The sequence below is a fragment of the Microcaecilia unicolor genome, chromosome 11, assembly GCF_901765095.1.
Source record: "Microcaecilia unicolor chromosome 11, aMicUni1.1, whole genome shotgun sequence".
NCBI classification, from domain to species: Eukaryota; Metazoa; Chordata; class Amphibia; order Gymnophiona; family Siphonopidae; genus Microcaecilia; species Microcaecilia unicolor.
Window position 1 is genome coordinate 182,214,878 of NC_044041.1, and position 61,368 is coordinate 182,276,245.

Genomic DNA, 61,368 nt, shown 5'->3' on the forward strand with positions numbered 1-61,368 from the left:
ATCTGGACTCCATTATAGAATGCCAGCAAAACCCAGAATCAACACAACATATTTATACACCCACAGTTATGCAGTTACACCAGACCTGGCATAACTGCAGCAAGGGTGCATGTAACATAGCAACACAGTAAATGTTGATCAATCCAACCCAATACTCAATAAGTTGGCCGGCCTGGCTGCTGCCCGACACCCCCTGCACTGCTGCCCCCTACCACCACAGCTGATGCCCCCTGCTGCCCCCTGTCCTACCTGAAGGGCCCTGGTGGTCTAGTGGTCTCTGTGGGGGAGGGAGGGAAAGCATGTTCTTTCCTGCCCGCTGTGCTGCCGCTGTTCCCCCGCCTGCTGGTTTTCAAAATGGTGGTTGAGACTTCCTGCAGTGGTCTTCCGCAGGGAGTCTCAGCCATTTTTAAAATACGGCGGTGCCAGGCAGAGGGAATAGCGGCAGCACAATGGGCAGGAAATAACATGTCCGCCCCCCCCCCCTCACAGAGGCCATTAGATCACCAGCGGTGCACCTTTAAAGGTAGGTTTGGGGAGGGCTGTAGTGTGCGGCGGGCATCCGGGCAGAGCCTCTGGATCCCCTAGAGCCTCTGGATTCTTGGGCATTGCCCAGTTGCCCGAATGATCAGTCTGCCCCTGGTGGCCAGAGTTGAATCTGGCACTTTGCACAGGTTCCACTTCTTTATGCTTAAACACTGGTATACTTAGAGGCTCATTTTCGAAAGAGAAAAACATCCAAATCAGTAGTTTCAAAACCTATTTTGCAGATGTTTATCTAGGCATTTCGTCTGCAATACATCCAAATGACAAGGGAGTGTGTCGGGGCAGGCTTAGGGCGTCTTTACAGCCATAATGGAACAAAACGAAAATGTCTAGGCTGAAAACTTCAACGTTTTGCTCTAGACCTGTTTTTATAATGAATAAGGCACAAAAGATGCCCTAAATGACCACTGGAGGGAATCAGGGGTGACCCCCTTACTCCCCCACTGGTCACTGACCCCCCTCCCACCCCCAGGAAATGTGAATAGAAATAGTACTCACCAGCCTCATATGTTATAGCCAGGTCCATTAGAGCAGCATGCAGGCCCCTGGAGTAGTATAGTGCAGTGAAATGCAGACAGGTGGACACAGGCCCATATCTCCCCCTACCTGTTACAGTTGTGGTAGAAACTGTGAACCCTCCAAAACTCAATAGAAACCCACTGTACCCCTATATAGGTGCCCCCTTCACCCATAAGGGCTAGTGTAGTGGTGTACAGTTGGGGGCAGTGGATTTTGGAGGGCTCAGCAGACAAGGGAGCAATGGTGAGATGTGTACTAGAGAGCTGCACGAGAACAGGGTTAGTGGGAATCCTGCGGTAACCGCGGGGATGGACCTAGGTTTGCGAGGATCCCGCAGGGATGGACCCAGGTCCTGCAGGGTTCCCATAGAAGTGTAGGTGAGGCAAGGCTTGCCGTCCCTCCCCCAAGCCTCAGGGTGCCCTCCCCGAACATACCTCAATACACCCTAGTGATCTAATGGTGTCTTCAGGGCAGGAAAGATCCCCCTTTTCCTGCCTGCTGCCACTGATCCTCCTACTGCTGTCGAGACTTCAAGTGCGGGCCTTGCGAGACTTTTGAGGGGAGGTGGATGAATGGAGTTGTGCATGGAGGGCATGGGTGGAAGGGAGCAAGGGGGCTGTAAAAAGGGTCAAGGGAGCTGGAAACATTTTTGGTAAGGGTGACATACATAGAGGGTGGAAGGGAAAAGGGGAACTAGAGCAGGGAGAGGAGATGGAGAGGAGAGGGGGACATTCTGCTCATGGATGTTTTGGAAGTGTGCATCTTAAAAAATTTTTTTATTTAAGGAGTATGTAAGAAAATGCATTTGTTACTTTTACCAGTATTTTCACTGCTCATAGAATCTGGCTTTCTTGCCGGGGGGGGGGGGGGGGGGGGGGGGGGGGCAGGCCTGGGTATGGAGAAGATTACGTGCAGCAGGGATGGGTTAAGATTCCTGTGGGGACTGGTTAGATTCCTGCAGGGATGGGCAGTGCTTTTTTTTGTAGAAAAAAAGGTGCCAGTACTCATTATGGGCGGGGTCACCACACATGGCTCCACCCCTATGATAGCCACACCCACATTAGCCATGGCGCATATAAACAGACATCATCTCTCTATATATAAAAGGCACCTCCAACGTTCCAATGAAGCCTCAAGCCGGAAACTTGAGGCGCCCGAGATATCCGGTTTGGCCTGCAGTGTAGCTCTGCCCTCGCATCAAAACGCGATGACGCAGAGGGCGGGGCACGCACAACGCACGAGTTCCAGAGATTCAGTGACAGCAGCAGGGAGTCCCACACATTCAGTGACAGCAGCAGAGACAACACTGCGAACTTTAATCACAAACTCGCAACCAAGTGACGGAGGGGGGGGGGGGGGGGGGTGTGGAACTCGGAAGGGAGGGAGAGAGGATGGTGGGCGGGAAATTACCTTGCTAGCGTCCGTTTCATTTTTTTCCAAAATGGGCATTTCTTACTAGTTGAAAATATTATACTAGTATAGGAGAAAAAAAATAACGTGATTTTTTCATTATAAATAATTTCTATAAGTTGTTACATTTCCAGTATACCCAGTGCAAAATAAGACAGCAGATGTAAATTCTCAAATTGGACATATTTCAAACACTAAAATGAAAATAAAATGATTTTTTCTACCTTTGTTGTCTGGTGACTTTGTTTTTCTATCCATATTGGTCCCAGTCTCTGATTCTGCTGCTATCTGTTCTCTTAACTCCATTTCCAGGGCTTCCTTTCCATTTATTTCTTTACTTCCCTCCTTTCTTCTTCATTTCTTGCCATACATCCATAAGTAAAAGCTGGGTCCTCCTCCATGGAATTGACTGGAGGAGGTATAACGTGGATCCAGCTTTTGCCTATTTTCTCCATCCATGTGCAATTTTTCTCCCCTTTCCCTCATCTCCATCCATGTGCATCTTCTTTTTTTCTTTCCTCCCCTCCATCCATGTCCAGCACTTCTCCTCTCTCCTTCCCTCCATCCATGTCCAGCATTTCTCCTCCCCTGTATCCATATAAAGGAATAATTCTCTCTCCCCTCTCCTCCATCCGTCCAGCATTTCTCCTCTCCCCGTCAATCCCTCCATCCATCCATGTCCAGCAATTCTCCTCTATCTCCTGCTCTATTCTCCATCCATTTCCAGCATTTCTCCTCTCTTCCCTGCCCTCCCATCCATGTGCATCTCCTTCCTCTCTTCCCTCCCCTCCATCCATGTCCAGCATGTCTCCTCTCTCCCCTCCCCTCCCATGTCCAGCGATTCACCTCTGCCCCCTTCCCTCCCCCATGTCCAACGATTCTCCTCCTTCCCCTGCCCTCCCCTCCCATCCATGTCGTGATTTTTCTCTGCCGCCTGTCCTCCCCTGCCATCCATGTCCAGCGATTCTTCCCCCTATTCTCCCCTGCCACCCATGTCCAGCGATTCTTCTCTGCCCCCTATCCTCCCCTGCCATCCATGTCCAGCAATTCTCTCTTCCCTGCCCTCCCCTCCCATCCATGTCCAGTGATTCTCTTCTCTCCCCAGCCCTCCCCTCCGTCCAGCAATTCTCCTCTCCTCTGCCCTCCCATCCATGTCCAGCAATTCTCTCTTCCCTGCCCTCCCATGTCCAGCAATTCTCTCTGCCCTGTCCTCCCCTCCATGTCCAGCAATTCTCCTCTCTCCCCTGCCCTGTCCTCCCATCGATGTCCAGCAATTCTCTCTTCCCTGCCCTCTCCTCCCATCCATGCCCAGTGATTTTCCTCTCTCCCCTCCATGTCCAGCAATTCTCTCATCCCTGCCCTCACATCGATTTTCAGCAATTCTCTCTTCCCTGCTCTCCCCTCCAATCCCATCGATGTCCAGCAATTCTCTCTTCCTTGCCCTCCCCTCCCATAATATCCAGCGATTCTCCTCTCTCCCCTGTCCTCCCCTCTCCCATGTCCAGCGATTCTTCTTCCCCCAACCCATCCTCCTTCTCCACTGCCTGCCAGAGAAGCGATAGAAAGGCTGCCAGCATCGGACTCAGCAGTGCAAACGGTGCAGCGATTGAGAGAGGCTGGCAGCGTCGGAGCTTCTCTCTGCGAGTCCCGCCTATGCAGAAACAGGAAGTTGAAACTACGTAGGCGGGACTCGCAGAGGGAAGATCCGACGCTGCCAGCCTTTCTCAATCACTGCCTGCACCATTTGCGCTGCCGAGTCCGACGTAGTAGTAAGTAGGGGAGTGAGAAGAAAGGGGTGCAGGACTCACCGGGGGGGGGGGGGGGGGGGGGGGGAGGTGCCAGTACGCAGTACCGGTGCATACCGGCACAAAAAAAGCACTGGGGACGGGTTACATTTCCCGTACAACTCTCCAATGTGAACCTGGGAGCATTTATATGAAGTCCACACTACTACTACTACTAATCATTTCTATAGCGCTACTAGACATACGCAGCGCTGTACACTAGTGCTCCATTGCTCTCCTGGGATGTCTGGGGGACCAGTCTGTTAAAAATGGCAGCCCCTCCTGTATCCCAAAGGTTTGATTTTCTACATTTTTCACTTGTATGTTTTTAAATGGCCAGAAAAATTAAACAGAGCACCAAATCTTGTTATTTTTGACAAAAAGATAAACATTGTGTGGTTTCGAAAATGGCTATATTTCATAGGATTTTGGACATTTAGCAAAACGTTCAAAGTTCGACTTAGACATCATATTGAAAATGCCCCTCCCTGTAACTTTGTAAGTCTACGTGCTTTGAAAATGAACATCCTAATCTCTGTCTCTCCGTCAATTTTGGGGCCCAGGTCATAGAAGTCTGCCTGGCACTGGTCCTACGTCCCAACTACTGGAGTTGCCATTGAAGGCCACTCCAGCCTTGATCCTGATCCGTTTTTGCCACTTACAGGAACCAGACCATAAATGTCTGCCTGGCCTTGGTCTTACTTTCCAACCTCTGATACTGCCGTCAAAGTTCACTCCAGTTATGAGGTCATTTAAGTTTTGCTTTAATTGGATTCCATCCTTTTCTCTGTGTTTATCCCACACAGTATTGAATTCAGACACAGTTTTTGTTTTCACAACCTCCTGCAAGAGGGCATTCCAAGAATCCACCATGCTTTCTGTGAAAAAGTATTTCCTGACGTGTAACTAAGTGTTCTGTAAGTTACATCTAATTGGGAATCCTGCCATGTGTATACCTGTGTGCTATAGCAGTTACAGGTACCTACAGCATGTAGGACACTTATTCACATGCTATTTTTCTCTACACTTGTGCATATAAAGCGGTATACGCCTCGTTACAGAACTGCCTTTATAGAGGACTAATATTCAAAAGAGCTTATCCAGTAAGCAGGACCTGCTAAGTGTCAGTGAAACCAATATTCAGCGACATGATCCAGAAAGTACCGGGGAGGTCTATGGGCAGAGCTGGATAAAAGTCAACCCCTATCCAGATAGCAGCAATTATAAGCACCACTAGCAAGATTAAGTATCCGTATATCCTAAGCAGTGCTACGTGTACGCAGATTGGCTATCCAGAGTAGTAGTGACTGCAAACTCGATATTCTGTGACAGCCACTATTCGGATACTGCAATTGAATATCTAGATTTTTAATTATTTTTTACCCACGGTGGCCAGCGCAGGCTCAATATTACTCTCTAACTTTATAATGCACATATATTAAATATCAAGTGTAATTTTGTGTGAATATTTTCCAGGGGCAATTTTCAAATGCAAAGCTTGGGCGTATTTTCCCTTCGAAAATTGGTATAATTTATATGCATACCTGCATAGGCAGCCTGTTATTCAATTGCCCTCTCTATATGCGAGAAATGAGAGGAGTGGATGTCACTCTTAACCCGATCATGCCCCTCTCCCCCACACTAGCCATCTACCTCTTAACCCCCCCACCCCTGCATTCAGGAGAATATCCCAAGGGAGAAGAGTGTGACCATAACATTCCTATTTGTATGTGTCAAAAGTTGCTGTTTGCTGAGAAGGGAGAGGCTGTGGACTTCAGCCAGTGGAAAGGTCCAAGGCTCAGAGCACCAACTCCACAAATAAACCTTATCTCTGCCATTTGCCATTTAGCAATGAAGCAGAGGTGTGGTGTCCTAAGGTTTTATGCAATCTTCCATCTAGGGCATCTTTCAGCGAAAAGACCAGAAATGGGTAAATAGTCTACAAGAAGGTCAGCTTGCATAAATCTGAAAAACTAGTTTTGCTGAGGGGTTTTATTAACCTTCAGATTCAGAAAGGGATGGGGATAGGCCACAGTTGGGGCACTGAAATTGTTGCACTTGTTATGGGTAGTGTTTCTTTTTTTTTTTTTTTAAATGACCTGTTTGTGAATTACTGGGGGTCTGGGTGATGATAAAGGAGAAATATAAGAAGAATTGAATGAATAATTTTTCATTTTCTTTTACACAGACACTAAGGGGGCTCATTTTCAAAAGAGAAAAATGCCCCAAGTGGCACAAAGTGGCATTTGGGTGTTTTTCCCCAAAACACCCAAATCGCTATTTTCAAAACCCATTTTAAGATGTTTTTCTATGCAGTTCATCTGAAGTGCGTCCAAATCACAAGGGGGTTTTTGTTAGGGGTGTTGGAGGTGGGATTTGGGAGTTCCTAACACTTGAACATTTTTCTGCCATAATGGAACAAAGCAAAACATCCAGGACTAAAAGTTGGATGTTTTGAGCTATACCTAAGTCACACAAAGGTGCCAGAAACTGCAGGCCAGATAAATCATGGTTACTGAAAGTCAGGCTGGGAGGCCTAGATGAGATTGCTAAAGTACTGTCTTTTTAAACCAAATATTTTCTGCTCTGGTTAGAAAAAAGATTTCCCAGTCTTATAAAAACAAGCTTTTTAAGTCCTTGCATAGGCGCCGACTCCGTGGGTGCTCGAGCACCCCCAATATTTCACCCACTGGAAGGTCATTCCCTCCCTCCGTCCGCCCCTCCCTCCGAGTTCCAGGGTCGCCGTCCGTCTGTCCGTCCTTCCCTCAGAGTTTCAGGGTCGCCGGCCTTCCCTCCCAGTTCCAGGGTCATCGTCCCTCCCTTCCTCCCTCCCTTCCAGTTCCAGGCCCCCTCCCTCCGAATTTTAAAAGTTATCTTGACTTACCTCTTTGGGGTTACGGCGGCCGGCAGCAGTGGTATAAAGCGTGCAGGCTTAGCCCTTAGTTCAGTTTTCCCTTCTCTCTCTCAGCTCTAGTCCCGCCCTCATTTCCTGTTTCCGCAAGGGCAGGACCAGAGCTGAGAGAGAGAGAAGGGAAAACTGAACTAAGGGCCGAGCCAGCACGCTTTTTACCACTGCTGCCGGACGCTGTAACCCCGATGAAGTAAGTCAAGATGACTTTTCAAATTTGGAGGGAGGGGGCCAGGAACTGGGAGGGAGGGAGGGAAAGGAGAGAGAGAGAGAGAGAGAGAGGGGAGGGAGGGAGGGGGACCTGGAACTCGGAGGGAGGTGGAGGGGGAGAGGGAGGGAGAGATGAGGGGGGATGGGGGAATGCACCACCTGTAAAAAAAATTTCAGCACCCCCAATCATTTTGAAAAGTTGGCTCCTATGAGTCCTTGCCTATTTTTCTTATCAGTAGAAGATAGAAGGAAGAAATTGGCTGACAGACATAGGAAAACATCTCCATTTTCTCATCCATCTTGCACGTTATAAACACATTTTTTCCATGTTTTTCATAGTGCTGTGCCTCCAGATTGGCTATAGTAACCACTGCCCTCTATGAAGAGTATAACAATCAGTGTACTATGCACTCAGTGGACGCCAATTTTGTCAGGGGCATTTCCTCGGAGCTACATTTTCAGAGGCATTTTACATGGAACATCTTTAGAAATATGCTGTTTGGGACATTCATGCTTGGGACTTACAGGGTGTCTGGGTGGGTTTGTTGGGACCTAGCAGGGTAGGCATGCAAAGAACAATAGGGTGGAGCTCCAGCCTACTAGCAGTGTAAAGCACCACCTTGTTCTGAAAAGTATGTTACGATAACAGCCCTTATGAGAACACCAGAAAGGCAAAATGAAATACTAGAAAATATGCCATTTTTTTATTGCATTTCAAGAACACTGTACGTCAGTTGACTACGGAGGGCTATGGCATAAGCTGACTGCAGCAGAAGACATCTGGCACAAGTACCGATGGAAATGAAAAAAAACCCCAACTTGCTGACCTATTGTTAGTAATATGTAATTTATCTTTACAATCAAGAACGGTAGCGAAAGATTAGAGGATACCCAATGCAATGCCAATTTTTTTAAAAAAAGGTTTCCAGTGGTGATCCAGGAAATTATAGACTGGTGAGCCTGACTTTGGTTCCAAGCAAAACAGTAGAGAATATTATATTGAACAAAATTACAGAGCTTTATACATGCATGGATTAATAAGACAACGCAAACATGGATTTAGTCAAGGGAAACACTGCCTCACCACTCTACCCGATTTCTTTGAAAAGGTGAATAAACATGTAGATAGAGGGGAGCCGGTTGATATTGAGTATCTGGATTTTCAAAAGTGGCTCATGAAAGACTCCAGAGAAAACTGGAAAGTCATGGGATAGGAGGTAGTGTTCTATTGTGGATTAAAAACTGGTTAAAAGATAGAAGTTAAGGAGTAGGGTTAAATGGTCAGTATTCTCAATGGGGGATAGATAGTGGGGTTCCTCAGGGATCTGTGCTGGGACTGCTGCCTTTTAACGTATTTATAAGTGATCTAGATATGGAAATAACTAGTGAGGTAATTAAATTTGCTGATGACACAAAGTTATTCAAAGTTGTTAAATCACAAGAGGACCTTACGAGAGTGGGCATCCAAATGGCAGATGACGTTTAATGGGACCAAATGCAAAATAATAAATGTGGGGAAAGAGGAACCCAAACTATAGCTACATGATGCAAAGTTTCACATTAGGAGTCACCACCCAGGAAAAGGATCTAGGTATCATTGTTGAAGATACTTTGAAAACCCTCTGCTCAGTGTACAGTGGCATCTAAGAAAGCAAATAGAATGTTAGGAATTATTAGGAAAGGAATGGAAAACAAAAATGAGAAAGTTATAATGCCTTTGTATCACTCCATGGTTTGACTGCACCTCAAATACTGTGTGAAATTCTGATCACCTCATCTCAAAAAAGATATAGTGGAATTAGAAAAGGTACAGGGAAGGGCGATGTAAATGATAAAAGGGGTGGGAGAAATTCCCTACGAGGAAAAGCTAAAGTGGCTATGACTCTTCAGCTTGGAGAAGAGACAGCTGAGAGGAGATATGATAGAGATCTATAAAATACTAGAGTGGAGTGGAAGAGGTAGATGTGAAGCGCTTGTTTACTCTTTCAAAAAATACTAGGACTAGGAGACATGTATGAAGCTTCTAAGTAGTACATTTAAAACTAATCTCAGAAAATTTTTCTTCACTCAACATGTTAATTAGACTCTGGAATTCGTTGCTAGAGAATGTGGTAAAAGCAGTTAGCTTCACAGGGTTTAAGAAAAGGATTGGATAATTTCCTAAAAGAAAGTCCATAAGCCATTATTAAAATTGATGGTAAAATCCACTGCTTCTTTCTAGGATAAGCAGCATAAAATCTGTTTTACTGTTCTGTTGGAAACAGGGTACTGGGCTTGACGGACCTTCGGCTTAACATTTATGTTCTTATGTTAAGGTGCTCCCTCACCTGAAGCAAAGTGGGTGTGGTGTGTATTATTTGTCGATGAGGATACCTTTGCTCCTATTTGATTCCATCCTCAATAGCAAGAATGCTATTTAATTAGCTGCTTTCAAGAGGCGTGGGTAACCAATCACTACTATATCAACCACGTTTATTCTTCCTGTGAGCTTAAGAGTGACACCTTGGAAAACATATGTTGCCAGCTAAGTGAAGAAGTGAGTATGCACAACCACACAGGACACATGAGCATAGGAGAAAAACATTTCAAAATGATTGGGGGTGCTATCTGCAACACATTGCGAGGGGTACTTAGCAGCCAATGCACCCACAGAGCTGGCTCCTTTGCCCAGGAAGAGGAATGGTAAAAGCCCAGCCTGCAGCACCTGATGATTCTGTCTTTTTAAAGTTGGAACTGTAAGCATTTTCAAGATTTGGAGGCTACTCCCCTCCCCTGCCAATTCTGCAATGTACAAAATCAGCCAAGCAGGAAGCCTCAGACTGCAAGTTCTGTAATTGCTTGCAGTACTGATACAGAAGAGCTAGAAAAGTTGGTTGCTGTGGGAGGCAGGGCTGAAGCTAAGGAAGGAGAGAGATGGAGATTGCTTGGGGAAGACAAAAATGACAGGTTGATGAAGAAAGAGGTAAGCATGGGGGGTGGGGGTGGGGAGGCATTTACAAAGCAATTTTCAGAGCACCCATGGAGTTTATAGGTCTACAGCTATGCACAACCATTTTCAAAAGGAAACATACATGGGGTTTCCATTTACAGTGCTCTGCTACATAAAACACATTGAGATAGGAAGCATCCACTGATGTACACATCAGTGCATTTTGAACTCTAATTTTTTAAGACAGTATAATATGTAAAAATATATATAAGACTTTTACAAGGTGCTGTATAAAAAAATACAAACAAACAAAAAAAAATTCAGGCCAGCCTTGGAACAGGACTTGCTTCTCCCCACCTATATTTGCAGCAGGTTTCAAGCAAGTGGGAAAGTACACACAGAATACACGCATATCAAAATGAAACACCTGGGCACACCCTCCCTTACCCCTTTTCAACTTTTCAGCCACAGATAAACATACTTATGCTGAAAACAACATAGGCATTTTTACCAACACTGGAGAGGGGGCAATTTTAATCAAACTCTTTTTTGTGGGTAAATCTCTTCGTTGCCTATGCTGCTGCTGACTGGATGGGCCTGATTTCAAAGCAGAGGGGGCCACAGTCCACCTGTGATTACATCCTGGCCAGTAGGGATCTATGTTCCTTCATTCTCCCCTCATCTTGGCTTCTGACTCTCGTCTCTTCAATGCCATGACTTCTCTTCTCACATCTATCAGTTTCTTCGGCTCGCCTCCCACTCAATTTCTGCGTCTCCTGTCCTTCCCTTCCATTCCCTCCACCTCAACCTTAGGAAGGGTAATTTTAAATGCTTTTTCCATTAAGTAAGCATCTGTAAAACATCTGCACTACCTAATGCCCACCCAAATTAACTCAGGCCTCACCAAAAATCAGTTCTGGTTATACCACTGCGCTATGATAGAAATAATTTGCTAATGGGTTAAGGGGTAAACATGACAACCACTTCCTTCTTCCCCCTTCCACTTGCAAATGTAATGTACACATCAGTAGTTCAAGCCTGGCCTCAGAAAACATTGATAGAGAACAATTATGTTTAGCTACCACTATCCCAGAACTTTTCAAGCAAAGCTGTATGACAAAGAACACTGACAATTTTTTAAATTCTAGTAAGTCCATTGTTTTTGCTGTTTTTTTTTCTTTTTATTGAGCATCAACAGATCAGGTTAGGAGAGAGTGAGAAGGGGAAAAATAATACATTCTATGTGAAGCAGTCAATGGGGATTAGGCATTCCAGGCATGTTATTATTCTAATGCTGAAATTTCTAGCCCTTGTCATAGTTTGAAACCCGTCACCACCGACATTCTCCCTCTCATTACCCTCTATTCAAATCTGATATACTCCCGTTAACTACATTTTTGTATTCAACAGTAAACACCACGTCTTTCGCACAGAATTTACTGGTTGAAGGAAGCACTGCATATCTTACGTATGATACTCTGAATCACAGATAATTGTACAATTTGAAGCTAAAATGGAATTAGCACCATTTCTGGATATCCAGGGCTTGTACTAGAGCTTGGAGAAAGTCACATCTTTTGTTTTCTTTTTCTCCATCGCTGCCTGCACTGATTTCAAGATGTCGTCAGTCTGTAGCATACTCATATTCCAGGTAGCCTGAAGATAGGGGGATTAAAACATCCATTATACAGATATATCCCTCCCTGCTCATTATAATTACACACACCCAACAAACTTTTCTCTTTCCTCTGGGTCCAAGTATAACATATTTTTTTAATCCTCTGCCAGACTTGTATAAATCCAACCCCTCCTGGGTGGTAGTTAACAATATAGATATAAATGAGGGGAGCATCATGTATCTTATTAGAAAGTACCTCCCAGGAGCAGAGTGCAGTGAGAAGATCAAATATGCTATGCTATTTCCAAAATACTGAAATGCGCAGCCTATAAGGGCTAGGAAGTCTCAGTCAGATGTCTGGGAGCTGGGAAGGGCTGTTTTGCCTTTTTGGTAGTTCTTTAATAGTTGTGAAGGATTACTGAATAAGATGCACTGGGAGTAACAATGTTGATTCAGCTTTATATCTCCCATATGACAGACCCAATATGCCTTTTCATAGTAAGCACAGAAAACATACCATAGCAGGCAACAGAATACTGAAAAGGTGGGCTTAGATGTGAAACCAAAAGTCTTCCAACAGGACGAAGAAAGAGCAGTTGGGAGAATGAAATCTTAGTTGCGTTGGTCATGCAATAACCCACAAAGTTCCCATTGAAACACCATTTAGTTTCAGCTTTCTTCTGCGAGATGTTCTTAAATTATAAACCTGTGCTATGTCCTAAACAGCCGTTTCACTTAAAACTGAGTAACGTGGTAGACTAGACAAAAAACGCCCCTGGATACAGAGATGCTTGTTGTAGTAGGTCTGTTTGGAGGCTTTTATGAACTGAGGGAACACAAGAGCAGATGAAGCCTCTATCGGTACAAATATTACTGAGAAATTTTGTAACAAAGTTTGCAACAGAAGAGAGATTGTGGCTTTACTCAAACTGTGTTTTAATTCCAGGTGTGGAGGAGTGGCCTAGTGGTTAGGGTGGTGGACTTTGGTCCTGGGGAACTGAGGAACTGAGTTCGATTCTCGGCACAGGTAGCTCCTTGTGACTCTGGGCAAGTCACTTAACCCTCCATTGCCTGCCGCATTGAGCCTGCCATGAGTGGGAAAGCGTGGGGTACAAATGTAACAAAAAAAAAAAAAAATCCAAAAGCAAAAATTAGCTTGCTCAGAGAGTCTAAAATTAAATTTGCTCTAGCTTTATTTGTTCTTCTTTCCCAGTCACCCCATCCCAACTCCCCATGTCTACCATTTCTCCCCTTCTTTACCTCCCTCCCCTCGGCCTTCAGCGTTACGTCTCCTACCTTCCATCCACCTCTCCCTCACCTGTGAGCTGTTTTAATCCCTTACCTCCCTCACTCGGGGAGGCAAATCTAACTGCCATGAAAGGCATCATGTGGCCAGCAGGCCTTGAGCATGCACAGATGTTCAAGGCTCCATGCCAGCCATGCTTGGCAGTTGTAGATTCGCCGCCCTGAGTGAGGAAGGAAAGGTATTAAAACAGCTTGCGAGTGAGGGGGATGTGGATAGTTTTGACGCCTATAGTCTCACAGGCAGCACAAACTCCCATGGCCGGCCACATGTGGCCCAAGGGCTATAGATTGGTATAGACAGACACAGACTCAAATGGTTTTTATAATACTGCTAGCTTTTGAATTAGTCTGTCATAATTGGCATGCATGTCAAATCCTTTGTAATGTGGTTCTACTACCTATGAACACCTAACATCACTGTCATTCAGTTCTCTTTGGAGTCTTCCAATTTACCATAGGGAACAGGGATGATCCAGCTAAATGTCCTGTTGAGATCAAGGAGGGTGTCAGTGCACCTTAACTTCCTACTTGTGATACCATGCTGGTCAATCAAACAGGATCCCTGCTATTTCATAACGCAGGCCTTGTAAGACTACAGGCAGATGGGCTCAAAAAAGGTCAGGTACTTGGGACTATATGAACATTTCCAGGAACAATGCTACCATCGATAGTGGTTGAAGTTTGGCACAATGGGATAGATGATTTATCAAGATCAGAATCAGAAAAGAATACATTATTTTTTTCCAACTAACAATTCAGTACTCTCATCACTAAACCATCCTCTCTCTATAGGATGCAGCTACTTACCACGTATTGTAGACTCTCGGAAACAGAGTGATTTCTAGAATACACCAGGTTTATCTTTGTGCTCTGGACAGCCACTGGGCTCTTGCTGGCAATGTCAGATGCTAGATCAAAGGCGCCTTGAAGCATGGACTCCTTATCTGGGAACACACGACTGAGCACAAAGGGAAGAAATTAATCACTTGCATGCCATAAGACTAGTACCCTTAAGACTCAAAGATAAAGATACAGAGATGAACAAAGACGTAGAGTAGAAAAACCAGGGGAAAAGAAACAGAAGGGGGCAACAGCAAGAAAAAGAGGTAGGGAGAGAAGAGAAAGTGAAAGGATAGAGAGAAAGAAGGTAGAGATGTACAGAAAGTGTCACAGGCATACACAAAACTCAAACACTATTTCTGTTCCAATGAAAAATTAATGATTTCAAAATTTACAAATAACTTTCTTTAGTTTGTTTCTCTGTTAATTGGAATTAAGAAGTTTTTTTTTGATAAGATAAAAAAGTTCCTAGCAAGTCTATAACCCTGGACCCTAAGTTTGAAAACCGGATTTAATGAACAAAAACAAACATTCTTTAATTCAGAATAATATATACTGGCCAGAGTAGAGAAAACATTTCCTCTCTAACTTTTCACACACCAGAATTTTTGGACTATAAAATTTCTATTAGGTGCACATACACTCAAGCATAGAACAGTCTATACACAGCTATATTATTAAAATAATTACATAAGATATTATATATTCCTAGTCAATCAGCTCAAACACAAGAACATGCTTAACCATGTCTGTAAGAACATGCTTAGCCATGTCTGCAGGACAGCATGTGTAACCATACAATGAAGTGTTATTCTTTAATGAATTCTGTGTACGATCATGCTTTTATTTTGTTACCATGTTCAACTTGTTACTATACAACCGTTTTTAATTTTATTATTTCATTGTATTTTTTTTTGTTTCCCCTTCTGGCCCAATAGTAGCTCACCTCAAGCTCATTCTAAAAAGCAAACAATTAAATCTAAAATCCAAATTCATACATACATCTAGATACACATGTGTGCACAAATGTTTATTTGCCTCCATTATACTTGCATTACAGAAGTAAAAAAATGGAGATTTGTAAATACTGCTTCTACATATACCGTACCCAACAAGGCCACAGTTTTTGGCTTCATCCGACATCATTTTCCTTGAAGTGAAACATAGCTCGTTCACTAAACTGAAGAAGGGAAAAAGGCAAACATGCTGTTAGAATCTCAGTAATGCGAATGATATCTTCCCCAGCTCTCCTGGGCCATTTACAGCCCCCATACATATACTATCACCTGTACTTATGTAATTATTTATTAGTGACATTTATATCCCACATTATCCCAAACAAGTATGAGTTCACTGTGGCTTACAATAAACAGTATAGAATACATAAATAATAGTGCATAAGAAAGTAATTTTTGTAAGAATCCAATTTTACAATAAAGTATCATAAACGTACTGGGATAGCTATGGATGTTTAACACTTAGAAAATCTATTATGAATGACAAATCGTACATGAAGCAAAGAGAAGACCCCCCCCCCCCACACACACACACACACTTTGTTCTCCAACATTTCTTTTTCAATTAAATCTTTTATTAGCTCATATAATACCCAGGTGGTTATTTTAGAAGTTCTATTCCTGTTTTGAATGTCTGAAAACCAATATTTATCCACTATCAAAACAAAGTAGGGAGATTTTATATATGGAGTCACAAAACAGCACTATTCTTCAATCTTATCATTTATAAAGATAAAGTGCTTGTTCAGAGGAAAAAGCCTCTAGAAGCCTCCAGTAAATACTTTCATAATTTTTAATTTTGTATTTTACTTCGGAGAGCTGGGCTTCATCATCATTGGCTTTCAAAAACCTCTTTTAATTCGTTTTTTCTTATGTAGTTATTTAGACTATCGTTTCTTCTTATAGTTACAAGAACTAGCACCAATGCTTTTCTATTTAGCTACTTAGCTTTGAGCAGAGTCGATTATTTAGACATCTATATTGCATAGACGTCCGAATACTAATATTATAAAGCTAGGATATGAACACCTAAAAGTGAAGTACGTCCATATGGCAAAGGGGTGTGGTCTGAGCATCTTTTCGGTGGGACAAGGGAGAGGCTAAAAGGTGGCTGCCCAACTCTGATTATAGAAAGGGAAGGGACATCCATGTTCAAAAAAATGGAAATCTGTATTTAGACTCAGTACTTGGCATGTTCAGGTTATAGAAAAGTGCTCCAATTAAGCAGTTCTCCACTGAATAGGGTAAGAGAAGTCACAGTAGGTATCCCTGGAGGGCTAACAAAAAAAACAGAGATTAGAAAAAGCTGCAGTGGTACTTGGAACCAGAATCCTTGGGTTCTCTGCCATGGTTCTCAGCAGGCTGCTCCAAATATTAGGTTACTCCTTCACATGGACAGCTGTGTGGCCATTTTATAATATTCATGTTCCTCTGCTACCACACAGCCGTCCATATCCCTTGTTTTGCCCTGTTCATAGATTGGGTGTTTCGGTTTGTAAAATGGAAGTTCATATTGGACGTAATTAGAACTTGGCCGTCCATTTATCATGCACTTTAGAACAGGCTTTATGTCAGCAGGTCTTGTTCTAAAATACATGAGGCATGGATGTCCATATGCGATGTACTGACTTGGACGTCCTTTCTAAAATCTGCCTCCCAATTACATATCAAGAACCAATGAACAAACATACCTGTGAACCAAAATCCTCTCAAGGCTGACAACAAGATATCGTAAATGGTCTACGTAACTCCCCCCCCCCACACCACCACCACATACACACAAAGAATCCTCTCCCCTACCATCATTTCCTCTTTGATTAACTGACAATCTCGCTGTTTGTTCTTCAAAATGTTTCACTGCAAAACCAAGATATAGCAGGAACACAATAATGCAATAACACCTTTAACCCTCCCACCCCCTTCCCCCCACCTATCTCCTTTTCAACATTCTACAAGCCTAGCTTCCTATTAGAAATTAATAGTAATATTAACAATAATGATGACAATACTTATAATACTGATAGTACTACTGATCATGACCTAATTAACAATTTGATGCTGCAGTTGAAGGTAACTTGCATTCAGGTTTAGAAGGAAAGTATTTCTCTGTCCCCGGAGGGCTTAAAACTAAAGTTTTGTACTCAAAACAATGGAGGATTAAGTAACTCTTTCCAAGGTGACAAGAAGCATCAGTGATATTTGAACCTTGGTGACCTTAGCTTTCAACCTGCTGCTCTAACCAATAGGCCACTTTGCCACTCAACATATGTATTATTAAAACAAACTCAGGGGCCCATTTACAGGAGCGGTGGTAAATCGAATGCAGGCTTACCGCTCGCTCTTTCGGGACTACCACTGGCCCAATGCAGTTGCCGGTGGTTGTCCTGCCCCGAGCGTGTGCCATTTACGGGGGAAAAAGAAAACCCTCAGAATAGCTTGTGCAGCAATAACCTGGCAGTAACTGGGCATCGCAGTGCGCTGTCCAGTTACCGTTGGGTTAGAGTGGAAGCCTTACCATGTCTGTAATTAAGTTTTATTTCAGGTATACTGCACTATTTAACTTATTTCAGTTATACTGCACTTTTAACATCCCCCCCATCTCTCTTTTTCCTATCAGCCACATGAAGGAATTTCTGGCTGGTCACATGCTCTGACGGGGTATCATGTTGCTAAGGCAATTCAGATACCTGGTATATCCTGTTACAAAAGTGAGTTACAGGTATGGCAAGGACCAATTGCAAGCTTCCAGCACATATGAAAGTCCCAATTACAAGTCTCCAGTCCATATGCAGCACCTATGATTGGTCCATAAGTACATAAGTATTGCCATACTGGGAAAGACCAAAGGTCCATCGAGCCCAGTATCCCGTTTCCAACAGTGGCCAATCCAGGTCACAAATACCTGGCAAGATCCCAAAAAAGTACAAAACATTTTATACTGCTTATCCCAGAAATAGTGGATTTTCCCAAAGTCCATTTAATAACGGTCTATGGACTTTTCCTTTAGGAAGCCGTCCAAACCTTTTGTAAACTCCGCTAAGTTAACCGCCTTTACCACATTCTCTGGCAATGAATTCCACAGTTTAATTACATGTTGAGTGAAGAAACATTTTCTGCAATTCATTTTAAATTTACTACATTGTAGCTTCATCGCATGCCCCCTAGTCCTAGTATTTTTGGAAAGTGTGAACAGACGCTTCACATCTACCCATTCAAATTCACTCATTATTTTATAGACCTCTATCATATCTCCCCTCAGCCGCCTTTTCTCCAAGCTGAAGAGCCCCAGTCGCTTTAGTCTTTCCTCATAGGGAAGTCGTCCTATCCCCTTTATCATTTCCATCGCCCTTCTCTGCAGGGTACAGGAGAGGTGGATGCTCACAACAGCAGACAAAGGAACTCTGAAAAACTAGGCATGGAGAGAGAGTTTCAGATCCGTCCAACGGCCTATGGTTTTTCCCAAGGGGATTTTACTTCCCTCCCCCCCTTGATAGAAACATTCTCTAACTATGAATCTTTCTTACATTTATTCTCTCTTCCTCTGGTTTCTCTCTGTTCTGTGACCTACTTTCTCTCTTCTTTATCTAATTAGTTACCAGAGGTACTGATGTTAGATTTGTAAGTTTGTTATAACTTGAAACTGATGTCTGATGCTGTGCTGGTGGGTGAGTAATTAAAGACAATTAGTTCTCTCTAATTCCTGTACACTTTTTTCTATAATATTTAATAAAATTTCATAAGTTGTCTTAGCGAATAGCAAATCAAATGTGCAGCCTAGAACAACCACCACCTCTATGGGTGGTGGTTAAGGGCTCCCCGTCGCATGGTCATGCGGTAAGAGTTCTCTTACCGCATGGCCAAGTGTGCCTACAGTCTTTTTATCCGCTGCTGTAAAAAGAGCCCCGGCAAGCAGGAAAAATGGCCCCCGCCACCAGCACAGGGCTCTTTTTCCCGCAGCTTGGTAAAAGGACTCCTAAGTACACAACACCACCATAAAAAGAAAATTAAAACACAGCACTAAAATACTTAATATAATCTGTGCCATCAGTCCTAAATACATCACCTACACCAACTATACCTAGGTGTCTCCCGATTCACTCCCTGTCAAGCCATATGCAATCTCCTGGGCAAGGCACTCCCCACCTTACCCTGCCAAACTTGAAAACCAACTGCCTCCCTCCCCCCCCAATGCATGAGATGGCATTACTGCTGGAGATAATGGCTCAGTGCTGGAAACTACAGCAGCACTGAAACATCCATACAAGCAAGGAGGGGGAAGGTATGACCCACTGGCTCTAGGTTGGGGCAAAAGCTCAGCACAGGCAGGCAGAGAATCACATGGCGCTGCAAACTGGCAGAAGATGTGATGTCTCCACTGAGAATGACAACACATGGAGATCACTCCGATTCTTTAGCATCAGGGGACATGCTGCACAGTGAACGGCATAGTGGCAGCAAGACTCATCTTTGGAAAGACACGATTCGAAAGTGCAAAACCCCTCCGCAAAAAACTTTACTGGCTTCCAATCAAAGAACGCATTGTCTTCAAAATATGCACTATGATTCACAAAATTATCTACGGTGAAGCACCAGGATACATGACAGAACTAATTGGCCTTCCATTCAGAAATACATCCGAATCAACACGTTCATACTTAAAATCTACACTACTCGCGATGCAATGGACTCAAATATAAATCAACCTACGCATCCAGTTTCTCTTACATCAGCGCACAACTATGGAACGCACTGCCAAAAGCCCTGAAAACTACTTACGACCATCTACAATTCAGAAAAACGCTAAAAACTCACTTGTTTAAAAAAGCATATCCTACCGATCCAACATAACCAACAGATTCCCCGCGACATCATCAATAAAGAACGTAATGGACATAACACAATTCTTCCGTTGAACGATCCCCTAATGTGGCAGTGCCACGTGAACTTTATCTTTATTCTACCACAACATCACTTTGTATTTGTTTAACCCGGAGCTTGTAAACACCTCTCCAGCGCAATGTAAGCCAAATTGAGCCTGCAAATAGGTGGGAAAATGTGGGATACAAATGTAATAAAATAAAATAAAATAAACTCCCCCTTCCCTCTTCTGACCATGGTCCCAAGGAAAAATACAGCAGGTATGTCAAGGAGCTGCTGGTGGAAGCCTAACTCGAGGCCTCAATTTTCTTCAGATATTAGACAACAGGTAAAAGGGGAAATAAAAAGGAGAGCAAAAGGATCCATTTGTCTGGTGGGGTGAATAGAATAGACAGACAGAAATAAGCAAATACTGTGGAGAGGATGGCTAGCAGATGCTCAAGGAGAGCTAATCCTTAATTGGCACCACTGGATGACATCACCAGTGTGTGTCTGACTCATCCTGCTTGTCAATGGAGAAAATCTTTAATAAAAAAAGTAAACAATAAGCAGATTATCTTAACACAACAGCCATCCTGAGCATCTTGAACCAAAGGCATGTCTTAGAAAAAGGTTATGCAACCTCTCCCCAAAGCAATATGAGAGCAGCAGGGAGGCACTCATTAAAAACAAATGCCGACTCTACAAAACCCAACTCTCTATACTTGACTACTAAAGTCTACTCTACCATGAATGAACTTTAACACAATATCACTCTATCTCTAATTCCGAATATGAACTCTTTATACTGTCTGCTAATCTACTATGCCAATCATGATCTCTAATGTAATACCACTTGTATCTCTCACTCCAGAAACGGCGATCGCCATGATGGAACAATGTAAGCCACATTGAGCCTGCAAATAGGTGGGAAAATGTGGGATACAAATGCAACAAATAAACAAACAAACAAATTACCTCTGGTTTCCAATGATTTTGGGTAAGCGCTGAAGAGTGCCAACATCAGCAGCTAATCCCATATCAACCTCCTGTCAAAAAGATAAAAAAACAAAAAAAAAGTGTGAGGACATTTAAACTACAGCTGGGAGCATCACCCAAGCACGCCACCAAATATTATACAATGGCATTTCAAAACATCAATGATCATTTATAAAAAGAGAGTCTTTGCTTAGTAGATAGAGAAAAACACATGTGCCCAGAGATAGCAGCAATGATCAATGGGGAGAGATGGAGAGAAAGGAGGTGGTGGGTTTAAAGGGATCAGGTCTGAAGTCTATTTATAATACCAAAATCTTTTTCTTTGGGTGATGACTCCTAATGTGGAACCTTGCATCATGTACAGTGGGGGAAATAAGTATTTGATCCCTTGCTGATTTTGTAAGTTTGCCCACTGACAAAGACATGAGCAGCCCATAATTGAAGGGTAGGTTATTGGTAACAGTGAGAGATAGCACATCACAAATTAAATCCGGAAAATCACATTGTGGAAAGTATATGAATTTATTTGCATTCTGCAGAGGGAAATAAGTATTTGATCCCTCTGGCAAACAAGACCTAATACTTGGTGGCAAAACCCTTGTTGGCAAGCACAGCGGTCAGACGTCTTCTGTAGTTGATGATGAGGTTTGCACACATGTCAGGAGGAATTTTGGTCCACTCCTCTTTGCAGATTATCTCTAAATCATTAAGAGTTCTGGGCTGTCGCTTGGCAACTCGCAGCTTCAGCTCCCTCCATAAGTTTTCAATGGGATTAAGGTCTGGTGACTGGCTAGGCCACTCCATGACCCTAATGTGCTTCTTCCTGAGCCACTCCTTTGTTGCCTTGGCTGTATGTTTTGGGTCATTGTCGTGCTGGAAGACCCAGCCACGACCCATTTTTAAGGCCCTGGCGGAGGGAAGGAGGTTGTCACTCAGAATTGTACGGTACATGGCCCCATCCATTCTCCCATTGATGCGGTGAAGTAGTCCTGTGCCCTTAGCAGAGAAACACCCCCAAAACATAACATTTCCGCCTCCATGCTTGACAGTGGGGACGGTGTTCTTTGGGTCATAGGCAGCATTTCTCTTCCTCCAAACACGGCGAGTTGAGTTCATGCCAAAGAGCTCAATTTTTGTCTCATCTGACCACAGCACCTTCTCCCAATCACTCTCGGCATCATCCAGGTGTTCACTGGCAAACTTCAGACGGGCCGTCACATGTGCCTTCCGGAGCAGGGGGACCTTGCGGGCACTGCAGGATTGCAATCCGTTATGTCGTAATGTGTTACCAATGGTGTTCGTGGTGACAGTGGTCCCAGCTGCCTTGAGATCATTGACAAGTTCCCCCCTTGTAGTTGTAGGCTGATTTCTAACCTTCCTCATGATCAAGGATACCCCACGAGGTGAGATTTTGCGTGGAGCCCCAGATCTTTGTCGATTGACAGTCATTTTGTACTTCTTCCATTTTCTTACTATGGCACCAACAGTTGTCTCCTTCTCGCCCAGCGTCTTACTGATGGTTTTGTAGCCCATTCCAGCCTTGTGCAGGTGTATGATCTTGTCCCTGACATCCTTAGACAGCTCCTTGCTCTTGGCCATTTTGTAGAGGTTAGAGTCTGACTGATTCACTGAGTCTGTGGACAGGTGTCTTTCATACAGGTGACCATTGCCGACAGCTGTCTGTCATGCAGGTAACGAGTTGATTTGGAGCATCTACCTGGTCTGTAGGGGCCAGATCTCTTACTGGTTGGTGGGGGATCAAATACTTATTTCCCTCTGCAGAATGCAAATAAATTCATATACTTTCCACAATGTGATTTTCCAGATTTAATTTGTGATGTGCTATCTCTCACTGTTACCAATAACCTACCCTTCAATTATGGGCTGCTCATGTCTTTGTCAGTGGGCAAACTTACAAAATCAGCAAGGGATCAAATACTTATTTCCCCCACTGTAGATATAATTCGCGTTATTCTTCCCAATGTGCACCATGTTGAACTTGTCCACATTAAATTTCATTTTACCATTTGGATGCCCAGTCTTCCAATCTTGTAAAGTCCTCCTGCAGTTTCTCAGTCTGCATGTGACAATTTCTTAGAATAGTTTTGTGTCATCTACAAATCTGAATAACTCACTCATTGTCCCCATTTCCAGATCATTTATAATTATGTTAAAAAAAAACATCAGTCCCAGTACAGATCCCTGTGGCACACCACTACTCACCTTCCTCCATTGACAGAAAAAAAAAAAAAAAAAAAAGAGAGAGTAGGGTTAAATGGCTAATGCTATCATTTAACCAGTTCCCAATCCACAACAGAGCACTGCCTCTTATCCTGGCTTTTTAATTTTCTCAGGAGTCTCTCATGAGGGACTTTTGTCAAAAATTTTCTGAAAATCTAGGCACACTAGATCAACTGGCTCACCTTTATCCATATGTTTAGTCACACCTTCAAACAGTGTAGCAAACTGGTGAGGCAATATTTCACTTGGTAGAAATCAATATTAACTCTACCCCACTGAACCATGTTTGTGTGTTCAGCAACTTTGTTCTTTATAGGTTCTACCATGCTGTCCAGCACTGATGTCAGGTTTATCGGTCTTTAATCTCCCAGACCACCCTAGAATCTTCTAAAAGTTGGAATTACATTGGCCACCTTCCGATCTTCAGGAAGCATGAATGATTTTAATGACAGGTTACAGATAACTGATATAATTTCATTTTTGAGTTCTCTCAGTACTCTGGAGTATATATTGTACTATCTGGTCCTGGCAATTCAAATTGGCTTAATATATGATCATTGAGATGTGTTTCAGATTCTCTGTATTGTCACCTTTTATTACCATTTCTGGCACTGGCAGATCCCTTACATCATCCTCAGTAAAAACTGAAACAAAGAATTTACTTAGTCTCTCCATTATGGCCTTGTCCTCCCCAAGTGTCCCTTTTACCCCTTGTTGATCTAATGGTCCCACTGACTCCCTCACAGACTTTCTATATCTAATGCTTCTGAAAGCTTTTACTACGAGTTTTTGCCTGAACAGCAAGCTCCTTTTCAAATTTTCTTTTAGCTTTCCTTATCAATGTTTTGCTGTAATTTGCCAGTGCTTATGCCATTTTCTGTTTTCTTCATTTGGATCCCTTTTCCATTTTTTGAACATTTTCTTTTGGCTCTGAAAGCCTCTTCACCTCACCTTTTAATCAAGCCAGCTGTCGTATGGTCTTCCTTCCATCTTTTTAATATGTGGAATACATCTAATCTGGGCTTCCAAGATGGTATTTTTTAAAACATCATTTATGCCTGATTTAAACTCCTACCTTTGTAACTGCTCATTTTAGGTTTTTTTTTTAAATCATTTTCCTCATATATTCATAGTTGACCTATTGAAAATTAAAACACTGACACAGTAGATTTCCTTAGTGTCTTCACTTCAGTTATGAACTCAAATTCGATCATGTTATGATCACTATAGCCTAGCTCTTCCACCAAGGACTAGATCTAAAATAGCTCGAGGACTTCTGAACCAGCTGCTTCATGAAGCAGCCCTTTATTTCATGTAGGAACTTTACCTCCCTAGCATTTCTTGATGTGACATTTAGCAAATCAATATTAGGGTAATTGAAATCACCCATTTGTATAGTGTTGCCAAATTTGTTAGTTTCCTAATTTCTGTTAACATTTCACCATCTGTCTGTTCATTCTGGTCAGGCAGACAGTAATATAGCCCTACCAGTATTCTTTCCCTTCACACCAGGAATCCTGTTTCCTGCTGAATTTTTATTCTGTTTGACTCAGTTAGCTCTTTACCATATAGCATCATTCCCTTCCAATTTGAACCACCCTATTATTGTGATATAATCTGTACCCTTATAACAAAGTGCCCTCTTGGTTCTCTTCCTTCTACTAGGTCTCTGAGATGCCTATTATATCTACATTTACTGCTATATACTCTAACTATTCCATCTTATTTTTCAGAATTCTAGCATTTCTATACAGACATTTCAAAGTGTACTTTATGTTTTTATCTACAGGCTGCTTTGCAGCTGACAGTGATAATATACAAATTTCTGCTCTTCCTTTATAGGCTCCTGGCTTACTTTTGCTAGTGAAAGTGGCTCGAAATGGGGAGACAGTATGTCTACTTGTGAGCTTGTGACTGTACCTTTACTTGAAACCACGCATCCTGGGTGCAGTACCGGATGTCACAAGCAGAGATCATATCAACCCCTGAAATGTAACAAACATTTCATTGTACCATGACAAATCTTCAGCACTGCTCAGTCTATGCATTGCCATCTCTCTCCTTATCAGTGGTGTGCATTTCTTGTGCCAAACGCAGCACTGAAATTCCAGGGTGAAACCTTGCAACTACTGCCAGCTCCGTAGAGCCATTTCTGTCATTTTAAACCACATTCCCAGCCCAAAAAGGGTCACCCAAAGCAGCAATGACATAAAACTATAACATTATATCATAAATTAACAAATAAAATACAAAAATAAACATAACCCGGTCAATATTCAGCCTGCAGCAGTCAGTGCTTTTTTAAATGTGGGCAGAATTAGCTCCAGATCTTCAATACCAAGCCACGTCCAGCCACCAGAACTGAATATAGACACCAGAGCTTATGTGGGCCCCAGATGATGTTCCTCCGAGACCCACTCAAGACACTTATGCAGGTCCCAACTGAATATTGGCTGGAACCCACATAAGTATATGGACCTCTACTGATATCTGCTCACCCCCCACCTCCCAGAAGCAATGGCAGGACCCCCCTCACCGCCAGAGCCCTCTCTCTACCTCATCTGAAAGAGCAAATCCCCCCTCCACGTTATCAGACTTACCTGCCTGTTCCATGGTGGTCTAGTGGGGAAATGGGCAGGAGTGATGCCCACTTGCTCCAGCCCATTGCACAGCCTCCCAAAAACAGTTGATGTGACCTCTAGCGCTAGCAAATGAGCATCGCTCCTGCCCAATTCCCCACTGGACCAGGCAAGTAAGCCTGATAATGTGGGGGAGGGGTGGAGGAGTTTGTTAACCGGGCAGCAGCTGATAATCAGACCACTGCCAGGATGCCTTTGCCATATAAAGTTAGGGCAGCCTTTTTTCTGTCCTAACTTCATGTGGTTGCTCAGCCAGTTAACAGACAGAAAATCTCTGCTAACCGGCTAGCTTTCCGCACCGCCCTGTCTCTGCCCTAACACTGCTTCTGCACGGTCCATAACATACCTGATTTCAGCATGGGTGGTTGAAGGGGATATTCAGCAGCACTGTGTAAGTGCCCTGAATATCACTGGTTAACCCCGGAGAGGCAATTTAAACACCTGGGAGCTTCTTTCTGGCCACTTAAATTCCTTTGAATAAATTAGAGAATGACACGGGGATGGGGACGGGAACAGAGCCTGTGAGGACGGGGACAAACTTTGTCCCCGTGTCACTTTCTACTTTGAAGCCTGTTATTTATGCTTGATTGATACAGATGACAATATTTTTAATTTTTTGGAAAAACAAGCAAACATGCTGGCCACAGCTAGCAAACTTTGCATGGGGGATCCTGTACATCCTGCTACCAACACATCTGGTATTGCAGGAGAGATTGTGGAAGACAAGAGAGCTAGACTGAATCCTGAGATGGTTGATGATTTTAGTCATCCACAGATTTAAAAATTATAACAGTGCTTCACAGGGCATATTTCTCCCCTCTAGGGCATACAGAGCAGGCTGTATTTTGTACCTCTGGACATTTTAACAGGGTGGATTAGGATTCCTTGGGGTAGTACAAAATCAGCTGTTGGGATTGGAAGGGTAGAGGGTGGCGTTGGTGGGAGGGTTTATTATAGCTGCTTATTGTTATTGTTTTCGTTTTGTAATTTATACACAACAGTTGCACAACATATTGTTCCTTTTTATACTTTAATAAAAAGATTTAAATATAAAATCATAAGTGTTCGAGGGTTCTGCAGATGAGAACAGAGCCCACGGGGATGGGGCGGGGACGGAGACAGGGCGGGGACAAATTTTATCCTCGTGTCATTCTCTAGAATAAAATCGACCCCCAACGATGCTGTATTGAGGACAGACACCAATCAGCCTATGCGTTCCCTTCTCCATGTGTGGTGCAATTCTCCCATTTAATAGTAGGTGTAAGTGTCTCCTCACCTGCTCCAATGCAAGGTCCATGGATGGCTGCAATGACTGGCTTTGAGCACTAAAAGAAAAAACATCATGAAATAAAGTCAGAAAACAAAAGGGAAGCAGTTAAACTTCCTTCTCACATTCTCAGAGGGGGTGAAATTACACACTTTCTACAGAAGGAATTTTACTCTTCCCCATCTGGAATTGATCATTATCAAGTTCTTAATGGAATCAAGAGGCAGGGCATTAACCCCCCACCCCCTGATAGAGAATCTCATCCAAAAGTCCAAGAAGGAACCATCCTAAGCTCGTAGTTCAGACCTTGTCTACTGCAAGAGTTACAAGACTACACAGTGATGCAAACCTGACATTTTGGTGAAATGATACAATATTTACCTTATTATGGTGAGCAGGACTGGGCAGTCATTAATCTCATGACCATGAAATGATCTTCGTTTGGGCTATTGTGTTATACACATCGCCTCACCTTCTCAATCACTGTGAAACTTTCCTGGGCCCCGACAATGTTTTTGCGCAAATTCCAGGCCCTCCTGGCTACATCATCTCCTGGTGGCTGTAGCAGGGCACCACCCAGCTCCATCAGATCTATACCTGGGAGAGAAAGTGACCTACTGGTTAGATCAATGGGTTAAGGACCAGGAAAGTCAAGATTCAAATCCTGCTTCTGCCAATGACATTACTTAAGACTTCAAGCAAGTCACTTTTAGGTATATACAAGACTAAGATCTTTGGGGCACAGATCCATTGTACTTGAATATTTATCACCACAGTACAGTGCTTCATACTTACTGTAGCACTATAAAAATAAGTACCTCCTGTACTTAAAATGTTGACAACAAAGGTGCTTGCAAAGCCCGCAGGTACTTTGACCTGATTCTCATGTGCACCTTCCTATTAAGAATTGCCTACAGAAAAAGTACCCATAGAGACGTGCACCTGATTTTCTGTAAATACTTTTCCCTTTCATAAAAACACAAATACTTTTGAAAATGCTAAATTATGCATAGACCACTCCACCTTGTGGTTTACGTTATGTGTGCATTCTGTTGGTTGGACGAATAAAGAATTTGAAAAAAAGGAAAACAAACAAAAAACCCTCCACCTTGTACAGATAATAGATGCTTTTGTCCATATGAAGGGTGGGCAATTTTCAGATAGTTGATTTACATAGATAAAACAGCCATTTACCTATGTAAATGGATTTTGGGCCACTTTGCAAGGGAGAGTGTATTGTCAGGTGCCTATTTTAGATCACTTTTATAAAGACTAGTAGGTGCCAGCATGTCAAATCATGCTCTTTTCACACTGGTCATTATTTTAGAGACCATTTATTCTCGAAAATGACTTTTATAAAATTACCCACCTGAGCCCCAAAAGACTGGGCTAATGCTCACCAATGTGTCCTGGGCCCCCACAGTCTATTAGATTTTCAGAATATTCACAATGAATATGTGAACAGACAGCTTTAGAGTAGAATAAGCAGGGTAGTCACCCAGAGCACTGCATGACAAGAGTCACCACTGGGAGCTCCAAGCATAAAGGAACCTCCAGTGCTGTATGGATCTACCACCAACCCAATCTGCCCATTCAGAGTACATGGAAATTGGGAGTACTGCATGATGCGGGAGAACGCACCCATCGATGCCCATGACCCAGAAGGCATTCCACTCCAGAGCCATCCCTGAATATGTACAACAAAATTTTCATTCACTGGAGATCGAACATATTCAAATTTATTTCACGCCTATCTATCTGGAAACCCTGAAAAACACAATTAGTTTGGGAAACCCAGCCCAAGCTGAACCAGAGGATGCACATCTAGTCAATAGAGGGCAGGGTTCAGATGCTTTGTGGAGTTCATCTGGAATAGCTGTTACATACAATAAAAAGGAAATACACAACCCATTTCACAAGCTACAAAAGGTGAGGGTTTATTAATCAGGTCATAAAAGAAAAAAGTAGAACATTTAACTGTTCGCAGTGAGAAAGGAGAAATTAGATCTTGTCTGCTAAGTTTTCTTTCCTCAAGTCCCTCCAGATCAGTCCAGACATGTGGGTATATGCTCTCCTGCTAGCAGGTGAAGACTAAGAACTACTGGCTTACGATATTACCTTGTAAGCATTTGTGCAGCCCTCTGTCCATCTCCAACTTAAATGGGATGGCTGAAGCCATTTCCTTCACAAAAACCTGTGAACGAGAGACTCTCAGGTGGAGATTTATGCCTCTCTTAAGGGGGGTCAGAAGGGAATCCATGACTCCTCCTCAAAGAAGTAATGTGGATCTTCACCTGACTCCCATGAGTGGTCCAAGTCCGACTCCTCGCAATACTCCTGATGGGTAGATTGAGTTCTTGCCTGCCCTGGCTCAGTGGTACCATGCCTATGCCCCAAAGGGCACCGAGGTACAGCTTCACTCTCCCAATGTAGAGAGTGGTACTGCATGGGTCACTGTTGATGTCGACACCTGTTGAGGCATCAGTGTTGAAGACCGCTCCACAGGCAGACTTAGGACTTCAGGAAGGAGCTAAGGTTGAGCCCCAGCTGGCCCAAGCACCCTCAATACCTGACCAGCGTGCATCTGAAACAACTGCACCAGCTCCTCCGAGAATGGCCTGGTACCACTCATTGAGGGCAGGCATTGGCAAAGGCTGGGGAGCTGGTTTGGAGACAGCCTGGGAAGAGCCAGTGTTGAATCGGAAGCGGGAACTGGCTGCCCAAGACTGGTGCACCAGCACCTCCACCAAAGAGGGGGAGTTTTCCTCTTGGTGACGGCACTTCTCAGGTACCGGCACTGCTGATGCCTTAGTGCTTCGAAGGGGACTGTTTGTGCTTCTTCAGCTTCCCCGATGCTCAGCACTGCGATCCCTCGGAGGACGTCAAATCCACACGCTTTTCTCAGTGGAAGGTCCAATGCTGACTGGTGCCCTACGGACTTGGCCCAGCACCGAATATCCGAAGCTACTTTACTTGGCGACAGTCAGCACTTAAAAAACACTGAACACTGCTGGCTGAATATCAGCTGGATTGTGTTTTATTTTATTGGATTTTACTGACTTGATTTTATTGTCTTATATGTTATGTCACATCTCTCTATATAAAACGCACCTCCAACGTTCTATTGAAGCCTCTCTTAGCAAAGTGAAGGGGGTGAGATCGCATTGTGTCTGCCCCGCCCATGCGTCAAACGTGATGACGTCGAGGGCGGAGCTATGACACAACCAATCGCATCGCTCGGCAGCGAAGCGTCAGGGATGGAGGCGGCACTCTCGACGTCTAGCCTTCCCTTCGCTGTGTTCCGCCTTCTTCTGACGTCAAGGATGACGTCAAAAGAAGGCGGAACACAGCGAAGGGAAGGCTAGACGTCGAGAGCGCCGCCTCCTTCCCTGACGCTTCGCTGCCGGAACAGCCACGGAGGTAAATTTAAAAACAAGAAAAAAAACAAAACAAAACGCATGTTGGGGGGAGAGACGAGGGTGGCCAGTAAACTACAACAATGGGAGCGGGAGGGCAGGGGAGAAACCACAGCATGGATGCGAAGGGGGGGGGGGGGGGAGAGAAGAGACCGGCCCAGGCTGCCACATGGGAGACAGAGGAGCATGGATGCGAGGGGGGGTCATGGAAGGGAGAGAGGGGACTTGCTGGAAAAGGATGAATGGAGGCGGCAGGGGACAGAGGAGCATGGATGGGCATGGATTGGGAGGGCAGGGCTCAGGGAGAGAGGGGAATTACTGGAAATGGATGAATGGATGGGGCAGGGGACAGAGGAGCATGGATGGGCATGGATTGGAAGGGCAGGACTCAGGGAGAGAGGGAAATTGCTGGATAGGGATGAATAGAGGGGACAGATGGGCATGGATGGATATGGATTGCAGGGCAGGCCTCAGGGAGAGAGGGCAATTGCTGGATAGGGAAAATGGAGGGGCCAGGTGACAGATGAGCATGGATGGGCATGGATTGGAAGGGCAGGACTCAGGGAGAGGGGAATTGCTGGATAGGGATGAATGGAGGGGACAGATGGGCATGGATGGATATGGATTGCAGGGCAGGCCTCAGGCAGAGAGGGGAAATGCTGGATAGGGAAAATGGAGGGGCCAGGTGACAGAGGAGCATGGATTGGAAGGGCAGGACTCAGGGAGAGGGGAATTGCTGGATAGGGATGAATGGAGGGGACAGATGGGCATGGATGGATATGGATTGCAGGGCAGGCCTCAGGCAGAGAGGGGAAATGCTGGATAGGGATGAATGGAGGGGGCAGGTGACAGAGAAACATGGATGGCCATGGATTGGGAGGGCAGGGCTCAGGGAGAGAGGGGAATTGCTGGAAAAGGATGAATGGAGGGGGCAGGGGACAGATGGCCATGGATGGATATGGATTGCAGGGCAGGCCTCAGGCAGAGAGGGGAAATGCTGGATAGGGATGAATGGAGGGGGCAGGTGACAGAGAAACATGGATGGCCATGGATTGGGAGGGCAGGCCTCAAGGAGAGAGGGAAATTGCTGGATAGGGATGAATGGAGGGGCCAGGTGACAAAGGAGCATGGATGGGCATGGATTGGAAGGGCAGGACTCAGGGAGAGGGGAATTGCTGGATAGGGATGAATGGAGGGGACAGATGGGCATGGATGGATATGGATTGCAGGGCAGGCCTCAGGGAGAGATGGGAATTGCTGGATAGGGATGAATGGAGGGGGCAGGTGACAAAGGAGCATGGATGGGCATGGATTGGAAGGGCAGGACTCAGGAAGAGGGGAATTGCTGGATAGGGATGAATGGAGGGGCCAGGTGACAGAGGAGCATGGATTGGACTCACACTTTCACTCTAACTCTCAAACAGTCACTCTCACATACACTCTCCCAAACATACACACTCCGAGGAAAACCTTGCTAGCGCCCGTTTCATTTGTGTCAGAAACGGGCCTTTTTTACTAGTGATATATATTATCTGTGTTGCAATTTGCCTGCCTTCAGTGATACTTCTGGAATCATTAAATTTTCAGCTGGGCAAGTTTCCATCTCCCAGCTCAGACAATTAATAGTCGCTGCCAAATAGTTCAAGAGATTTTTTTTTCCCTCTTTACCTATGAGGGACAGTTGTAAAAAGATATGTTTTTGAGGTAAGTTTTGACTGGATTTAAAGACCTAAGGGATAAATCACAGCAAAAAAAATGTCAGCACTGCTTACAGGTGTTGTAGCTAGACTTGAACCAACACTTTTTTTTTTTTAATTAATACACTAGTAAAAAAAGGCTCGTTTCTGACACAAATGAAACAGGCGCTAGCAAGGTTTTCCTCGGAGTGTGTATGTGAGCGTGACTGTGTGTGAGAGAGAGTGTGAATGTGTGTGTGTGACAGAGAGAGTGAGTGTGGGTGCGAGTGCATATGTGAGCCACAGTGAGTGGGAGAGAGTGTGTTTCACACAGATACAGTGTGTGTGAGAGTGTGTGTGTGTGTGAGACAGAGTGGGAGAGAGTGTGTGTGAGAGACAGAGAGTGTATGAGATCGAGAGAGTGTTTGAGAGTGACTGTGTGACACAGAGTGTGAATGTGATACAGTGTGAGACAGAGTGTGTGGCAGAGAGAGAGAGAGAGATCCCTCCCCTCTGGTCTCAGGACCCCCTCCGCCACGTTCCCCCCCAGGGTGCCACTGCCCCCCCCCCCCCCGATGTCGCCGCAGCCACTGCTCTTCCCTCCACCCCCCCCCCCCGAGGTTGCCGCAGCTACTGATCCACCCCCCCCCCCTCCGTCCGACGTCAGCTGCCATTTCCGGCCACTGCTGCTTCTCCTGTTGAGCAGCAGCGGCCGGTACAAAGAGAAAATTAAACTCCCAAATATGTTTTAAAAAAGGAAGTGCGGCACTTGCAGGCAACCATGAGGCATTGGCTGTCAGCTCTGCAGCCACTCCTCTCGTCTCTCACGTCGCTGCGCTCCTCCGGGTTTCTACTCCAGGGGCAGCGATGTCAGAGGCGAGAGGAGCGCCTGCAGAGCTGACAGCCAATACCTGATGGCTGCCTGCAGTGCCATGCTTCCTTTTTAAAAAACATTTTGGGGAGTTTAATTTTCTCTTTTTGTGCCAGCCGCTGCTGCTCAACAGGAGAAGCAGCAGTGGACGGAAATGGCAGCTGATATCGGCCGGCCGGGGGGGGGGGGGGGGGGGGGGGGGGAGGGAGCCCTGGCGAAGGGCTGAAGCTGCTCCTCCAACGTTCCAAGGTTACAAACGCAGCCAGAGACATTGGAACGTTGGGAGTGTAAATTATTATATTAGATTACCCGCCCTCGACGTTATCACGTTTTGACGCGAAGGCGGGGAAGAGAGAGATGTGACAGACTTACGAATGTTACGATGTTACGAACCCTCTAAGGATGTTACAAACCCTTCACTGAAGCCACGGAGTCAGCTTCAGAACATTGAGGGTGTGTTTTATTATAGTAGAAACGTGTAAACATTTTTAGGCAATGGCACTTATTATTAAAGATTCATCTGCCTGTCCATATGCGTAAAGTGTTAGTTTCTGAAGTGCATGCTATAAAAATACCAATATCTTCCAATATCAGGCCCCCAAGTCCTTTATCAAAAATTGTACCTGCTGTAAAGGCCTTGCCAGCTCCAGACAGTACAACAGCATTGCACTCTGAGTCTCCTGCAATCTCGTTAAAACACTCTACCATCTCTCTGGGAAGAAAGAAAATAATAAAATAAAATAAAGATGATGTCAATCAAGAACAGAATAGCAACTGCAGGCAAGCCTAGATTCCTCAGGGGAAGATGAGAATCTCTATATCCTGTCACAGACAAGACAAGTGAACTGCAATTTACAGATCCCCACTTTGTGAGAAAACACCGATATCAAACCTCTCAAAAAATCTCTCTTTCTTCTTTTTCCATCTATGTGAATGGCACTCCTATCCTTCTGGTTCCTTCGGCCTGTATCCTTGGGGTCATCTTGCATACCTCTCTCCTTCTCTCTAAAGCAGGGACATAGCCAGACAACAGATTTTGGGTGGGCCTAGGCAAGAAGTGGGTGGGCACCAAGTGTTCTCCCCCCTCCCCCCACCCAAAAAATATCTCAGCTGGTGGAAAAATGCTTCTTTCCACCTTGGCAGTCTGCAGCAGCATGCGCAGGTGCCGGTATCGTGAAGAGTAACGTTTTCATTACCATCAGGAGAAAGTCTTCAGCTGGCCAAGCTTGGGAATCCCACCAGCTACCACTAAATGTGTGCTACTGTTGGGTAGGCCTGAGCCCTGAATGGGTGGGCCCCGGCCCACCCGTGGCTACGCCACTGCTCTAAAGTGTGTCATTTTTCCTTTAACATGCAAAAATGTGCCCTTTTGTTTGATGGTTCTAACAAAGTGCTCATCCACTCTTAACATTTCCTACTTAAGACTACTGAATCATCTTTCTTCACAACAATCTAACTTGGGAATATCGACCGACAGCTGCTTAAGTGCTATTTAACTGGTCAGCAGCCGTTCTGGCCAGTTAAATAGCGCTGAATATCAGGGGAGAGGGGTAAAAATCTAAGAAAGGAAGATTCAGGAACTCTGTTGCAGGCTTGCAGTCCAGAAAAATCTGAGTCTGGATCTGGTAGAGGAGAAGGGTACATATGTGAGCTCCATTCACTGGGCAAGTTGGGTGAGGGCGAGAAGACAGGTAATAATGAGCTGCAGAGTGAATGCAATTGTGAATAAGAAAAGCTTGAACTATATTCACTTGGGGAGAGGGGTTATATTGTCATAACAACACTGAAGGAAGATGTCGTGAAGTAAATTTTGGTAAGCGGCTAGCAGACAGTCTGTTATATCGCGCAATATAACCAGCTATCCGCCAATTTTTAAAGTTGGTTTAGTGGCCATATTTGGCCACGTGAAAACATGGGATTTCTTTGGCTGGTTTAAAGATAAACGGCTAAGTCTGAATTGACTTAGCCGGTTATCTTTAAACCATCCAAAACCAAGCTGGATATTCAATGCCGGTCACTGGAAACAGCCCGGCATAGAATATCTGGGCTTAGCGCCAACTGTGGTGTGAATATCGGCCCATTATGTACCAGTTTCCTGGTCAACACCATTCAAAATGGTTTACAAGGCAGTCAGGAGGTCTTTTCCAAACACACCGTAGTGTGTTTAGAATGTGCTAAATGCTAGACGCCAATAGGAATACATACGTGTCTAGTGTTCAGCGCACACTTATTTTTAAGGCGCATTAAAAACACTAGCACGCCTTAAGAATAATAAAAAGCTGAAGAGCCCTAGCCGCTTCAGCCTTGTCCCATCCCCTTTATCATTCTCATTTTTGTTTTCCATTCCTTTCCTAATAACACTTAACATTCTACTTACTTTCTTCGTTGCTACTGCACACCGAGCAGAGGGTTTCAACATATCGTCAAGGATGACACCTAGATCCTTGTCCCTGTTGGCGACTCTTAATGTGGAACTTTGCATCATGTAGCTATAGTTTGGGTTCCTCTTCCCACCATACATTACTTTGCACAAGCTCACAGTAAATGTCGTCTGCCATTTGGATGCCCAGTCTCGTAAGGTCCTCTCACAATCCTCTTGCTCTTTAACAACTTTGAATAACTTTGTGTCGTCATCAAATTTAATTGCCTCACTAGTTACTCCCATATCTACATCATTTATAAATATGTTAAAAAGCAGAGGTCCCAGCACAGACCCCTGCGGAACCCCTCTATCAACCCTTCTCCATTGAAAATACTGACCATTTAATCCTTCTCTCTGTTTTCTTTTAACCAGTTTTTAATCCACAATAGAACACTACCTCCTATCCCATGACTTTCCAGTTTCCTCTAGAGTCTTTTATGAGGTACTTTGTCAAATGTTTTTTGAAAATCCAGATACACAGTATCGACTGGCTCACCTTTATGCTCTCACATACCATTACCCTTAGCCATAAACAATACAACTTCCCATCCCCAAAAAACACCAATCCAACACACTCCTCCCTCCTCCCCCCACCCAAGGCAAAGCACTCCCTTTGGCCATTTTATTAACATAACTAGTAAAAGAGGCCAGTTTCTGGAGCAAATGAAACGGGCGCTAGCAAGGTTTTCCTCCCCAACACCCCCCCCTACCGACTCCTTCGTCGTTCTGATGCCATTGCTCCGCCCTCATTGTGTGACGCCATTGCTCCGCCCTCGACGTCATCACGTTTGACGCGAGGGCGGGGCCTCGAGACGGCGATTTCGGTGGCTTCACCACCACGAACCCTTCGAACCCATTTTGATGACGGAAGTGACGTCAGTGTCCTCAGAACGCTGAGGGTGAGTTTTATTATATAACATGATTTATTTATTGCCTTTTTGAAGAAATTTACCTAAGGCAGTGTAAAGTACCGGTTTAGTATCAAATCAATATCAAAATCTTTATTATTGCACATATAGCATATTATGAAAGGATGCCTCCGTACTTGAGTACTCTTGCTATTCCCTATATCCTGGCTAGGTTCTTAGATCTGTACAATACTGCATACACCTGCTAGTAATTTAGAAGTTATAAGCAGCAGTAGTAGTCAGTCTAGATTTGGGTCCTTAGCCCTGAATTTTATGTCACAGGGTGAATACTGAACTGCTGATACATGGTTTCCCCCTAATTCTATACATGGCGCTAAAAATGCACATGCAAATCTGTGTGCGTGCACAATTGCATAATGAGCCAATTAGGTGCTAACAACTCTCAGCGCTAATTGGCAATAAACATTTTGCATGCATTTTTTGTCACAATTCTATAAAGATGCACGTGTAAATTTTTTACATGCAAGTAGGGGTGTGGCCATGGGCTTTCCTATCTGCGTCTAATTTAGGTGCAAGGATTTACACCAGGCTACAGTTGGTGTGAATCCTCATGCCCAAGATCTCGGTGCCCCAAACACTATTCTATAAAACGGCGCCCAACTTGGAGTGCCGTTTATAGAATAGAGTTTAGCACTTTTTTCAGTCCCATATACAGAATTTAATCCTTTAAAATATTTAAAAATCGTTTGCAGAAACATATCTACTGACTTTGTAATTCAACAGGGTAATGCCCCCTCTACTGTTTATTTTTTTAATACTACATTGTATGGATTTCTAATTTTTCACAATAGTGCACAGATCCCCTCTCCTGAAAATCATTCTACTGAATTACTCTAAAGAAAAAAAAAAAACCCTAGATCTGCCATTTTACCCAGCTCCTCCAAGCTGAACACAAGACAGATTCCCTCTGCAAACTATTCATAACAGTAGCTACGCTCTTAATTGTGAACTTTAGCAAGTATTTCCTCTCAGGTCCATCCAAAGTCTTCTTTCCACCGTTTTAAACTAACCTTTGAATAAAAGCATTTTCTGTTTAATTGCAATCATACAGGGACTTCTGTTCCCAGCTAAATCCCAGACAGCTACAAAAGTGCAAGTAATGGAGGACAATTTTATAATGGACCAACTAACATGTGTGGCAAATATGTGCACAAGTTGCGACACTGATTCCCAAACAAGGAGCCACCACTGTCTGATGCTCAGGTATTGACCAGTACATGGATTCTGCTCTTAGAACCTTACAGCAACAGGAGATGCCAGCAGTGGCTGAAACATGCTTAAGATAGTCTCTTATAGGTGTAGTTTAGTTTGCTTGCTTACTATGGGGGGGAAGGGACAAAAAGGAAGTCATATTGGCAGTGGGGGGGGGGGGGGGGGGGGGGGGGGGACCAATTCAGCATTAACACCCGCAACATTCAGAGTGGGGAAAAGCCCTATTCCATCCCACTCATGCCAACCTCAAATGATGCCATGTCCTTTCTGTGTTCTTTCCAGTCTATGGTGGGGCCTAAACCACTTTTTCTAGGCCACGAGAGTTCTCTTTCGTGTCTATGCTGGCTACAGAGCAGGACTGTGGAGTCGGACTGAGAAGCAATTTTGAGTGGAGTCAGAACTGGTAAAAATGTACCGACTCCAGCTTCAAAATAAAAAAAAAAAACAAAAACTCATAACATTATAATATATAGTAAATGTAGGGATATATTTACTAAAGGTGTGTTAGCGTTATTAATATGCCTTTAAAATTAAGATGCGTTAAACGCTAAGGTGCCAATACATTCCTATAGGCGCATTAGTGTTTAAAGTGTGTCAACCATTAATGCGCGTTAAAAATGCTAACACGCCTATAGCGCACCTTAGTAAACATATCCTTTAGCATTTTATATATTATCTTTGTCCTAGATCTAAAGTACTGGTAAATATAAGTTTTTGGTTGCTCATGGTTTCTATGGATCCACATGGACTAACACAACCACAGAGATGTGCTTCAACTAAGTTGAGGGAATGCAAGATGGGTATTGTACCATAGGACTATAGGGCCCAAAAGTTCAGGTAAATATTGTTTCCTTACCGCCAAAGTGCTAAATTCATAGCATTCAGTTTCTCTGGCCGGTTCAGCTCCACGTGCAAAACTTTGTCAGATGCTTGGGACACCTTCAGAGTGCTGTAGGCATATGAGGAACTTCCCTTTTCAGCATCAGAAGCCATCATGCGCAACTGGAGACCCAGCAGGCTAGGGATGCTTTGATCTGCATTTGAACATATACTTTTGCTAATTATCAGACAGCTTTCTAGGTGAAAATGCCCTTCACCCCATTAAATACTTCCCAAATTTCACACCAATTGGATAAAGTACATGGAACAAGGAACAAAAAGGATAGATATTTGGGGTAGCATATCAGAGAATGTTTAACGAGTCAGCTTTGTAAATTAACTATGTGAGGTGGAGTCTCATACGACCAACATGGCTGTTTTCATTTCACTCCGCGGTGAATCTATGCTCGTGTTATGTTTTTTAATCATAGACTCGTCGCCCACCTACCTATATCTCTTTCACATGATTCGTGAACATGCATATAATTATAGCTCCTTAGTTACTTTCATAATGGCTTATTAAGCACACGACACATATCTGTGCAGATTGGTGAGCTCTTACACCCCAATAATGGCTTATTAAGCACACGACACTTATCTGTGCAGATAGGTGAGCTCTTACACCCCAATGGCTTATTAAGCACACGACACTTATCTGTGCAGATTGGTAAGCTCTTACACCCATTTATATAGTGCTACAAGGCATACGCAGCACTGTACACCATACACAAAAAAGACAGTCCCTGCTCAAAGAGCTTACAATCTAGATAAGACAGGTAACAGACAGAACAATTAAGGGTAAGGGAATAAAGAGGTGAGGATAAAAGGACAGGGCAAGTGAGTTAGGAGTCAAAAGCAGTGGTAAAGAGGTGGGTTTTGAGTTTGGACTTGAAGACGGCCAAAGGCGGGGCTAGACATACAGGCTCGGGAATTCTATTCCAGGCGTGAGGTGCAGCAAGATAAAAGGAACCGAGTCTTGAATTAGCAGTAGAGGAGAAGGGGACAGACAAGAGAGATTTATCTACAGAACGGAGAACTCGAGGGGGGGCGTAGGGAGAGACAAGAGTGGAGAGGTACCGGGGGGAGGCAGAGTGAATGCACTTATAGGTCCGAAAAAGGTCAGACAAGTCAGGGAAAGGTACCTGCAAATAACTGGTTGGCTCTCTCTTGGTTCAGTGGTGAGCTAATTCCTTAGTTTGCTGTAGCAAAAAATAATACTCATGACCCGGTACTGCTGCAGAGTGCAGCGCAGACACAGTAAAGGTTTTGAGAATGAGAGCTAGGTGACTACTAGTTAGTAGCAGTGACTAATGCTACTGTCGCAAGCAGCGGGCAAGCAGCACTACTACTTCCTGGATGCACATGGAAGTCTCTGGAAAATTTTCTCAGCACATGGGGAGGTCCCCACAAGTGCGTGCCAGTAATCAGGTGACTTCTGATGCTGCTGGCCCGTGTGTGTGTCAGTGTGAGCCTACATCAACCTGGGCAGAAAGGGCTTAGTCCCTGGGAGGCTTTCCCTGCAGACATGCAGAGCAGTGCCAAGCTGCCAGCTCATATCCATAGCTCAACTATAATACTTCACCACTCCTCCCTTATTCTGAATGATGCTTTTCTATAACTGTCTGCTTAGTTCTTCTCTGTCATCCTTGATCTCTTGTAATACCAACTGTATCTTTTACCTGGAATGGCGATGCCATAACAGGTCTTTGTAAGCCACATTGAGCCTGCAAATAGGTAGGAAAATGTGGGATACAAGTGCAATAAATAAATAAATATCTGCCAAGGAACTGCACCAGGTCCTGCAGCCCTGGCAGATGGAGATGTGAGAGCAACACTAATGGAGAGGTCATGGGCAACTTGGCCAGGCTGCAGGAGCAGGACTTTGCGGAACACAATGTGCACATGTGACAACTTCAGTGCATAAGGACCGCTTCCTCCAAGTCCTCTTCACTTCAATCAGTGCCGCTACGCTACTGCATTAGTCTGTTGCTAAATTCCAAGGAAGCAGGAGTTGGGGCCACCTTGGAGGACTTTGGGTAGGCGAGAGTCTGATGATGCACTTCTTCAGCCAATTATACTCAATGTGTGTGTGTGTGTGTGTGTGTGTGTGTGTGTGTGTGGTGGGGGTGGGGACTAGGGTTTCCAAGTGATACCAATAGAAATCAAACAAAATAAAACATGGAAAAGAAAATAAGTTGATACCTTTTTTATTGGACATAACTTAATACATTTCTTGATTAGCTTTCGAAGGTTGCCCTTCTTCCTCAGATCAGAAATAAGCAAATGTGGTAGCAGATAGTATATATGAGAGAAACATCAAAGCATTACTTTGACAGTCTGACAGAGTGAGAGGGTGGGGGTATGCATGAGGACATCAAAGCATTTAATTGATATTCTAACAGAATGGGTGTTGGTAGGTGAGAGGAGGGTAATAAATAGAGAAATAAAGATGCTATATTGGAGAAACAGGCCAGATGCTTAAGACAAGATTCAATCTGCACAGACATCACATGAAAATAGCCGGTGCCAGACAGGCCCCCACCCCTGTGGGCCAACACTTCACAAGACCAGAACACTGCACCAGTGATTTCACAGTAAGAATACTGAAAGGTGATTTTAAAACAATACAGGAACAAGACCTTTGAAATAAGAATGATTGAATATTTTGACACCCAACAAACAGGACTTAATAAGGATCTGGGTTTTCTAACTCATTATAAAACATAAAGCTGTATTTCTCTGTTTATTACCCTCCTCTCACCTACCAACACCCATTCTGTTAGAATATCAATGAAATGCTTTGATGTCCCCATGCATGCCCCCACCCTCCCACTCTGTCAGACTGTCAAAGTAATGCTTTGATGTTTCTCTTATATATACTATCAACTAACACATTTGCTTATTTCTGATCTGAGGAAGAAGGGCAACCTTTGAAAGCTAATCAAGAAATGTATTAAGTTATGTCCAATAAAAAAAGGTATCTTATTTTCTTTTCCATGTTTTATTTTGTTTGATTTCCATTGATAACCTTTAAGAGTGGACTAACATGGCTACCACACCTCTCTACTACAAGTGTGATGCCAGACACTGGCTTGCATCTGATTGGGCCGGTCCCAGCTCAGCTGTTTCTGGGACCAGAAGCTCAGGCCCCAATCAGCTGCAATCCAGGTCTGACTGTCACTGCCTGTAGAGGGGGAGAAGCAGAGGTATGGAAAATACAAATTTAGAAAGTATTAAAAAAAAAAAAAAAAATAGGTACTTCATTATTAAGTACAAAAGTACAGCTTATTTGCAACTTGTTATAAGTAAAAAGTATTGCAAACAAACAAAAACACTAATTACAAGTAAAAGTACTACTAACTGTACTCAAGTACTATAACAAAGTAAAAGTACTTTGTTACTACCCATCTCTGACTGTGGAAAGCCAAAGAGGGAAGTGGGCCTATTTCTGTGACACCATCCAGGATTCCAACAAATCCAACCAACAATTTGGGAGCCAGTGTCTGAGAACTTTGTTCTGTATTTCAGTTTAAATTATCACTCAAAAACAGTGCTAATATCGTGTTGTCTCTGACAAAAATGACATATAACTTACAAATAGTGTACAACACTTTTGTATGTGTGTGTGTGTGTGTGTGTGGGGGGGGGGGGGGGAGTATATTTTCTACGTTTCTTCTGCTTTGATTACAGACAAGCTTAGGGGCTAGTACAGTACGGTCAGCTGATGCTCTGGGCGACCAATCAAGAACAGAACTAAAATCTAAAAGGGACAAAGAACAGAACAGAAGAGAGAGAGAGAGATGCGCCTGGATGCGGGCAGGGGGAAGCCGTTGTGTTCTCTGAAGTTAATAGCCGTTCCCACCCAACTTCTCTCTTACTCACGTTTCTGCAGGACTCTTCTCAGTAGGGACATGGCTGTCTTCAATCTGCAGTTGATACGTCTTATAAATTATTAACGATTGACCTAGCCCCGCCTTCAACCACCATCTTAGATGAGGAATATGGTGATTGGAGCGCTGCAACTTTCTTTCCCCCCCCCCCAGGTTTTCCTTCCTTCCTCCCCCCACCCCCACCGCTTGAGGTTGGAAGTTACAGGCTGTGCACGCGCTGGAGCAAGCCCCGTATTGCTCGAGCTTTTCTCTTAAATTAATAACAGTTCCTTCCTCCCCACTCCAGAAAGCAGCCACCACGTCTAAGATGGCGGACGGGTCGCGGAGGCTGCCGGGAAGAAGTTTTATACATACATTAGCAGGGGGGTTAAAGCATAACCACCTAGTTATAAATTAATTACTGAGAGAACACGTGGTGCCTGATGGCAGAATAGAGCATACGTTGCTGCTGTGTCTTCTATTTCCTCCCCAGTATAATGCAGTTTTTCCTGCTGTCTTCTAGGAAATGAGGTGGAGATACTCCAAAGCTATGTGGTTGCTATAATTCAGTCCTACAAAAATTTGTCCACATTATGAACAGGCAAGTTACTTGTAAAGCAAGCCAAAACAAATTGATATTGAGGAGGGTATTGGGGAGATGCCTATCCCAGAAACAGGGTAATGATTCAGAGGGAAGAAGCAAATCAAGATGAAACAGGAACAATGGATCTAGTTCTTAGATTCTTCTGGTGCTTCTGCCCGAGGCTGGACTTAATGGACTATTGAAACAGGTGGGAAATCAGGAGACGAAAGGCAAATTTTGGTTCCAAACGAGGCAACTTTATTGCTAGCAAGTGAACAGCACCGAGTAGCCTCGGGACACTGTGTGTCATAAATCATCTGACGCTTACATTTATACTTCCCTACTGGGCCTGCGCATTTGGCCCCTTACACGTCATAACTGTCATGCGCAGTAAACATTTGTAGTTCTTACAGTACAAAATTGTAGTCCCAGTACGTACACACGTCATAACACTGAAATGATACTGGCAAGAAAAACGAAACTTAGCAGCTTATTCTGTATACACACAATGCTCCTTTCTAGCACAGGAGATAAGGTGCGGCTCAGGAATGCAGGGGGGTGTCAGCACCCTCCAAGGCCGCCTATTCAGATGGCGTTGCTACGTGCAAGCTGGTCTTGTATAGGCCTTGCAAACTACTGTTACAAGCTATATATCTAATAGCCCTGCATTCTGTCTGTACATTAGTAAACAGCAAACTTGTCTTGTTAGTAAACAGTAAAACTGGATAAGGCACAAATGTCCAGTGCAGTAATAAGGTGTGGCCAAACAGCCAAAAGCAGAGGTAGAGTGCATAAGTAAAAGTCCATCAGTAGGCACAAAACATGAGGTTGTCCTGTTGCTCAGTAGTATTCAGGTAGTACCGGCGTTCCACTCCTTCATTCCCCCCTTTTGATACTTGAACATCCATTCTGGTGGAGAGTATCACCTCCACGAACCCTGAAACGGAAAGAAAGGACAAGGATAGTTAGCGAGGGAGGCAACAAGCGAGCCCTAAGCCCTTGCGCAGCCGTTGGTTGCTTCGCCGGGGTTGAGACGGAGGGCCCCTAGTGGAATCCCCCCCCCTTTGTAGCCGGTCTTTTGCTGGCACAAGGGTGATGGCCCATTGAGTGACTCAGGGGGTTCAAAGTGCACATCAGCCACAAGGTGCTTCATCGTCAGCTTCATCAGACTGGGGAATGGGGGAGTACATCTGGAGAGCCATAAGTTGAGCAGCAGCACGGCGGTCAGCGATGCTTTCCATGGTGGAGCGGAGACACCTGAAAACTAAGGGGAGAGACAAAGGTATTATTAGGCAAGACAGCAAGAACAGGCCACCCATGACGAGGAGGCCGTGCAGGCTCCCGGAGGTTGGGAGCCAGCTGGTGAGGGAGGAAGTCCAATCCCAGGCACTGTTCCAGGTCTGGACGGGGACGTGGGCTAGCTTGACCATCCGGTCAGTTATCTCCCTGATGACATGGCTCTGGTCATCAATCTGTAAGCAGCAATTACTGAGGTTAAACTTGCCACACACCCCGCCCTCCTGGGCTAAGAGGTAGTCAAGAGCCAAGCGATTTTGGTAGACGGCGGTAATGAGCTTAGTGTTCTGTCGAGCTAGGATATTGAGGGCCAGGGCAGAATCATTAGTGAGGATTTCGAGTACGGCCTGTAGGCGAATAATGCGATTTAGCATGTAGATAGGGGTGCGGTATCCCCATGTACCATCTTCAGCCCACGTGGCCGGTCCATAGTAATGAATGATGCGTTCAGGCGGCCACTCATTGTCTTTCCAGTCTCCAATTTGGACCTTGGGCTTGACGGGTGGGGAAGACCGTCGTCGTCGAGTAGGATTATCAGGCCCCTTTTCCACGTAAAGGGGGATACCCAAAGTTTCGCCAACTTGTATGGGCAGAAGGAAAAAACTAGGTCGGACCGTGCCCAAGAGGCAGGTACCGTACCAGCGGGTCGGGAGCTGTTCATAGGCCCTGCGTCCGCAGATATAGTAGTAGCCCGCCGGGGCTACCCACTTGAGGGAAGCGTTCCCTCCGTAGGTCCATGTCATGTTCAAGGTGGGTTCTGTCCAGATAGGCTCCGGGGCGGGCAGGTTGTCCGTTTGCCACCAGGTCGTCCGGCTGCCATTGTAGTGAAGAACCCCCGTACAAGCAGAGTCTCCCACTGGTACAGAGTAACGCTTCGATGGCGCTCGACTAGCGCAGAGGGTACCTATGATGTTTGTTCTCAGGGCCCATTCGTACGGCTTCGGCCGTTGGGGAAAGGTAATGTTAGTGGTGTTGAGTGCATCCCATGTGTGTTGTCGGATCTCTCTCGCTTCCCAGGGCCATTGTTCACCCATGTCGGTGCCTCCACAGACGAAACAGTTGGCAATTCCGAGGGAGAGGGCGATGTTTTCAGCCAAATTAAGGAACATATTTCGGGCTTCTGGGGAAATGGGGAATTTAGTCTCGGTCTGCTCGGCACGAGCAATTTCATCAAATACGTCTTGGTAGCCGACAACAGTAGTCTGGTAGTGCGTAGGAGGCTTCGTTTCGAGACTCTGATATATGGTAATATATGTCAACGGATCCATTCCTCCGCCGTCAATGCCGAGGCCCCACGTTCCTCTCCAGGGCATGTCGTAACCTCGGATGGGCCAGTCTAGGGACACATAGTTACCAGAACCTCGACGAAATTCGCCCAGGCCGGCGCATCCGGCATATCCTCCTCCCGTATAAGCACATACTCGGTCCCAGCCCGAGGCTCGAGTATCGCCGGCGCATGGGAGCCACACCCACGGGGAGCAGCATCTCATGTCTGGACTGAAGGGGCAGACATACTTGTGGTCCTTAACGTATGCCTCTCGCCAACTCTGGCTACCACACTTGCGAGACCAAGGGTGCTTGTCCATGGCGGCACAGACGTCGAAGGTGAGGGTTGCTACAGTTTGGATGCCACCGACAAGGATACGAGTGGAATTAATGTAATACAGAATGCCATCTCCCTCGACTCCCGGAGGTCCGGCCACATACGCAGGGAGTCCTACGCTGAGGGTGACATTGTAGTATCTTGGTTTGGTGGGGCTGTGACAGATAGTGAGATTTCCTTGGAGGCATCTGTGGAACTGTTGGAGGCCATTCGGAGTGATGAGGGCACAAGTCGGGAGAAACTGGCAACCGCCTTCCGGGGGCTGCGTCCTGGGCAAGCTGGTCACCAAAGAGGGTGGGGGAGTTCTTGAACCCCTGGGGAAGCCGGGTCCATGTATATTGCTGCTTGGTTCCCGTCTGTAAGTCTTCCCACGTGAAGGCAAACAACTTTTGGCTGTCAACAGCAAGAGGGATGGAGAAGAAGGCGTCCTTCAAATCAATGACACTGTACCACTTGGTCTGAGATGGCACTTGGGCCAGGATGGAGTATGGGTTCGGTACGAGGGCAACGATGTCGGCTACCTGGTTGTTGACTTTCCTCAGGTCCTGGACGGGTCTGTACTCGGATGTTCCTGGCTTCTTAACGGGCAACAATGGGGTGTTCCATGCGGATCTAATTGGCTTAAGGACTCCCTGTTGAAGGAGTTTCTGTAGATGTATGTGCATACTATGCCGGGCTGCATAGGGGATGGGGTATTGTCCTTGGTTAACAACTTGAGCATTCGGTTTGAGCTCAATCCAGATGGGGATAGCGTTTACGGCCAGTCCGCCGGGGTTCAATTCTGCCCATACATCAGGCACTTCATCCATTATGGCCCGCCTCTGCTGGGCAAAAGGGGTGTTCTGGTCGTAACGGCAGTCGCCGGATCCCGCAGTTGGGGGAACATGTAGTCTCCATTCTTCTCTTACTGGACAGATAAGTGTTACTGGCCGATCTTCAAAGCGAGCTTCCACTTCACCCGTAGTCTTGAACTTCAAGGTGGCCTGGAGCTTACAGAGTAGGTCTCGACCAATCAAGGGGACCGGGCATCCAGGGATGTGTATGAACTGATGGGACACCATCGTCCCTCCGATCTGGACTTGGCGCTCTTTGAGGAGGGGGGCCGCAAGGGATTTCCCGGAGGCTCCCACAATTGGTATAGTTTCTTTCGTGGCTGGGGCTATGGCAGTGGTGATAACAGATCGCTGGGCCCCTGTGTCTAGTAAGGCCTTCATAGATTCTGTCCCCACTCGAATTTCCACCAGAGGGTCAGTGGGGACTCTGCCCTCCCGGTTTCTTCATGCTGAGCCGTCTCGGGTAGCGTCCACAGCCATCTGCCATTCCCTCCGGTCATCCCGTCCTCTCTCTCTTCGGCCCCTTCCACGGCCTCGCCTAGGGGCCCCCGTACGGTCGCCGGTCTCCTCCTCTCTCTGCCGGTCCCATGATTCCTCTTCTCTTGGGTTGTCCCGTATCTCCTCTGGACAATCAGCCCACCAGTGTCCTTCTTGTCGGCAATTTGCACACTGGTTACGCCCTATGGGGGACCGCGTTCCTCTTGTTCTCCTGCCCCTCCCCTTTGGTCTAGACCTCATTCGTTCTTCCAGCACCGTAGCCAACACATCTGCCTTCTCCCGCATCCGTCTGGTCGATTCCTTCCGGGCCTCCACCTTCTCCTCCTGGTCGCGATATCCGAATACGCGATCAGCTATAGCTTTCAGTTGGCTTAGGCTCATCCCTTCGAACCCCTCCGTTCTCTGTAGCTTTCTTCGTATATCCGGTGCTGACTGGCTAACAAAACTCATAACCACGGTTGGGAGGTTCTTAGGGTCTTCGGGATTTATCGGGCTGTGCCTTCTGAATGCTTCCATAAGTCGTTCAAGGAAGTCCCCTGGACTCTCGTCCTTTTGTTGGACTACATTGTGGATTTTCCCCATGTTGGTAACCTTCTGCTTCCCCTTCTTTAAGGCGGCCAGGTACGCCTGTTGGTATCGGCGGATAAAGGTTTGGCCTTCGGCGGTTCGGTAGTCCCACGTGGGGGCAGCGATGGGCGCCTCCGTTTCTAGTAGGTTCTGTAAATTGGCATGGGCCGGATTCGCATCCCGGACGGCTTGCTCCATATTTTGTTGTAAAAGGCGGCGTTCTTCAGAGGTCAGGATGTGGGCGCTCAACTGCCTAAGGTCGGCCCAAGTTGGATTGTAGCTGTATATAATGCCTTCCACCAGCTCTATCAGCTGCTCGGGTTTCTGGTCGTAGGACGGCCCATGGAATTTCCAGTTATACAAATCGGCACTTGAGAAGGGAACGTGACTATAGACTGTTGATTCGATGGGCTGGCCCCCCCCCCTCTGCCGGGTTAGGGGTATAGGTGGTGGACTGTCGGACTGGGAATAAGTGAGAGGTTCCCCCTTTCCGGCTGGACGGAAGGGCCTGTTGCGGACTCGATTGGGGGAACCGAGTAATGTTCTTCACAACCCGTGTACTCTTCCGTGTGGTTGCGAGGCCAGGTGACTCAGGTGAGGCTGGGTGGGACGTCTCCCCGGCATCCGACTCTGACCCGGAAGTCTCGGCGTCAGCGGGGCCTTCTGCTAGGCCCGTAAGGTCAGGGTACATAGGAGCATAGGGCGGCGGCGCGATGTCGTCTTCGTATGCTTCCGCCGTAGCAAGTATCGGGGCTTTTGGAGGCTTCTTCTCGGCCAAACCCTGAACTTTCCCTGCGGTCTTCTTTGGGGGTTTTTTTCTAGAAAGTGTGTTGGTAGTACTGGGCGTAGTTCCTGCCTTAACTCTGGTAGCAGGGGGCGTGGTCTCAGTGGCTTCAGTGCTAGGGGCGGTAGGCCGTATGGGGGCGGTCCCTGCGGCCTTCGAGACGGCAGCGGTTGCCGAGCTTTGAAGAGCGAAGGCATGGGTCGGCAGGGTTCTAAGCTTGGTTTTCCGGCCTTTTCTCTGCTTTACCAACATAAGGGCGGCCTTTTCTACCTTCCGTTGGGCCCAAGCTGGCGGATCCCGGACTACATCCAACCACGCTTCTATGTATGGAATGTCCTCAGGACAGCCTGGGTTTCCCTCAATTATAACAATATTCATGACCGCCGCCACTTTTTCATACTCGAATGACCCTTCCGGGGGCCATCCAGCAATTCCTAGCCCTGGCCACATAAATTGACATCTCTGTATCATCCCGGCCCTGCTACATTTATCTAGGTCGAACACTTCGCTAAAGTGTTCCGTCATTAAATCTAACGGTGAAGACCCACCCCCGCCCATCCTAACCTGAGTGCCAAAGGACAGGTGACGGACAAAGGGGGAAAGGGGAGGTGGAGGAGTAAGGGGTCTCGTTCCACCAGACACAGAAGGGTCAACACTCGGCCTGACCAGGACGCGGTCGCCCGGCCTGGAACTGCAAGCCCACTCACACACTTTCATACGCCACAAGAAACCCCCCCGTTCGTTCGCCGCTCGGTTTCGTCGCCGGAGCCTAGTGAGTTTCGGGACCTAGTCGGATACCAATAGTCCGTATTAGTCACTGGCTAAAAGAGGGTGATCACGCCTCTTCTTCGGTCCTTACTGGGCCGGTCACTACGTAGAGTATACTCGCCTGTCCGCCGGGGTCGCAGGCCGCGCCGTCGTGCGCTTCTCCCTGAAATGGAAAAAGGTGCCTTGTCGGAGCCACACAACCCCCTCTACAGTCAGGCGGAGTGGATCGGCCCTCCTCCGGGAGATGGACGCTGAAATCAGCGGTGGCCACTCACCACCTCCTCGGGTGGGAATCGATGACCCGATCCGACTGCAGTGGGGGAGGGGAAGAATATAATCCGATTCCCCTTTCCACTTCTGTCCCATCTGGGTCGCCAATGAAACAGGTGGGAAATCAGGAGACGAAAGGCAAATTTTGGTTCCAAACGAGGCAACTTTATTGCTAGCAAGTGAACAGCACCGAGTAGCCTCGGGACACTGTGTGTCATAAATCATCTGACGCTTACATTTATACTTCCCTACTGGGCCTGCGCATTTGGCCCCTTACACGTCATAACTGTCATGCGCAGTAAACATTTGTAGTTCTTACAGTACAAAATTGTAGTCCCAGTACGTACACACGTCATAACACTGAAATGATACTGGCAAGAAAAACGAAACTTAGCAGCTTATTCTGTATACACACAATGCTCCTTTCTAGCACAGGAGATAAGGTGCGGCTCAGGAATGCAGGGGGGTGTCAGCACCCTCCAAGGCCGCCTATTCAGATGGCGTTGCTACGTGCAAGCTGGTCTTGTATAGGCCTTGCAAACTACTGTTACAAGCTATATATCTAATAGCCCTGCATTCTGTCTGTACATTAGTAAACAGCAAACTTGTCTTGTTAGTAAACAGTAAACTGGATAAGGCACAAATGTCCAGTGCAGTAATAAGGTGTGGCCAAACAGCCAAAAGCAGAGGTAGAGTGCATAAGTAAAAGTCCATCAGTAGGCACAAAACATGAGGTTGTCCTGTTGCTCAGTAGTATTCAGGTAGTACCGGCGTTCCACTCCTTCACTATGGCGTTATTGATGTTCTTATATTGTAATAGAAATCAACAAACTAAAGAGTAACAAATTACCAGGAGGGGGGTGGTATATACCCTAGAGTACTTAAAGAAAAACCCTTTCCAAAATAAATTGTATCTATTTTATTTCATATAGGTTTATAGACCACCTACTGAACCAAGCAAGGTTCAAGGCAGTATAGAGTATATCATAAAAAAAGGCATAAAACAATTTTAGACTTACTACTGCTAATCAGCTATTCAGTTTTTTTTAAAGGACTTCAGGGAGGTGGGGGAGGACTACAGACCAGTTAGCCTGACTGCTGTTGGGCAAACAGCAAAATGAATAATCATCTCATAAACAGCTTTATGAGCAAACATGGGTTTCCTAAAGGCAAGTCTGCCTTGTATCTATTTATTTTTTAAGGGGTTAATGGACTTATGTACAAGAGTGAGTCAGCAGATGTAGGGTATCTGGATGCTGAGAAGGCATTTAACAAAATGAGAGATGTCAGAAAATTAAGACTAAAACAGGAGGCAATATCATAAGTACATAAGTATTGTCATAGTGGGACAGACTGAAGGTCCATCAAGCCCAGCATCCTGTTTCCAACAGTACAATACATTTTATGCTACTTATCCTAGAAATAAGCCGTGGATTTTCCCCAAGTCATTATAATAATGGCTTATGGGAGTGGAGGCGTAGCCTAGTGGTTAGTGCAGTGGACTTTGATCTTGGGGAACTGAGTTCAATTCCCACAGCAGCTCCTTGTGACTCTGGGCAAGTCACTTAACCCTCCATTGCCCCTGCTACAAAAATAAGTACCTGAATATATGTAAACTGCTTTGAATGTAGTTGCAAAAACCTCAGAAAGGTAATGTCCCAATTCCCTTTCCCCTTTTAGGAAGCTATCCAAACCTTTTATAAACCCTGCTAACTGCTTTAACCACATTCTCTGGTAACAAATCCCAGAGTTTAATTACACATTGCATGAAGAAATATTTTTCTCTGATTTGTTTTAAATTTACTATGTTGTAGCTACATTGCGTGCCCCCTAATCCTAGTATTTTGGAAAAAGATTAAACATTCACATCTACCAGCTCACTCCACTATTTTATAGACCTCTATCATATCTCCCCTATCAGCCATCTTTTCGGCAAGCTGAAGAGTCCTAGTCGCTTTAGCCATTCCTCATAAGGAAGTTGTCCCTTTTATCATTTTTGTCACCCTTCTCTGTACCTTTTCTAATTCCACTATCTTTTTTGAGATGCAGTATCAGAATTCTGCACAATAGAGCAATACAAAGGCATTATAACATCCTCATCTTTGCTTTCCATTCCTTTCCTAATAATACTTAACATTCTATTTGCTTTCTTAGCCGCTGCTACACACTGAACAGAGGGTTTCAACGTATCTTCAACAATGATGCCTAGATCCGTTTCCTGGTCGGCAACTCCTAATGTAGAGCCTTTAATTACATAGCTGTAATTCAGGTTCCCTTTCCCACATGCATCGCTTTGCACTTGCTCACATTAAATGGTATCTGCCATTTGGATGCCCAGTCTTGTAGTCCTCTTGTAATTTTTCACAATCCTCTTACAATTTAACAACTTTGAATAAACTGTGTCAGCAAATTTAATTACCTCAGTAGTTACTCCCATTTCTAGATCATTTATAAATATGTTAAAAAGCAGCAGTTCCAACAGACCCCTGGGGAACCCCACTATCTACCCTTCTCCACTGACAATACTATTTAACCCTACTGTTTTCTTTTAACCAGTTTTTAATCCACAATGGAACACTACCTCCTATCTCATGACTCTCCAATTTCCTCTGGAGTTTTTCATGAGGTACTTTGTCAAATACCTTTAGAATCGACCGGCTTTAAACACGTTTGTTCACCCCTTCCAAGAAATGTAATAGATTGGTGAGGCAAGATTTCCCTTCACTAAATCCATGTTGGCTTTGTCTCATTAATCCTTGCTTTTGAATATGCTCTGTAATTTTGTTCTTTATAATAGTCTCTACTATTTTGACCGGCAGACATCAGGCTCACTGGCCTATAATTTCCCAGATCACCTCTGGAATCTTTTTTTTTTTTTTTTAAATCAGCATTACATTGGCCACCCTCCAATCTTCCAGTACCATGCTTGATTTTTAAATTACATATTACTAATAGAATTTAAAAATTAACTTGCAGGACTATCAGTACTCTGGGATGAATCCAATCTAGGCAATTTGTCACTCTTCAATTTGTCAAATTGTGCCATTACATCCTCCAGGTTTATAGAGATTTCATTGTTTCTCTGACTCGTCAGTTTTGAATACCATTTCTGGCACCGGTTTCTCTCCCATGTCTTCCTCGGTGAAGACCCAAGCAAAGAATTCATTTAATCTCTCCATTATGGCTTTAGCTTCCCTGAGTGTCCCTTTTAGCTCTCAGTCATCTAGCCTCATTCTAGCAGACCACCACATCCAATCTATAATTTCTAGTAAAAGAATGTACCGAAGGCCACCTGGTGGCCCTGCAAATATCCTCCAAAGAAACCAGATGAAATGCTTGGAAAGCTGCTTCCACCCTCATAAAGGGCACCCACACCTGAAAGGGAGGAGACCTACCCGTGGCTTAGTAAGCCAACACTATTGTCTCCCACAACCAATGTGCCACCGTGGCCTTGGATGCCATGTCTCCTTTCTTGCGTTCAGTATGGTCAAAATGATGATCAGATCAGTGAAATTCATTAGTGATCTCCAAGTAATGCATAAAAATGCACCAAACATCTAGGCACCATAGTACCCAAACTCCGAGAGGTAGTCCTCCTGGCAAAAAGCCAGCAACACTAGCACCTGATTCAGATGGAAGCATGATACTACGTTGGGCAAAAAAGGAGGCACCGTCCAAATGCATACGCCCGCTTTGGTGAATTCCACATCAGAAGAACCGGCAACCTAGGCAGTCGCAGATGGTTCACCCCCCCCTCCCCCAGGAAACGCACAACATGCGGGTGCACGGCTAACGAGGAGCCCATAAGGTGGCACCTAAAGCAGGCCAAAGCTGCCACCTGAACGTTCAAGGTATTCAAGAAAAGGGACTTCTCCAGACCTTCCTGCAAGAAGGCAAGGATAACGACACCAAATCTGAAACTGCAGGTATGCCAAGGAACATTAAGCTTCAAATGTGCACCAAGAACACTTCCTGGTCTGTAGCATGGTCCTAATAACCGTGTGCAGGTAACTTCTTCCTCAGACATGCCCTCTCAATGGCCAGGCCAGAAGACCAAAGTGGGAAGGATCCTCTATTCAAATGGGACCCTGAATCAGTCCACACTATAGGGACGATCGGTCAAGAGGCAGATAAAGTCCAAGTACCACGGGCGCCGAAGCCAATCTGCAGCCACCAGAATGTCTCGCAATCTGGCTCACTACATGCCTTCCCATGGTGGAAAAACAAGGTATAAGGGCCAATTTTAGAGTAGGGTACCGTCCACTCTGAACCCAATTCCCTGCCTCTGCTGATGAATTGGGCTACCTTTGCATTGGCCCTGCTGGCCATGAGGTCCATTCTCTAGCATCCCCACAGCAGTCTGTAATCTGCTTGAACACTTGCAGCTAAAGTTCCCATTTGTCCAGGTCCAGCAAGTACTGACTGGAGGAAGTCCACCTACACATTTGCCAACCATACTGCACCACTGACAGCAGGGTCAGGTGCATTTCTGCCCATATGTACATAAGCATCGCCATGCTGGGACAGACCAAGGGTCCATCAAGCCCAGCACCTTGTCACCAACAGCAGCCAAAAGAACAAGCAATTTGTCCCGCCAATCCTAGACATACTGTATTATTCCCTCGCCCATTCAATAACATTCTATGGCTTTTTCCTCCAGGAAGCCACCCAACCCTTTTGTGAAGTCCGCTGTTACCCGCCTTAACCATCTTTTCCGGCAGCGAATTCTAGAGTTTAACTACATTGAGCGAAGAAAACTTTCCTCCGATTCGTTTTAAATTTACCACACTGCAGCTTCATTGCATGCCCGCTTGTCCTAGTATTTTTGTAAAGCGTAAACAGACGCTCCACATCGACCCGTTCCATTCCACTCATAGACCTCTATCATATCCCCTCCCCTCAGCCACCTTTTCTCCAAGCTGAAGATCCCCAGCCTCTTCAGCCTATCCTGATAGGGAAGTCGTCCCATCCCCTGTATCATCTTTGTTGCCCTTCTCTGTACCTTTTCCAATTCCACTATGTCTTTTTTGAGGTGCAGCGACCAGAATTGAATACAATACTCGAGGTGCGGTCGCACCATGGAGCGATACAATGGCAGAATAATATCCATATTTTTGTTTTCCTTCCCTTTCCTAAAGATACCCAACATTCTATTTGTTTTCCTAGCCGCAGCAGCACATTGAGCAGAAGTTTTCAACGTATCAACGACAACACCTAGATCCCTTTCTCAGTTTGACTCTCCCAATGCTGAACGTTGCAGCGGCAGAGTTGCTCCCATGCCAGGGATGTGGTCTTTGTTCCCCCCTGCTTCCACACAGGGAACCCCCATAGGATGCTGAGAAATTGCTGTAGTGCTAGGCCGATCACCATCAACGCCAACCCGTTGATGGACCATAAGGCTTGCACTGGTGACCAAGACCCCTGTGCCATCCGACTGAGGCAATAAGCCCCCCAACTGGATAGACAGGCAGGCAACTGTGGTTACTACCAGCCCATCTGGCAACACCAAGTGACAACCCCGTTGCAGATGCTGTGGAGCCAGCCACCACTACATTGCTGACCTGGCTTGTGGCGTTTACTGTACCCAGACCTGATAATCTCCCAACAGGAAACCACCTGCTGAGCAGGGATAACTGAAGAGGTCGCATGTGGCTGACACCACCACATCCAATGTGGTTGCCAAGGAGCCCAGCACTTGCACGTGATCCCAGGCCCAGGGTGCTGGCTTCTGCAGGACTCTCCAGCTGACCCTGGAGCAGTAGACTGCACGCTGCCCGGTAGGGACACTGTCCCTGCCCACATGTCAAAATTCACACTCAGGTAAGTCCAGCGACCGAGATAACATTTTGGCCAATTGATTATCCAAACCTAGGGACTGCAGGAGAGAGTGATCACTCTGTCCATTGTCTTTAGGCTCTCTTCGTAGGATGGCGCCCAAATGAGCCAATCATCCAGATAGGGGTGCACTTGAAACCCCTCCTTCCGGAGCAGTGCTGCAACAACCACCATGACCATTGAGAAGGTTCTGGGTGCTATAGTGAGCCCAAAGGGCACTACCTGAAACTCAAGTGCTGACTAAGCACTGCAAACTGAAGAAAGCATTAAGGGGGCCAAATGAGGATGTGCAGATATGCCTCTTTCAGGTTGAGTGGTCAATTCCCCCTGGTTGCACGGCGGCAATGATCGAGCATGATTCCATTCTGAAGTGCCAGATTGGTCAGGACTTACTGCCTTGAGGGCCAATACAGGGCAGAGTGAACCACCTCTGCTTTTTGGGTACCACAAAGTAAATGGAGTAACGACAGAGGCCACACTCCTCCTGTGGAACGGGTTGCACTGCACCGAGGCATAACAAGTCGGCAAGGGTCTCCCTCCCCACTGTTATGTTGGCCTCAGCTTTGCAGGGAGACTAAGTCTGACAAGGGCCAGGCAAACAAATTTGTATCCGTCCCAGATTACCTCCAAGACCAAGTTAACCTGGCCCACTCCCCCATAAAATGGGACAGCCATTCCCCAATAGCTGGCAGGGAATGGGCCAGGGTCCATCATTATGGGTCACTCACGGGAGGCTACACTTTAGAGATAGGCTACCAACTGGCGCTCGCTACGAAAAGACTGGGATTTCTGCTGAAAACGAGGCTGCTGAAAGGCCCCTGCTTGTCCCAAACAGCAGCGCTTGGCCTCTCAAAAGCGAGAGTGGGACATTCCTGAGCAGGGTCCCACCTTTGATCTACCTTCAGGTAAGCAGACCCTTAGAATCAGCCAGCTTTTTAACAATCATTTCTAGATCTTGCTCAAAGAGAAGCTTTACCCTGAAAGGCAGCCTTGCTAGTCTCAACTTAGAAGCCACATCCACCGCCTAATGCCACAACCAAATCCAGCGACTTGCAGTGGTGATGAAGGAAACCTTCTTGACATATGCCCACAGCAGATCATAAAGCAGGTCTGCCAAATATGCTAGACCGGACTCCAGCGCCGGGAGAACCTGAATGAGCTCCGAAGAAGCCTTTTGTACCCACGAAAAGCACACTCAGGCTGCATAGGAGCCACACAGTTGCCTGAAGACTGAGCACTGCCATCTCACCTGAGTAAATCCAGCTTACGGTCAAGGATCCTTAAGGGCCGTACTGCCCTCAACCTGTAAGATGGCCTTCTTCATGACCGCCGTGATCAGATTCTACCGTAGGGACTCAATCTAACACTGGCAGTGAATAGAGGTGTGCCATTTGCAGCCCCTTGTCTGGTGTATTCCATTGTGCCAAGACGAGGACTTTCATAGCCTCATGGATGTCGAATGGTTTTGCTGAGCTTTTGGTCCCCGACATGATGTCTAGCGCCCTAATAATCAGTGCAGGAAGGTCTTTTGTAAATAAACAGGATGCCGTGGGGTCATCCCCCTTCTGTTGGCAATTCTTCCTCGAGGTCAGTGGGACCCTGGAGGGGGGATCCCTTCCTTGAAAAGGGGTGTATCTTCCACATCCAATTCGGCTGAGGTGACATCAAAATCAAAGGCCTCAACCCAGGGCCACTTAGCTAATAGTGGCTGTAGTGAGGGACAAGATCCCAGAGGGAAGAGAGGTACCTAGGCCCTGTGAGCCTCCTGCCTGCTTCAATAAGAAGGCTTTTGCATAAACAGCACAAACCAGCAAAAAGGAGAAATTAGATCTTACCTGCTAATTTGCTTTCCTTTAGTCCCTCCGGACCGGACCAGGATTGGACTGATGGGTTGTGCTCGCCTACCAGCAGGTGGAGACTGAGAAAAAACTCTGACTCTAGAGAGCCAATAGGAGCCCTGGCCATGTGACCTTAGCCTCAGTATTTGAATAACAAAGCAGGAAAGAAAGAAAGACCTTCTGTGCCGTATGGAATCCTAGCAGCCACAACTTCCTCGGCAAAGCCAAGTACTAGAGCTCACCAGCAACTCTCACCAGAGAAGTGGTATGGCCCCTTATGCATTAGAGCTCACCAGCAACTCTCACCAGAGAAGTGGTATGGCCCCTTATGTATTAGAGCTCACCCGCAACTCTCCGCAGAGAAGTGGTATGGCTCATTTGTATTATAGCTCACCAGCAACTCTCACCAGAGAAGTGGTATGGCTCATTTGTATTATAGCTCACCAGCAACTCTCACCAGAGAAGTGGTATGGCTCATTTGTATTATAGCTCACCAGCAACTCTCACCAGAGAAGTGGTATGGCTCACTCGTATTATAGCCGACCAGCAATTCTCACCAGAGAAGAGGTATGGCTCACTTGTATCATAGCTCACCAGCAACTCCCCCCAGAGAAGTGGTATGGCTCACTCGTATTATAGCCGCCCAGCAATTCTCACCAGAGAAGAGGTATGGCTCACTTGTATCATAGCTCACCAGCAACTCCCACCAGAAGAGAGGTATGGCTCACTCGTATTATAGCTGACCAGCAATTCTTACCAGAGAAGAGGTATGGCTCACTCGTATCATAGCTCCCCAGCAACTCTCACCAGAAGAGAGGTATGGCTCACTTGTATTATAGATCACCAGCAATTCCCACCAGAGAAGTGGTATGGCCCCCTAAAGCTGTACCGATATCTACCAAGATACATATAAACATATACCAGGAACGGAGCCCACCAGCAACTTCGACCAGAGAAGTGACATGGCTCACTTAAAATTCTATCTACACACGCTTCTGGCTTAATTGCTTGTTTGTGGTGGTTGTTATTTTTTTTTATTTATTTTTATTTTTTATTCATTTTGTATTGATTTATTGATTTTTTTTTTTTTTTAATATTCCGTTGAAAAGATGACGAAAATGGGAGGGGCCTGGTCCGGTCCGGAGGGACTAAAGGAAAGCAAATTAGCAGGTAAGATCTAATTTCTCCTTCCTTAGCGTCCCTCCGGACCGGACCAGGATTGGACTGATGGGAAGTACCAAAGCAGTAATCTTACGGGAGGGACAGACGTTGAGAACGCGGTAGAGTCCCTTAAAACACCCAAACTAGGATGAATAACGAGCCGAAAGCTTGACGATCCAAGAGCCACCAACAAACTAAACAGGATGACTACAAAGCCAGAAAACTGAAAAGTCCAAGCGACGCTGAACATGCCCCCTACCAAGGGCCGCTATATATTGTTCCCTACCGCACTATTAGTACAGCACAAAGGACAGACAGAGAGTCGAGAAAAAACGACTGAACGAAAGAAGGCAAAAGTAGAGACGGAGCCGCCTTGAAACAAACAAACAAAAAATCTGCAATGAATCTACCATTCCTGCAGATATCCTAGACCCTTGCCAACCTAGCAACAGATTGGAAGTATGTAAAGGCTGTCAGTGAGAAAGTACCTGATCACTTGAAGCTAAAGAGGTAAAAATAAGAGTGCAGTTAAATAAATCAGCCTAGAATAAAATACCATGCAGGAGAAGAAGGTACCTAAATTCCTGCTGCAAACTAGACTGAAGGTCCCAATCAACTGCCAGCCGCTGCAGTTAAGACAATATGAAGAAAACATATCTCAGAGCGCAATTCAAATGAGAGAGAAAGAATCGTCTGTAGCTGTTGCCTCTGCAAGCAGATCACCTGAGACTCTTGTCGTAGACCCCAATTAGTGGAAACGGGAATAAAACAACAGTAGACACTTGTCCGTACCATTTATCTGTTAGATACATATAGGAGTCCATAAACCACTACACAGTTCCAGGAATAACATGCAGAGAATGTTTGTACGTTTAGGAATCTAGGCAGGTGCTCATGGCCTGGGTTGGCCGTGGACAGAAAGCTGGGCTCGATGAAACCTTTGACCTTTTCCCAGTGTGGTATTACATATGTACTTATGTAGTAGACTATATATATACGATGTAGCCACCAAAAACTGTCCACTGTGTATATTCTCCAGGCATACCTGCAGGAAGGATGCTCAATCTCAACCACCAGACCCGTGTTGCACTATTGAGAATACAGAGGCCAACTGAGCTGAGGGAATACCATCCAAGATAAATATCCGGGTGCGAGAGGGCATGTATCCGTGCCACTGACGAATCTTTCCAGCAAGAGACTAAGTGAGAAATATGGGAGGTCAGAGCAAAACCAAAAGGTTCTAGAACTGGGACATCCCATTAAGGTACCCTCTGCTGACAACGCCCAGAAGGAGAGAGTCTAGCACGGAGAAATCAAGGAGGAAAAACCCACACAAAAAAAATACACATAAGGTTCTCTTATTTATTTATTTATTTCCATTATTCCAATGCCCCTGAAATTGACGGAGTGAAAAGTTGCCAAAGGAGACTACCGAGACTCCAAAGAGAATGCAGAAGAAATTCCTTCTTGGGAGCTAGAAAGAAAAATTGTACTCTGCAAAATAGAGGCAGGAAATGGCCAAAGGCCCAAGATCATCAAGAAAAAACATAAAGTGGGATGCTTGAACTTGACTAAACAAAGAGAGAAAAAACAGAGATATGAAATGAAATCTAATGAGATCCCATGAAAGCTCAAAAGAGAGATCAAATGAGAGACCTGGCTACATTCACCACGTAACCTAGAGTCTGTCCGAAATGCACCACCCGTTGCTTGACGTGAGAACTCTGCCAATAAGATTGTCTCTAATGAACCGGTCGTCTAGGAAAGGATGAAACGAGAAGCCTTGCTTCATGAGCGCCACTGCTACTACGACCATAACTTAAGTGAAAGTGCGCGGAGCCGCCGCTAGACCGAAGAGCAGGGCAAGAAAACTGGTAATGAGGACCTTCTCAACATCCTTTTTGTATCATGGTCATCTCTCCTCCCATACTGAGATGTACCAAGATGAATGTGGTATTTGCCACCTGTATGGACCCCAACTGAGAACAGGATGGTGGGCTTGACGGAATCTTAGTCTTTCCCCGTATGACAAAACTCATGTACCGATAGCAAAAATGCACAGGAAGTGAAAAAAAAAAAAAATATATATATATATATATATATATGTGAAACGGACAAAAGTGGTGAAATTTTGTGCCACAGCCTTTCTGGTGAAGGCAATGGAAACAAGACTGTATGTGACTTCACTAAAGTTTGAGACAAGAACATAAGATCTCTAAGGAAGAGATAGTGGGTGCTATGAACGAGCATACCGGACAAAAACCAGAATGTTTACAAACTGTTAATGCAGTATTAATAGAAAAAACTATAAATGACCTCATATGTTCTGTAATTACCAGAAAACAGCCAAGATGAAAAAATGATAGGTTCACGCCAGAAAACAGCCAAGATGAAAAAATGATAGGTTCACGCCAGGTGGAAAAGTAGGGCAAATATGAATAAAGCATGCCCTCAAAGGCAGCTACAAAATTGGGCGCTTAGTAGCCCAGACTGTCCCTCAGGGAATACAAAAGAGCTATAGATCCCCATGGCCTCTGAACAATGCACCCTATGTCATAGAAAAAATTTATTAAGTTTTTAAAACACTGTAGAATACTATAGCCATGGAAATAAGATATTATAGCAAGAATTGTAGAGCACCAATCATTGACTATTAGATTCTTATCCGCCATCATCTACTATGTTACCATTCTGAGGTAAATCCTGCTAACAGAAAAGGTGGTGGATTAGCACAGCAGCCTGTTGGCGAAGGTGGAGGAGACAATACTGTGTCTAAATTCAAGAAAGCTGGAGACAAGAATATAAGATCTCTAAGGAAGAGGAAGGGATAGTAGATGGTATGTATAGGCATACTGGACCAAACCATAAAGTTTACCATCTGCCAATGCTGAACTGATAGTGAAGATAAAAAACTCCATTAGATGGTTTGAGAACCTTCCACTATCGTTAAGGGGGAAATATGCAAAATGAAAA

At 45.3% G+C, this 61,368-nt stretch overlaps 1 protein-coding gene across 1 annotated transcript; it reads right to left on the bottom strand.

Annotated features, from left to right (window-relative positions):
• Nucleotides 1–11,724: 11,724 nt before the first annotated feature.
• ECH1 (enoyl-CoA hydratase 1) lies at nt 11,725–42,553 on the bottom strand. Its single transcript, XM_030218366.1, has 10 exons — nt 42,373–42,553; nt 38,468–38,645; nt 33,672–33,760; nt 27,558–27,682; nt 27,095–27,143; nt 25,100–25,164; nt 20,918–20,988; nt 15,175–15,246; nt 14,034–14,184; nt 11,725–11,959 (listed from the first exon to the last, which is right to left on the bottom strand). The coding sequence occupies exons 1-10, from the start codon at nt 42,401–42,403 to the stop codon at nt 11,855–11,857; spliced, it is 936 nt and encodes a 311-aa protein (XP_030074226.1). The 5' UTR covers nt 42,404–42,553; the 3' UTR covers nt 11,725–11,854.
• Between the last annotated feature and the right edge of the window lie 18,815 nt (nt 42,554–61,368).

What these genes read in the sequence shown, in the direction of transcription:
- ECH1 (XM_030218366.1), bottom strand. Translation starts at nt 42,403, where the DNA reads ATGTCCCTACTGAGAAGAGTCCTGCAGAAAC. An exon ending in GAGAAGAGTCCTGCAGAAAC is followed by an intron (nt 38,646 to 42,372) that starts GTGAGTAAGAGA and finishes GTTCAAATGCAG; the next exon opens with ATCAAAGCATCCCTAGCCTG. An exon ending in CCGAGAGTCTACAATACGTG is followed by an intron (nt 11,960 to 14,033) that starts GTAAGTAGCTGC and finishes CCCTATCTTCAG; the next exon opens with GCTACCTGGAATATGAGTAT.